This window comes from Aegilops tauschii, chromosome 6 (assembly GCF_002575655.3).
Source record: "Aegilops tauschii subsp. strangulata cultivar AL8/78 chromosome 6, Aet v6.0, whole genome shotgun sequence".
Lineage (NCBI taxonomy): Eukaryota > Viridiplantae > Streptophyta > Magnoliopsida > Poales > Poaceae > Aegilops > Aegilops tauschii.
Window position 1 is genome coordinate 354,717,019 of NC_053040.3, and position 72,089 is coordinate 354,789,107.

Consider the following 72,089-nt stretch of genomic DNA (forward strand, 5'->3'; position numbering starts at 1 on the left):
ATTGTGATTCCACACCGCTCCAACAAAGACGTACGTCCTCTCAAAGGGAAGGAACTTCGGTAACACACCCTCGTCTCCACTGGCTCCACTCTTGGTTATCTCTCACCTTTACTTGTGCAAGCTTATATTGTGTTGTATCCCTTGCTTGCTTGTGTGCTTGTTGTTGTTGCATCATATAGGTTGCCCACCTAGTTGCATATCTAGACAACCTACTTTGATGCAAAGTTTAATTTGGTAAAGAAAAGCTAAAAAATGTTAGTTGCCTATTCACCCCCCCCCCCTCTAGTCAACTATATCGATCCTTTCAATTGGTATCAGAGCCTCGTCTCGTTATTAAGGACTTTGCTGTCAGAAGAGTATGGTTGACACCGTAGACGGTGGGGAGGAGCACCCCGGTGTGATTCCATCGTCGTCTACGGCCGATGGGGGATCTCGGTCTCTCGTGAGGAATTCAATGCGGCTTTGGACATATTGAAAACCTCCATGACGACCGAGGTTGAAGGCATGTTAAACAAGTTTTTAGAAGGCCTTAAATTATCCACCGCACCAATGAAAGTGGGTGATCCCGCTAACTAGGTAACGGATGCTAACTCCGACAAGGGGGAAGCTACTAGTGATAAAGTTCCTTTATCTAGTGGCCGAAGTGGAAATGGCATCTTTGCCCATGTTGAACCTCCAATTACTTATGAAGGACCGGTTCCCTCCACTCATTTGAATCATGTTGGTCCTCCTCCTAAGTTTGTGAAAAATGAGGATTTTGCCTCTTGGGTCTATCGTTTTAAACGTCATTTAAAGCATAGTTAATCTTTGGAGAATTATTGAGCAAGGTTTCTACCCGCATGACCCAAGCAACCTCACCCCTAGAGAAGCCGCAGATCATCAATTCAACGAGTGCGCTCTCTTCGTTATCCAAGATGCAATTCCACCTGAAGATATTGCGCATCTCCGACCCTTCACCGTAGCCAAGGAAGCATGGCAACATGTTGTTTCCATTTACAAGGGAAGCGCAAGCATTCAACGCTCCAACTATGAAGTGGTACAAGATGAAGCCGATGAGTTTGCAATGAATGAAGATGAAGAACCTCGTGAGCTCTACCGGAGATTAACCACTCTCGCGGTCTCACTCCGAGATCATGGGAGCAAGGATATGGATGACAATTGGATCAAGCGCAAGTTTCTCAAGGCCATGATGCCCTACCATAAGGCCATGTCATCCGTCATCCGTCAAAGGCCGGACTTTCATACCTTGTCCTCAAGTGAAGTGTTGGATGAGTTTGTTGCTATGAGAATCTTGGACAAGACCGTCGATAATGTCGTGATGCGCTCTCAAAGGGTAAAGAAACCCAACCTTGCTTTGAAGGCCAAGGCTAGTGTAGAAGAAGAGGATGAAGAGTAAGAAGAGGAGAGTAACCCTGAAGATACAAAATATGCTTATCATGAGCACATGGCTCTCGCTTCGAGGCAATTTTGGAGCAAGAAGAACTCAAGGCCCAACTTCAACAAGAACAACTCAAGTGGCGCCAAGGGCAAGAAACATGTGAGGACATGCTATAATTGTGGCAATGTGAGCCATTTTGTTGCAGAGTGCCCTTACGAGAAGCAGGAAGACAATGGTGGCAAGCTTATCCGAAAAGACAAACCCATGTCCTTCCCCAACAAGAACAACTTCACCAAGAAGACTCCTCCCAAGGGATTGGTGGCACAAGAAGAGTACAATGAGGATGATGATGATGATGAAGACGGTGAGACGGTTGCCATGGCCTCTGTTGCCATTGCCACTACTCCACGGGTGTCCCTCTTCGACTCACCCAACTAGAACATCACCGCCAAGTGCCTCATGGCCAAAGTCACCAACAAGGTAACATCCAACATCAAGACTACCATCACTACAAATCCTTCCTTGACGGATTGCATTGATGAAAGTGAGGGGTCCAATGAGGAAGTAAATGAATTTGAGTATTTTTTGAGTAAGCTCAAGGGTAAATCCAAGAAGCACTTTGTTACTCTCTTGGAACAACTTGGTGAAGCCAATGACATGATCGAGGCTCACGAAGAGACCATCTCTAAGATGGAAGGACATAGTTGTGACTATGCCGATGAGATATCAGATCTCTCTAATGCGCTTGAGGAAGAGCGTGGTCATCGTTTGGCTCTTGAGGAGTCACACAACGATGATCATGCTAAATTAAATAAAGATCTTGATCATGCTCTTGTTGTATCTCGTGTGCTCAATTCCGAGAAGGCTAAACTTGGGGTTGACCATACTAGACTCAAGGAGGAGTTTGATATACTTGACAAGGCTCACAAGGCCTTGAAGGGTGCTCATGCTAGCCTCAAGGAGTCTCATGATCAACTCCAAGTGAAGCTAACCAAGGAGAAAGCCACATTTCCTCATATGGTCTTAATTGATAATGCAAATGCTACTAACCCGTGTTGTGAGCATGTGCACCTTGTGGAGGAGAATGCTAAGTTGAAGGAGCAACTTGAGAAAGGCCTTGTGTCTTGCATACAAGGTGAGAAGAACCTCAACGATCTTTTGAGCAATCAAAAGGAAGTTGTGGGCAAGGAGGGAATTGGGTTTGCACCCAAGTCCAAGAAACAAGAAGAAGAATGACAAGGCCAGACAACCTCTTCCTCTCAAGCAAACTTTTGTGAAGGAGGGAGAGGGTGTTTCTAAGGAGAAGAAGAACAACGTGAAGGGTGGTGGTGTCAAGAAGGGCATTGCCACTCGTGCCAACAAAGCCGGTGACTTTAACCCTTCTTATGTGTTATGCCGCGCTAGTGATGGGCATGTTTAAGCCAAATTTGTTGGTTCTCCTTATGAGTGCATTGAATGGTCTATTTGGGTTCCTAAGACCCTTGTTACTAATATCAAAGGACCCATTACAAAATGGGTACCTAAAACCAAGCATTGATCTCTTGTAGGTGTTTGCTTCCGGTGGGGGATCACGGTTGCTCGATAGTGGAGGCACAAATCATATGACCGAAAGCAAGGACTTGGTGGTGGACGTGCACAAGGTCTCATCTATGCCCACCAATGTCGAGTGGGGCTCGTCCTCTAAGGTATTGGGGCTTGGCTAGGTTGTCACTTCTCATTATCTCACGATCGAGAAAGTCATGCTTTGTTGAGTCCCTTGCATACAACTTACTTTCTATTCGTCAACTTGCACTCATGGACTTTGCCACTTTCTTTGATATTTATACCGTGGCCCTCTTGTGGAGCAAGACTCTTAAAGTAGCCTTTGTTGGGCATGTCGAGAACGGTCTATATGTGATTAAATTTTCGGAGCGACCCACTAAGACCGCGACATGCCTAATGGCTAAAGTTGACGTGGGATGGCTTTGGCATCGCCGTTTAGCCCACGTCGATATGAGATATTTGCAAAGTCTTCTCAAGGGGGACCATGTCTGTGGACTAACAAATGTTAGTTTTGCGAAAGATCGTGCTTGCAGTGCTTGTATCAAAGGAAAGCTACATGAGAAGGCTCACCCTCCCACGACTATCATCTACTCGAAGAGGCCCTTGGAGCTCCTTCACATGGATCTCTTTGGGCCTCCATCCTTTGATAGTCTTGGGGGTAGAAAGTATTGCTTGGTGATTGTGGATGATTATTCAAGATACACTTGGGTATATTTGTCCAAGAGGAAGAGTGAGACCCAACAAACCATCATCGACTTTGCAAATGAAGCTCAACGTCAACACAATGCAAAGATCTTGATGATAAGAAGTGACAACGGCACCGAGTTCAAGAACTACACCTTGGATGAGTTTCTTAGTGATGAGGGGATCAAGCATCAATATTCTGCACCTTACCCCCCTCAACAAAATGGTGTAGCAGAGAGGAAGAACCGGATGTTGATGGATGCGGCAAGGACCATGATGGCGGAGTTCAAGTCTCCATACAACTTTTGGGCCGAAGCCATCAACACCGCTTGTCATGCTTCCAATCAGCTCTATCTCCGCAAAGGCTTGAACAAGACTCCATCTGAGATACTCATCGGTAACAAGCCCAACCTCAAGTACTTCCGGGTGTTCGGGTGTAAGTGTTTCATTCTCAAGAAAGGTGTTCGTTTCTCTAAATTTGAGGCTAGAACTCATGACTGCATATTTGTTGGTTATGCTACAAACTCTCATGCTTACCGTGTCCTCAACAAGTCCACCAGACACATTGAGGAGACGTGTAACGTGGAGTTTGATGAGAATAACGGCTCCCAAGTGGAGCAAAGTGGTACTTGTGATGTAGGTGATGAAATTCCTCCCCAAGCCATAAGAAGAATGGGTGTTGGTCATATCCTACCCATTAAGGAACCCCTTGTGGCCGAAGGAGAAGGACAATGTTCCGCTCAAGTGGAACCATCACCAACCCAAGACCCACACGCTTCCGAAGAACAAAACAAGATCAAGGGCAAGATCAACCTCAAGATGGTGGTGAACCACAAAGTGATGCCCAAGGTCAAGTTCTCACCACCGAGCAAGTTCAAGATCAATCTCAAGATCAAGAACAAGCTCAAGACGGCGCTCAAGATGATCAAGTTACCGCTCCTCAACTCTCTCCTGAGGAGGAATTGGAGCGTCGTGCCGCCAAGATTGCATCCAAGATCACTACCAAAGATCATGACGAATGTGCTTGGAATCTTAAGAAAGGGGGTAAGAACTCGTAGACAATTGGCAAACTATTGTGAACATCACGCGTTTGTTTCTTGTGTGGAACCCCAAAAGGTCTATGAGGCGCTCGAGGAACCGGATTGGCTCAATGCCATGCATGAAGAACTCAACAACTTCGAGCACAATAAGGTGTGGAGATTGGTGCCAAGGCCAACGGGGAACCATAATGTCATTGGAACCAAGTGGATATTCAAGAACAAGCAAGATGCTCATGGGATTATCGTTCGCAACAAGGCTCGTTTGGTAGCACAAGGCTACTCCCAAGTCGAGGGTATCGACTATGGTGAAACCTTTGCTCCCGTTGCTCGCCTTGAATCTATTCGTTTGTTGATTGCTTATGCTTCTCATCATAACTTCAAATTACAACATATGGATGTGAAGAGTGCTTTTCTTAATGGTCCTATTAATGAGTTGGTGTATGTCAAATAACCCTCGGGGTTTGAGGATCCCGAGTTCCCCAATCATGTGTACCAACTCGATAAGGCACTCTATGGCCTTAAACAAGCTCCACGTGTGTGGTATGAGCACCTTACCGAGTCGTTCCAAGATCGTGGGTTTGAAATTGGGAATCGACCCCACTCTTTTTTCTAAGAAGGTCAAAGGGGAGCTGTTTGTGTGCCTACTATATGTTGATGATATTATCTTTGGTTCCCCTAACAAAGCTTTCAATGAGGAATTTGCCGCTCTCATGACCTCGAAGTTCAAGATGTCCATGATGGGAGAGTTCAAGTTCTTTCTCGGGTTCGAAATCAAGCAAAGAAGAGAAGGAACCTTCATCAACCAAGCCAAATACACTCAAGACATGCTCAAGAGATTCAAGCTAAGTGATGTCAAGCCGGCCTCCACTCCAATGCCCGTCAAATGCCAACTTGACATAGATCCCAATGGTAAAGCGATGGATCAAAAGGTATATCGCTCCATGATTGGCTCCTTGGTTTTCCCTTGTGCATCTAGACCAGATATCATGTTGAGTGTGGGAATTTGTGCAAGATTTCAAGCCGCACCTAAGGAAAGCCACTATGTGGTGGTCAAGCGAATCTTTCGATATTTGGCTCATACCCCAAACATTGGCCTATGGTACCCATGAGGAACTAACTTCAACCTTGTGGGCTATTTGGACTCGGATTGGGCGGGAGACAAAGTGGATAGGAAGTCAACTTCCGGAGGGTGCCAATTTCTTGGTTGCTCTTTGGTGAGTTGGTCTTCTAAGAAGCAAAGTTGTGTGTCTCTCTCATCCACCGAAGCGGAGTATGTGGCCGCTGGTAGTTGTTGTGCTCAAATTCTTTGGATGAGGCAAACTTTAAAGGATTACGGTGTCATTTGTGACAAAGTGCCTCTTTGGTGTGACAATGAAAGTTCCATCAAGATCTCTCTCAACCCGGTGCAACACTTCAAGACGAAGCATATTGAGATTCGGTATCACTTTATCCGGGATCATATTAGGCGAGGGGAGATCGATCTCAACTATGTCAACACTCATGATAACCTTGCAGATATCCTCACGAAGCCCTTGTATGAAGCAAGATATCGCGAGTTAAGGCATGAGCTAAATATTATTGATTCGAGCAATGTGGCTTGAACCCTTGCACACCCCACCATACTCATCTTGATGTCTTGTTTAGGTGTAGGCATGGACATAGGGGGAGTGTTGTTCTCTCAATGAATTCTCCCTCCCCCATTATGCATAAATTGATCAACGCTTTCACATTAGCCATTTTTTATGGTACTTGTGCTTCAAAGACGAGTTTTGGTCATGGGCCCAAGGATAATTCTTCGCGGTGCCATACCAATTGACTCAAACATAGGTGGCTCCAGCCACCGCCCTCTCTTTGGAGAGGTTGTGTTTCATGTTTGGTCCTTGTTGTCTTTTGCCTTCCCTTTGAGTCGCGTTTGTGTTTGAGTTGCCTCGTGTGTGTGCTCTTTTGTGTGTCTGGTTGCTTGAAGGTTGCATTGCAAAGGCCGTGTTTTTCTGTTTTTGTCGAAACTTGCACTTTCTTGGGTTTATGGTACTACTGTGGCAAGCCAAGGTACTACCACAGGAGATGGGTTGCCCTGTGTGTGCACAGCTGCATCCCAGGCACGGTACTACCGCTTCCATCACAACAGTAATTTTTTACTGCCGCTGGAAGAGCGGTACTACCGCCCTGTGTGCGGTACTTCCGCCCGGGCGGTACTACCGCGATGACCCGCGTTACTACCGCGCAGTCGCGAGTGCGTGGGGGTTAAGAGCGGGCAGGGGGAGTTCCAACCCCCCATACCCATTCATCTCTTTTCCCACCTCGTCTCTCTCTCTCTCTCCTGCCCAAGATCGGCACCGGATGACCTCGCCGGATCTCCGTCTCCGGCCTCTCTCCTCGCACTCCGTCTGGTGGGATCGTTCCCCACCTCGCCCTCTTGCCATGGACCCCGGTACCTCCCCTAGTCCCTCTCTTTTTGCTCCATTTTGTGCTTCTAGGTCTTGGGGAGATGCATGTGTAGTTCGTGTGATTTTCGGCTAAATCTTTGCATGAGGAGATTGTAGGAGAGTGCTAGTGTAGTAGATATGCTATTTGGTGTGATGCAGTAGTGTAGTTTTGATCAACGATAGTACCGATCTACTTTTGTGGATGTTTCTAGATCTGTAGATGATGTTCTCGTGTGATTTGAAACCGTGCAGTACTACCGCTCGTCCGCCCGAGAACCACCCCCGTGCGGTACTACTGCTCCTCTGGAGCGGTACTACCGCCCGGGGCGCGGAAGTAAAAATTTACTTCCGCTCCAGGCGCAGTACTACCGTGCCACCCTAGCACAGTACTACCGCAGCTAGAGCGGCTGTAAACTTTTACATCCGCACCCTGGTCCGGTACTACTGTAGAGTTAAAAAATTATGTTGTTTTATCCTCCCAATCTCATTTCTACATGTTTCATTTGGTATTGGCCCTAGTCTTTGCAATAATCTTTCTCGCTTGTCTCGTCTGTTTGTGTTGTCTGTCATAGGTGGTGGCTCCGGTTCCAATGTCCGGCGCTCAAATCCCAGCCGTGAAACAAGCTCCAAGCAGCTTCGCAACCAAGAAGCTCCAGAGGCGTCCAATACCCCACAAACGCCACGTCAAGACCACTGCTAGCAAATTCAAGGAGCCAAATGTTGGCATGGATGAGATGCCTCTAGCCGAGTTTATCACTCGAAGGAGGCTCAACCCCTATGTGAAGCCTCATGAGAATGTGTAACAGCCTGGTTTTTGGCCCTTTTCTTTTTTTCCTTTGATTTAATTGATTTTTTATCTGATTTTCTTTTTGGAGTGGGTCTGTGGCCTTGAAACCCGGGAGATCATCATTTCTTCTTCTCCCAAGTGGTTCATCCTCCTCCAACTCATCCCAAGATCATGCCATTTCCATTCTAGGCCAACTCCATAATTCTTTTTCTTGGGGAAAATTTCCTTTTCTATTAAAGGAATAACCTCAAGTGCCCTAGGTTGTGAAGCAACCTATATTTCCGTCCATTCAAAAATTCCCAAATAATTCTCATAATTTCTTTGGGTCATATGTTGCTCAAATATTCCCAGACTTTCCTTTCCTAGCCCAAGAATAATTCCCCAATAACTAATCTTCATTTCTGTCCAGTGTGGGTTTCTGTGAAGGAAGTGCCATTTATCTTATCTTGTTTACTCCCAAATTTTTTGGGCATTCTTTTATGTCCAAATATTTGCCTCATGCCAAATTAACTTTCATTTGCCTAGTGAATCGCCCTCAGTGAATTTTCAAAGTTTCTTTCAAACAGAAGCCATTGTGAAGGAAGTACTAGCTAGGTGTATCCAAATGAGTTGAAATTTTGCAAACTCCTTAATGTGCTCATATCATCACACTCCTCCAAAATTCAGCCCCATCCAATCATCTATGTGAGCACAGGACCAAAACTTTGATTCTGTTAATATTTTCAGGTTGTGAAGCAAGTATATTTTATAGGGTTTTTATCAATTTTGCCATCGATTGTATAACGCTACTCAGTTTTGCCACTAAAAATTTTCACTACTCAAAAACGCCACTGTATCGTTAGACATGTGCTCAAAAAGACCATTTTTCACCATTACCATCAGGTCCATGCACGTTGAGTCAAGGTAGATGTCAAAAATACCCCTATTAAGTTAATTTTCCTAGCCCAAGAATAATTCCCCAATAACTAATCTTCATTTCTGTCCAGTGTGGGTTTCTGTGAAGGAAGTGCCATTTATCTTATCTTGTTTACTCCCAAATTTTTGGGCATTCTTTTATGTCCAAATATTTGCCTCATGCCAAATTAACTTTCATTTGACTAGTGAATCTCCCTCAGTGAATTTTCAAAGTTTCTGTCAAACAGAAGCCATTGTGAAGGAAGAACTAGCTAGGTGTATCCAAATGAGTTAAAATTTTGCACACTCCTTAATGTGCTCATATCATCACACTCCTCCAAAATTCAGCCCCATCCAATCATCTATGTGAGCACAGGACCAAAACTTTGATTCTGTTAATATTTTCAGGTTGTGAAGCAAGTATATTTTATAGGGTTTTTATCAATTTTGCCATCGAGTGTATAACGCTACTCAGTTTTGCCACTAAAAATTTTCACTACTCAAAAACGCCACTGTATCGTTAGACATGTGCTCAAAAAGACCATTTTTCACCATTACCATCAGGTCAATGCACGTTGAGTCAAGGTAGATGTCAAAAATACCCCTATCCTGTTTGTCAACTCCCCTCTCTTTTTATTGACTTGTGGGGCCATCTGCAACGGGCGCATGAAAAGAGAAAATAAAAATGGGCTAGACAGGGTTTCGAACCCAACAACATGACCTACACATTGCACAGGCTAACCAACTGAACTACGAAAGCCTTTGGTTGTATCGGGAGATATATCCCTTATATTGTTTAGATAAAATAATATGCCAACACAGCAGCGTACCATATCTTTTCTTGTTTGAAAGGGGATCACCCGCACGAGTGGTTAGCCAACTGGAAGAATCTCTCTAGTACTAGTAGGCATAAACAACCGCCACGTCCAATCGATTGATGCGTCACACACTAATTGGCAGCAACACCACATATGACAGCAGGATCACATGGTTTTCTAATTTTCTCTGGAAATTTCAGCATGGTGGCTGCCTATTTTCCTGAAAACGACACAAACACAAAGAGGTTCACAACCCTCCGATTCAGGCTTCCTGTCCGTCGCCATTGCCGTGGAATGGCTGCACTTCAAGACTCGGGAGGAGCTGCAGAGTCAGGCAGGAGGAGCGCCAGAGCTGCCTGCGTTGAGTGACCGTGCTGGGCGGGAGGCAGAGCAGGGTGGTGGCACTCGGCGTGCAACATGGCGGCACTCGGCAGGAGGCGCCGCAGCAACTGCGAGTGGGGGCACGCTGGAGCTGGGAAAACTGGCGAAACTGGCACGAGCAGGTCGGCCAAATGAGTAGGGTCGGGATTGTTTAGCTAGGTCCAGATAGATTATAGCATAAGAATATTTCTAATTTCAAATGGTTCGAACCCTAACAATGCTATTTTTTCTTCGAAATTATTTATCCGTACTCCCTGACTAGTGGGGCCCACACTATGGAGAGAGAGTGTGCAAGATGAAACCAGGGGTATTTTCGTCATCTACCTTTTGTCAACTTGCATTGACGTGACGGTGACGGTGAAAATGGTATTTTTGAGTATGTGTCCAACGGAGCAGTGGCATTTTTGAGTAGTGAAAAGTTTTAGTGGCAGAACTGAGTAGTGTTATACAACCGATGGCAAAACTGATAAAAACCCTATTTTGCTTGAACAAAATTTGTAAACGTGATTTTTTTAATTTCAAACAAATTTTGAACATTTTTCAAAAAAGTGAACAAATTTTGAAATACTGAATGCTACTAAAAAGAGGGACTAACAAACAATTTTTTAAATGATCAAACAATTTTTGAATATTTGAGCATTTTTCTGAAAAAATGTGAACAATTTTAAAATTCCGAACATTTAACTAAAACTTGAACAAAATTTTAAAACACCGAGCATATTTTGTACAGTGAATAATTTCCAAAATTTCCAGCATTTTTTAAAACACGAACAAAATTTGAAATACCAAACATTTTTTTGATTTTTCCCAAAATTCTGAAAGTACTTTTAAAACATGAACAAAATTTGAAATTCTCAAACATTTTTTTAATATAAGGGAACAATTAAATTCTGAACATGTTTTGAAGATTTGAATTTTTGTTAAAAAATCAATTTATAAAATTATAAAAAGAAACGAAAAAGGAAAAAGGATAAAAAAAAAAGAAACAGATAAAAAATCAAGAAAAAAGAAAAACAAAAAATGTAAAAAAATTGTAAGGAAAAACTGAAGAAAACCATCAAAGAAACAGCAGGGAAAAAGAAAAAAAAACAGACCTGGAATGGTTGGGAAACTTTTAGAAGGTTCCCAAAACCAGGATCATTGAAACGCGCAATGGGGCGGCCCATTTAGTTGCTCGTGTCGCTTGGTCTGTGCGTTTGCACGACAACTTGAGGCAATAAGCTTCATATTGGGTTTTCCGTATAGAAGCTCCCAAGCCTTTAAAGAGCAAATTTCTTATATGACGCATTCTGTGTCAAAGGGTCAATCAAACCCACAAGGACGGCCGAGCGAGCGATGGACAGGGCCGGCCCATTATCTAGCTTTAGCATATTGTTTTCTATAATATTTTCTTCCGGTTCCGTGAACTTGTAAAATCTCTCCCTAATAATAAAGCACGGATTGACTTTGTCGGGTTCACCGTCACAATACGCTTTTTTCTCATGTCATAATACGCTTTTACAATTTGTATAGACAAAATCGTAATAAAGCACGGATTGACTTTGTCGGGTTCACCGTCATAATACGCTTTTTTCTCATGTCACAATACGCTTTTACAATTTGTATAAACGAGGTGGTACTGTAAGTTGCTAATGAAAACAATCAACGTGTCCGGCAGCTAAATCAGTATGGGCCACGTAAATCCACCTGGGCCAGAGAAATACTCTTGTGGGCCGCGAGCCCTGGGTTTCCAAAAAGACAGAAAAAAGTAATGTATGCGTATGGATCGAACTCACGACCTAACCTCAAGTCATCAAACCTACCACCAGGTATGCTAGCTGAAGCCTCTCATGAGTTGTAGGATTGTTTGTTCATTAGTAATCCCACATCGCTCTTGTCGACCAAATCTCATCAACTTATATATGTATGACTGCGATATTAACAGACGGCGAGGTGACAGAGATTTGAGAAAAAGAGAACCTAACTAAGAAGAGAACGGAATAGACAACGAACGTCTGAGTACTCCGTACACATACGGGACAACAACGGAGGAGGAGCCATGGACGGCAATAGACCGGCTAAGCACAGATGGACGGACAAGAGCAGACGAGGAGCGGATTAGTAGGTACGAATGACGGTGGAATTGCTTCAGAGCATTAATTTGTGGCGCAGCACTTGGACGGGCAACAGCGGAGGGGAGCGTAGATACGCGGCGGCGTTCATGGCATGGCCTCTACTGTCTACATGGGCTAGCTGCTACTGCTATCGTTAACGTTGGGCTTAGGCCGAACAAAAGCTTCTCTATTTTCTTCATAATTCAGAAAACTTTTGGATTGTTTTAACGTCCAAAAATTTACTCAAAAGCCTTTTAAATTTTCAGTGGCCTTATATGGATAATTAGAGAACTAAATAAAATATTTACATATTACACATAGTTAATATTTTCTATATTCTTTATAATTCAAAAAACTTATTGATTGTTTAAAGGTCCAAACTTTATTCAAAAGCCTTTTAAATTTTTAGTAGGCTTATATGGATCACTAAAGATCCAAATAAAATATTTACATATTACATGTAGTTAATATTTTCCCTTTGAAAATACAAAGTGAGTTTAAATTAAAGTACATTCAAACTATCAAATGTTATTTTATTTTCGACAACCGTTGCGGCGCCAAAGCCGAACGTTGACGAGCGCGGAGGAGCTACACGGGAAGCCAGCTAGGCTGACCTAGGCACCGTCATTCTCAACGCTATCTCCAGCCACGAGCGGGAGCCGCTTCCTACTACTCTTCGGAGAGATCCGCAGTAAAGGAATTTCCTCATTTTGCCTTATTTATTTGGGTGTTTATCGATCCGAGTGCCGGGTGTTCATTTTCTTCCGACATTCTCCCTCTGTTCCTTTATATAAAATGTATTTATTTTTTGAAAAGTCAAACGAGTGCAAGTTTGACCAAGGTTTTAAAAAAATATATCAATATTCACAATACGAAGTTTATATCATTTGATCCGCCATGAAAAGTAGTTTCATATTTTACTCCTAGGTATTGCAGATATTGTTATTTTATTCTATAATCTTGACCAAACATTCAAATCGTTGATTTGCACGAAAACCAATACACCTTAAATTCTTGAAGGGAGCATGGCACATCAGTGGTGCCTGACCCCTCGAGGACATGATTGAGTAAATGATGCCATCCAGGCTACACACATTAGCTGGGCTCCCGCTGCATGGTATCCGTTAAAGCCCGTGCCATAGGCCAGAAGCCATCCTCGACCAGCTGGCACCCATACGGCACAGAGGATGGTATTTATTACTCCCGTTGCAATGCACGGGCATATGTCCTAGTATTACTGAACACGTTTTCCTTTCTGTTGGTTTTCGTTACAGTTTTTTCTGTTTCATCTAGGTTTCATTTTTTTACTTTTTTTATTTTCTGATTCTTGTTTTCTTAACTTCACAATCTTAAAAAAATAAAAAATTTCAAAATTTTCTTATAATTTATAAAATTGCTCATTTCTCCAGAATGATCATAATTCAAACTTTTGTTCATGTTTTCTTAAAAATGTTACTGTTTTGCAAAATTGTTTATAAATTGGAAAAACACTTAATCCAGAAATATTAAAAAAGGTTTTTCGAAAAATTCCTCATGTTTTTGGAAAAAGGGTTTCATGTTTTAAAAACGGTTTATTTTTTTAGAATTGTTTGCAATTTAAAAATACACGATTGTGAAGTTTCTTTAGTTTGTTTAAAAAAATAATAGTTTCAAAAAAGTTTGGCGTTTTCAAAATGGTTTGGTTTTCCAAAAAATGTCCACAATGTTCAGAATCTTTTTGCGTATTGTTAACAATTTTTTGAATTTTCCAAAAAGAATGATCATCTCTTCCTAAAAAATGCTAATGTATAGTGCGAATAACGGGTTTTTTTAGGTGAACGCGACCAATGGGTATGCTACAGTAGAATGCTACTCCCTCCTGTAAGTCTTTTTAGAGATTTCAATACAAACTACATACGGATGTATATAGACATAGTTTAAGGTGTAGATTCACTCATTTTGCTCCGTATGTAGTCTCTTGTTGAAATCTCTAAAAAGACTTATATTTAGGAGTGGAGGGAGTACAAGGCTTGTGGCCAACCCAGTCGCTGGGGTGGCCGGCCAGTTTGCTCTTCGTTCTTTTTTTGCGTGTTTGCTTTTCTCGGGAGCTCCTATGTGCCGCTCTGTGCGGCAGATTGTCGACCAGAAACGACCAGTTACTGTAGCGCTAAAAAATCACGCTCTCCCAGCAGATCAATCCCATTATACAGTGGACGAGATGCTAGGCAGTGGAGTTGTGAGCGTTCCTTTCAAATGTCATAGAGCAGCGCAAAAACAATAAGAAGCAATGCCAGCACGGATCCGGACATTTTTTTAATTCCAAACACAAAACGTTTTTTGAAAACAAAATGTTTTATGAAACGCTAACACTTTTCAATTATTATTTTTTTAAAGCACAAACATCTTCGAGAAAGGAGAACATTTTTTGAATCTCATGAATCTGTTTTCAAAACGCAAACATTTTTGAAAACGTCGTATTTTTTTAATTCCATAGCAAAATTTGGAAACAAGAACAATTTTAAGAATGTGAACCACTTTTGAAACTCCCGAACAAATAAAAAAACATTCTTCAATATTTGAGAACAATTCTTGAAATAGGAACATTTTATGAAACCCACAAATAATATTTGAAGAACACGATTTTTTTCGAAATTTATGAATAACTTAAGAAACAACAACATTTTGGAAAGTCCCGAACAAAATTGGATAAACTGAATATTTAAAAATTGTAACATGTTTTCAAAACCCAAACGTATTTTGAAATTTCCTGAAACCTTTCGAAGTAGAAATATAAACTTTAAAAAGGAAAAATTAAATGGAACAGTAAAAAGTTAACCAGAAAAACAGAAAAAGGAAAACCAAAGGAAATCGAAAAAATCTTTGAAAGAAAGCGAAAAAACGAAAAACTGACATTTCTCGCGCTTGTGGATGTCCGTGCGCCCGACAACTTGCCGTAATGTGCGGCAAAGACAGTATTTCGGATCATTCATTATGTTTTTTGTGATTTTTGTTTTTTTCCTTCTGTACTTGTCTCCCCTTGTTTTTATTTCAAAATATTCTAAATAATTATGTTTCAAAAATAATTTACTAAGATGTTTTTGTACATTTGCTAATTTACAAAAAAAAAATGCAGTGTAGATATTTTGTCTGCAAAATTTAAAAAATGATTGTATGTAATTTAAAAAATGTTCATGACACTTGAAAAATGATAACGCATTTCAAAATATTCTCTTGACATTTGATAAAATGTTTCCACAATGCAAAAAGTTGTTTCGCACCAGTCGGAAACATGCTCATGGAATTTAAAAACAATGTTCACATGTATCAAAATTATGTTTGTGCCATTTCAAAAACTTATGCAACGTACAAAAATGGCCTTTACCATTACAAAAAAAAAGTTGACATTAAAAATAGTGTTCTAAGAGTTAACAGATGATTTGCGCGTTTAAACAAATTCATGGCTTTTACGAAAAATGTTTAGCATATATTTAAAAAATGCGTATTTTAAAAATGTTTCACATGTATTAAAAAATATTCATTGTGTATTTTAAAAACATTTAACATATGTTGAAAAAGTGTTCAAACATAATTTGGAAACATATTCATCATGTATTTGAAAAATATTCAAGCTGTATTAAAAAATGTTCTGTGTGTATGCAAAAAATATACAATCGTGTATTAAAAAAAATGTGTCAGCTCAGTATCTAGAAGATGCAAAAAGGGGTTGTGTGTGTGCGTGTATGTGAGTATTTGCGTTTGTACAGTGTTCAGAAAAAAAAAGTGAGACATCGCCGTGGCGGAGCCTTTGACCTCTCAGCGCCTTGATTAAGGAGAGGGGCATCCCTTTATCTCACTTTCAGTGAGAGGGTAGGAACCGTCGCTGAAGGGGAGACCGAGATGGGCCTCCCCAGGAGTGCGGGAGGCCACAGCCTCCTTTTCTGTTTTTTACGTTTTCAGTTTTTGCTTTTTGCTTTACTTTTTTTACTTTTGTTTATACTTCGAAACTTCTAAATATATAGATATTACAAAAAAAAACTCTATAAAATCACTTAAAAAATGTTGACCAAGCATTTTAAAAATGTTAGATGTGTATAGAGAAAATGTTTATCATGTATACAAAAAATGTATGAAATGTGTATAAATTTTTATGATCATGTATTTAAAGAATATTATCATTGAAAACCAAGAAAAAACAAAAAACGAACAATAAAACAAGGAAAATGTGTAAGAAAACGAAAAAGATAAAAACAATGAACAAACAAAAGAATAAATAAATGGAGAATAAATAAGGAAAGCAAACAAGAAAACGAAAGAAAAGGGGGGAGAAAAAATCCCCGTAGATAACCGAATATAAATGAAGGAAAAAACAGAAAAACCCAGTAAAAACTGGAAAAAGAAAATGGACCAGTGTGAAAGAACGGCTCTTTTTTCCTTCTAGTAAGTCGTGCCCTAGCTATTCTACATGAAGTCGGTGCTAGCGCAGTAGCTAATAGTGCCTTGACGAAGTAAGGAGGTCCCAGGATGGATCCCTTGCGAGGCAAATGGGCAGCGTGGATGACGAGGTAAATAATTGGAAAAAAAGTAGCTTGTGTCTGATGTGCAGTTCGGCAGAGGATACGTGAAAAATAATTGGAAAAAGGTAGCTTGTGTCTGATGTGCCGTTCGGCAGAGGATACGTGGAACCATGCGTTGATACAGTGCACAATGGCAAAATATGTGTGGTCACTTGTTAGATGAGGATCTGGTGGAGCTCATAATTGTATGTAGACATGATGATGCGAAGCTATGGCCGATAGAAGTCCAAGATCAATGGATCATCAAAGCTTTATGAGAACGGTAGTGACCTTATGGTCCTTATGGTGGGCACGAAGAAAAGCAATACCAGTCTCCTCTCACAACGTTCATGTTCATCAAGAATTACCTAGATAATCGAGCTGAAGTTTCAGGAAGGGCACAAGTGAGACTTCAAATTCCTCAAACTGAAGTGGAGTGGATTGCGCCACCCTCGATTACAATTAAGATACGTGTGGATGCAGCTATTGGCCGTCATGAAGATATGGGTGCTCTCGTTGCGTTATACCGAGACGAAACTGGCTGATTTGGGGGGCATCAGCAATCGTAGTCCGGATCTAATGTTGCCGAAGATTCTCGAGGCAATGGCAAGCAATGAAGCTCTATCCCTGGCTGTGGACCTTGCTTGTACTAAAACTGTTATTGCTACCAATGAGCCATTTGAAGGGTGAGTACCTTGGAACTTCTACGATTACTCTCTTCGTAAAAGAATATAAGAGTGTTTAGATCCTCAAAGTAGTGATCTAAACTTATATTTCTTTACAGAGGGAGTCTCATTCAAGAAGTAAAGAAGAAGATGAAAGGTTTTGCATCAGTTGAGATTGCCCATGAGAGGAGAAGCATGAACTTAGAAGCTCACAGTCTGGTGAAGGCTGCGACTACATTACCTTATGGTCGACATTTGGGCTGGTTAATAGGCCAGAGATTATCTATATTCCTCAAAACATTTGAGTTAAAAAGGTGTTTTTTTTTCGCGAGTTAATAAGGTGTTGTCAACCCTCGAGAAAAAGGGAGCGATGGGACCACCGAATATCCAGGCCGAGCTCAAATCGCTGTTGATGGTCATAGGTGGCTTAGTTTTACTATTTCTTGTATAGCAAGGCATGTCGATCGATTGATTGAGAGACTCTTCCAAATCCACTTAAATATCTCGATAAAATTTGCAGCACAAATTCTAAATCCATATAAAAAGAGATTTCTAATCCAAACACAGATGAATTGGGGTAAGTATTATCGCCGTGCATGTCGGTAAGATAGTGTTTTATAACCGCTTGATTACCCGGTAGCCCTATATTATCTGACTACACTTATTTAGATAGAGAAGGCAAAATACATATCGCTATAAATTTTGCGCACAAGCACGGTCACAGCTTGGTCAGTTGGAGGACGTTGATGGGGTTGACGAACGTGGGGTTGCCGGCGAACAGCGTCTCCGCGGCGATGGTGGACACGGCCTGCGTCGGGTGGTTGGCGTCCCAGAACAGGTAGCTGTCGCGGTTGCCGCACAGCGGGACCGTCTGGTTACACCCTGACGCCCCGAACGGCCCCTCGCCGCAGCACGCCGCCTCAAGCTCCGTGAAGCCTACAAGAGCAGGCCGGCAAAATCACAGTTAGAAAAGATCCACGGGCTATTTGCACCAGGAAAAGCCGTGCCAAGGCGATCTGCTTACTCCAGTCGGGCGTCTGTGGGTTGGCGAAGACGAAGGAGACCATGGTGAAGGCGTCTCCAAGGGAGTAGGCCATGCCAGGCAGCTCGTGGGCCAGCTCCTCCATCATCGCGGCCAGCAGCGGGTATGACCGGAGCGAGAGATCGTTGAGTGGGCCGAAGCAGCCCTGCGTGCCCATCTGCTCCAGCCGGCGCAGCCTCTGCGACGGAGTGCAGCCCAGCGGCGGGATGCTGACGATGCTGAACTTTCTCGCGCCCAGATGGTACAGTGCCTGCGCAGGATTATACATGTTCAGTTTGCAGTTCTTGTGGTTCGTCTGATGCTGTGGAGATGAACACAACTGCAGACGAATTGATTACCTTCAGATAGTCCTTGTAGGCGGCGACGAGACTGGCCAAGAACTTCCTGTCGTTGCTGCGGGAGAAAGAGTACTCGAACATGTCGTTGCTGCCGGTACTGATGAAGAAGATGGACTTGGAGAGGAGACTGGCCGTTCTCCTCGAGCCTGAACTCTGGTACATGTGCTTGACAACCGTCGCGAAGGACTCCACCTGCTGGGTCATCGGGATGACTTCACCAACCTGCACATAAAGTTCACATCATGTCATACGGTTGACGTTGAAATGAAAGTTAATTCGTAATGGCTAACAATGTAGAGTACCACTGAGCGGCCGGTGTGATCCCCAAGTCCGGACCCCGCTGAAGCGAAGTTGAGGCCCTTAAACATCTGTGATCTGACGGTACGCCTATTTAGGGAGAGGTACGCCGGCGGGCTCAGGGGGAAGCCAAGGAATTGAGCTGTTCATCATCGAATGGTGTAATTTGTTAAGCATTGCCGATCGAACTCGTGCTGAAGGAAGTGACTGCCGATCGAACAACTGCAATGCACATAGTACCTAGCCGGTCTGCCGTGTTGAAGCCATTGCTGAACCGGCCGGTGGGCTTGGAGGTCGGGAAGTCCACGCCGTACTGCGGGAAGTTGGCCCTGCCCTCCTTGCGCGTGCCGCCCAGGAAGTTGTTGTTGCCGACGTCGACGGTGGAGTCGCCGAACACGAAGATCGCGGGGACGAGCCGGGGCTGCCTCCCCTCGGCGTGCCTCGCCACGAGCACGAGCAGGCACAGAGCCAGGAGCACGTATGAGGCGGTTTGGTTGGCCATCTGGAGGCTCCGCTGCTTGCTGTGCCTGGGACTCTGTGTTCAGGTGCTGAATGTTTCATGGTACGTCATGAGGTATATATAGGTTCCAGGGAGCAGAATTTACCCAGCAGTTCTCATCGAGTTTATCGCCCGCAAGCTGGTGTTTTAGAGGGTTGTCTACTTGTAATTTCAGCTGACTGCGTGTCCTCATTATGCATCTTTTAAAGAGGTTTGAAGCTGTAGAACACGGCCGTATATTCAAACGAAATCAAAGAAATTTGTTCCAGATCGTTGTTAAACAAGTCCGGGCCTGCAGAAGGGTGCCCTGGCTGGAGGCCAGAGACGAGGAACCGCGACGGAGACGCCCGGCAGCCACACACTAACAGCTGGTGCGGCTTAGGACGGACCAGCTGGGTGCATGGGACCAAATCCGCAGGGCCTGCGTAACTGTAGTTACTCGTTTGGACCTTGCGTTCGGATTTAGCACTAGGTAGAGCATCTACTACCACAGGTCATCCCACTTTGTATTTGGCGCTTCAGGCGTCACCTGCAGGCGTTTTTACAAATGGCGCACGACCTCTGAAATGGCGCACTTCAAGGGCACGTAGGAAATGGGCCGGCCCATTTAGTTTGCCTTTTTTTTATGGAAGCTCCATCATCTGGTTTTGTGAAACTTCTAGAAGCTTGTTTAGTCGGTTTTGTAAAGCTTCTAGCCGGTTTTTTATCCTAGTTTCTGTTCCTTTTTTTCGTTTTCGTTTTATCTTCTAAAATCCACAAACTTATTATCAAACTCATGAACTTTTTCAAATTCGTGAATATATTTCAAACCTGAGGACTTTTCACCAATTCATGAACAATTTAAATCCACAAACTTTTTTAGACTCAAGTACTTTTCTCAAAATGTTTAGATTTGCAAACTTCTTTCAAATTTGTGCCCTTCTTTTCAAATTCATGAACTTTTTCAATTTCATAAGCTTCTTTTAAATTCGCAGAATTTTTTCAAATTCATGAAAATTTTAATTTTGAAAACTTTTTAAAAATTCAGGAACTTTTTTCAATTTTTTATTTTTTTCCGAATTTATGAACTTTTTTCAATTTCTTGAATTTTTCAGATACATGGTTTTTTCTCAAAAGTCAATGGTCGATGGTGAATCAGTTAACAGTCAGCATCAAACCGAAGGTGGGGATGATCCAAGCGAACAGAGTGACTCGCGTTGTTAGGTTGCGACCCATCTGGTGTCCTGCGAGTGTTGAGATTTTGGGTGCTTAAGGCACCAATTAGGAGGTCTCCTTGGTCACTGTTCGGTAATGAAATTGCCATCCAAGCGGACTCCTATACGCAGTCCAAACGCCTGGGTTGTCTTGCACCCCCAAAACCTAGCCCATATATGGGGCGAATACGAGGATGCCTGGACGTACGTGTCCGCCATGTCGGACTGACGGGCAAGTCCCACATCAAAACCCATCGGTCCGCCGGGAAAATAATGTAAAGTTAATTGGGTAAATATTCATAATCATTCGGGCGAAGTATATTAACATGCCAATCACTTCTAGGCCAACCTTCAATACAAGACCGAATACAATCACTTATTGTATGTTTGCTCTATTTTACAATCTTCACAAATTCAGAATTTGAGCGCAAGTATGAGTTTATGCCCTAATCAAGGCAAAGAGAAAATAACGTTGGGAGTTAAAATAAATGAAGAAGAAGAAAGTCTTGCAACAACGCAGTTGACCATTAGGACAAGAGGAAGACCTTATGATTGATATTGTGCAAGTACACTACTAGGGAAAACCCTAGCAGTAGCGCGGGTATAATGCCTATCAATAGCGCTGAGTACAGCGCTACTAGTAAGGCGCTACAGCAAAAGGTTAGCAGTAGCGTATGTTAACCCACGCTACTGCTATATCGACTTAGTAGTAGCACTTTCATCAAATAGCGCTACTGGTAATTACTAGTAGCGCTTCTCCCAGCCCGCGCTACTACTATTATTCCGTATTTTACTTTTATTTCATGTTGTATTCATACACCTTTATACAAGTTTTCATACAGCAGCAATTTAGAGGTTTTTTTTACATTATAATGAGTTATTACATCACAGGGTGAAAGAATCGTGGACTAGTTTCAAGTGGATGGACATCCACTTGAAACTAATCCGCGGTTCTTTCACCCAATAATATAATAAATATCATCATCATATCATTAACGACTTATCATCATAATACATCATTGTCATATAAAACCTCCTCATGATCATCGTTTTCATCAATGAGACATCACATAGCAAGTTGGTCACTAGTCATAATCACAACTACTCCTCATCATCAACTCTAACACATTGTACCACATAATAAACATATTGTACCTCATAGGACCTACTACATTCTCTTAGGACCTACTATATTCTCTAAGGTAAAATAGCAAAAAACAAGATAGCCCCTGAATTTCCATTATGAAGAATGGAGATTATCGTGTCTCCAATTCTTGCCTTTTGCTTAATGTTGCTTCCAAGAACCTCCTTATGATTGTCCAAACATTTTTTCCATTCTTTGATTAGCATGTGTTCACCGGTTTTAGAAATCCGATATGCACAGGTGAGATCTGTAGGATGGCCTGGCTGTATGTTCAGAACATCAAGGCGACCATTCTGATACATCAGATGAGGCACACAATCCATCGGGATTTTTTGTTGAAAAACATAGTAATAACTTCGTAGTTAGCAATGATGTACTAGTTTTAGAAGTATGCAAAAGATGCACGGGTTTCGTAATAGTAAAAAATCTTATCAGGGTATCTCCATAGAAGTTACCGTGGTTCAACACGTGCACTAGTGGCACGTATTCACCATAATTTGGAGGAGTTTGATAATAGGTATTGTAATTCTCAAGATCAGTACAAAATGCGATCAGATGATTTTTCTCCTTATAAGTTAATTCGGAGCCATCGGTGTAGTGGGTTTTGTCTACCATCTTCCGCACATTCTTTGAAGAATGAAAATAAGTTGTCAATGTAAATAAGTTCTCAACTATTTTGAAATAAACAATATAAATTAGTTAATAACTATGTTTGAGAAACTCACATAGCGGTAGAATCGGAAGCGTATCAACAAGGACCCAAATGTCCATATTGTGTCAGGATCACCAAGATCCATGGTGACAATCATATCCTCATAAAAACCATACATCTTGCAAAGTGCTTCCCAATTTTGGCAACCAAAATGGGTTACGCTCCGGGAATTGTACAGATTTACTTCAAAATCCATATCATGATGGGTCCTTAGGTGTATTTTCTTTGTTTCAAAATTTTCATCGTCTTCAAAACCCATCATCTCCAAGAAATAGCGTCTTGCATGGCATGGGATAAGCTAGTCGAATTGTAAAAGATGAAAATTAGACGTTGAAATAGTTGAAGTCGTGCTTAATTACGAAAAAACACTTGTCGTCGTTGCGTACCGTTTCAACATCGAAGGTCTCCTCGAGCTTAATGCTGAAGCGCCGATCTTCATCCAGGTGAGGCCTGTCGCACAGACCTCGATCGTCGTGACACCAGCTGCACTCCCCCAGAAGACTTTCGTCGTCCGAGTACGACATTCCCTACGTTCATAATTCAAAGATTAAACTTGTACAATTAAATATATGTACTAAAAAACCTAAATTAGATCATTATTATTCATCATGGGTTGACTATCAGTCTGTCGAAATGTCGTTTAATTATTTTTTGAGAAAATCCAGGCCACTCGATATTTCCTGCATATTCTAGCACAAGTCATGCCAGAATTCACGAAAAAATCCGGCATGACCTTTCCTAAAAAAAGGACATATCGAGCGCCTGAAATTTGCCATAACGGAAATTAATCAACACTCCGGCAAAACATAAGCCACTCGGAGGTGTAACCTGAACATGACCGGCCACTTGGGCAACCACATATCCTATTTGAGCAACACAAGATATACATGTTTTTATCTACATCATATCTTATAGGACTCATATTGACATGGAGATTTGGCCGGTCTCACCTCGAGGTCGGAGGGGGTCGGTGACGGGGACGGCGGCGGAGATGATGGAGGGGCTCCTTGACTTCTGCAAAAACAAAAACCCTATAAGTTATCACTAATACATCCCGAATAATTGCTTAAACTAAAAAAATAACAACAAATATGACATGTTCAACTAGTTCTATTAATTCAACTAGTTCTTACTAAATATAAACTTACTATAAATAGAAAAAACTAGTTCTCTCTAAAAATAAACTAGTTCAACTAGTTATATTAATTTTCTTACTAAAAATACATTAATTCTATTAATTCAACTAGTTCAACTAGTTTATTAATTTACTTACTAAACAAGTTCAACTAAAACTAAACTAGTTCAACTAGTTTATTAATTTACTTAATAATTATTTTAAACACTTACTAAAAACAGTAAAAAAAACTACATTATACAATAGTAAAAAACATCCACTATTAACCATACTGCCCTAGTTAACTAGTACCATCACTACTACTAATTAACATCTACTACTACTAAAAATCATTATCTATAAACCCTAAATTAACATCTACTACTACTAAAAAACATCTACTAACTAAGCAGAGAGAGAGAGGGGGTGGGGGAGGGGTGGGGGGCTTACAGAGAGGGGAGAGACGGTGGCGGGGAGGTGCTCGGCGACGGAGGTAGAGGTGGCGAGGGCGGGCTCGGGATCGGGAGGCGGCGGTCCTGGGCAGGCTCGGGCGGCGGCGGTGAGGTCGAGGGCGGCGACGGTGAGGTCGAGAGCGGCGGCGGGCGGCAGCGGTGAGGTTGAGGGCGGCCTCGGGCGGCGGCGGTGAGGGCAGACTCGGGCTCGGGCGGCGGCGACAGAGGAGTTAGGCGAAAGGAGGACTTAGCAAAATTTTGAGCCCGCAGGTGGTTAAGTCGAACTAGCAGTAGCGCTCTTAAGGAAACGCGCTAGCTAAGTTAGCTATAACGCGTTTTAGGAAAAAACGCTACTGCTATAGGAAGCAGTTATTTATTTTGTTTATCCTTACATTTTCTTTTTTTCATTTCTCTGTTTCCTACTTCTTTCATTTTCATTTACTTTTCTATTTTTTTTATTTTTCATTTCTTTCTTAGCAGTAGCGCTCTACGCAGGAAACGCGCTGCAACAACGACCATAGTGCTAGAGCGCTTCGTGCGGAACCGCTACTACTTTTTCTAGCCTACCGCCAACACGGTGGGATTAGCACTTTTTGTTGCACACGCGCTACTGCTATAGTTGTAGATATAGCGCGCTTTCCTGGAACGCGCTACTACAAAGTAGCAGTAGCGCCCTATTTTAACCAGCGCTACTGCTATACCTCTCTGTATAGGCTTTTCCCTAGTAGTGGTAGTATGGATTGCCATGCAACTATGATGCACATAGAGCTATATATAAATGAAAAGCTTGCATATGAACTAATGGGGGGCGCCTCCAACTTGCCTGCTCACGAAGACCTAGAGCTCATTTGCCGAGGCTCATCAATGAAATATATAAGCCAAGTTCTATAATGTGAAATTCTCCACTAGTATATATGAAACTCATGGACTATCAACAATGAAATGCAATGAAGCTATGCTACTTTGAAGCACTTACGGAAATTTTCAACCATGAACACTTAGTGCTACTTTGAAGCATTTTATATGTGTACTCTAAAAAGATAATGGTGTTGCTCCTTCTCTTTCACACTTTTTTGTTCCACCTTCGCACACCTTTTTTATCCTTTCTCTCTCTTTGTTGGATCTTTATTTTCTCTCAAGCTAAAAGCAACAACTATAATGATCACTACATTTTATTCAACTTCATCTAAATGCAAACATAGGTCTTTCTATGAACATGAAAGGACCCCTCTATATGTTGCCTCTGGCAGTATACTGGGATATGCAATGATCTAGCGTGGCAATATCTATAATGGAAAATTCGAAAGCCATAAAATGAAATGCTAGCTATAATGATTGGGCAATGCATATGACAATGACCTTCTTAGGGGGGCAACAAATTCTAGATCATCCTAGAGCTGGGGTTCTCACCTACCACCATCTTCCTCCTCTTCGTCGCCGGGGCGAGGGCTTGTGACCCAGGATACCGATCCCCCGCAATCCTATGGATCGGGGATGAGCACTCGAGCAGTACAAACACCAAAGGTTAGAGTAGGGTCATACCTCCTCCCGGAGGGCCTAAACCTAGAGTAAACTCTCTTTCTCATATCTTACCATCTTGATTCACCGCTGCACACCCTACAAAACTGTTGGTCTCGAAACCTCGACATCTCCAAGAGAAAAAAATTACATAGTAATAAATGAAGGAAATATGCCCTAGAGGAAATAATAAAGTTATTATTTATTTCCTTATATCATGATAAATGTTTATTATTCATGCTAGAATTGTATTAACCGGAAACATAATACTTGTGTGAATACATAGACAAACAGAGTGTCGCTAGTATGCCTCTACTTGACTAGCTCGTTGATCAAAGATGGTTATGTTTCCTAGCCATAGACAGGAGTTGTCATTTGATTAACGGGATCACATCATTAGGAGAATGATGTGATTGACTTGACCCATTCCGTTAGCTTAGCACTCAATCGTTTAGTATGTTGCTATTGCTTTCTTCATGACTTATACATGTTCCTATGACTATGAGATTATGCAACTCCTGTTTACCGGAGGAACACTTTGTGTGCTACCAAACGTCACAACGTAACTGGGTGATTATAAAGGTGCTCTATAGATGTCTCCGAAGGTACCTGTTGGGTTGGCGTATTTCGAGATTAGGATTTGTCACTCCGATTGTCGGAGAGGTATCTCTGGGCCCTCTCGGTAATGCACATCACTTAAGCCTTGCAAGCATTGCAACTAATGAGATAGTTGTGGGATGATGTATTACGGAACGAGTAAAGAGACTTGTCGGTAACGAGATTGAACTAGGTATTGAGATACCGACGATCGAATCTCGGGCAAGTAACATACCGATGACAAAGGGAACAACGTATGTTGTTATGCGGTCTGACCGATAAAGATCTTCATAGAATATGTGGGAGCCAATATGAGCATCCAGGTTCCGCTATTGGTTATTGACCGGAGACGTGTCTCGGTCATGTCTACATAGTTCTCGAACCTGTAGGGTCCGCACGCTTAATGTTTCGATGACAGTTATATTATGAGTTTATATGTTTTGATGTACCGAAGGTTGTTCGGAGTCCCGGATGTGATCACGGACATGACGAGGAGTCTCGAAATGGTCGAGACATGAAGATTGATATATTGGAAGCCTATATTTGGATATCGGAAGTGTTCCGGGTGAAATCGGGATTTTACCGGAGTACCGAGGGGTTACCGGAACCCCCCTGGGGCTTAATGGGCCATAGTGGGCCTTTGTGGAGAAGAGGAGAGGCGGCCAGGGCAGGGCCGCACGCCCCTCCCCCCTAGTCCGAAGATGACATGGAGAGGGGGGCGGTGCCCCCCCTTTCCTTCCTCTTTCCCTCCTCTTTCCCCTCCACTCCTAATCCAACTAGGAAAAGGGAGGGAGTCCTACTCCCGGTGGGAGTAGGACTCCACCTGGCGCGCCCCTCCTGGCCGGCCGCACCTCCCCCCTTGCTCCTTTATATACCGGGGCAGGGGGCACCCTAGAGATACAACAATTGATCGTTTGATCTTTTAGCCGTGTGCGGTGCCCCCCTCCACCATAGTCCACCTCGATAATACTGTAGCGGTGCTTAGGCGAAGCCCTGCGTCGGTAGAACATCATCATCGTCACCACACCGTCGTGCTGACGAAACTCTCCCTCAACACTCGGCTGGATCGGAGTTCGAGGGACGTCATCGGGCTGAACGTGTGCTGAACTCGGAGGTGTCGTGCGTTCGGTACTTGATCGGCCGGATCGTGAAGACGTACGACTACCTCAACCGCGTTGTGCTAACGCTTCTGCTTTCGGTCTACGAGGGTACGTGAACAACACTCTCCCCTCTCGTTGCTATGCATCACCATGATCCTGCGTGTGCGTAGGAATTTTTTTGAAATTACTGCGTTCCCCAACAATAAAATCTTGATAAATCATACCATTTTAACTTATGATACGTTTTATGAATGCATTGCCAAGGATAGAAAAGTTTGAACACATGATTTCAGAAATGTCATCCACGGCCGAGTAAAGAAATGATATCTATTTCTGAACAAGTTGCTACGTGGTTTAGGGCAAGAAGTCCACTCTCATTACATATGAAAATTGCCTTTGAATCCCGGGATTCATGGAGCCCGGGTTTTAGAAAAAATTAAAAACCTTATTCTCACATATATAATACATCTCTGTAAATTTTTATGATGAAATACGTTGTTGTTCATGTTGGGAATCGTAGCATAATTTAAAATTTTCCTACGCTCACCAAGATGCATCTATGGAGTCTACTAGCAACGAGGGGAAAGGAGTGCATCTACGTACCCTTGTAGATCGCGAGCGGAAGCATTCCAATGAACGTGGATGACGGAGTCGTACTCGCCGTGATCCAAATCACCGATGACCGAGTGCCGAACGGACGGCACCTCCGCGTTCAACACACGTACGATGCAGCGACGTCTCCTCCTTCTTGATCCAGCAAGGGGGAAGGAGAGGTTGATGGAGATCCAGCAGCACGACGGCGTGGTGGTGGATGTAGCGGGTCTCCGGCAGGGCTTCGCCAAGCTTCTGCGAGAGAGACAGAGGTGTTGCAGGGGAGGAGGGAGGCGCCCAAGGCTGTAGGTTGCTGCCCTCCCTCCCCCCCTTTATATAGGCCCCCTTGGGAGGGGGGGCCGGCCAAAACCCATCTAGGGTTGGGGGGGCGGCGGCCAAGGGGTGGAAAGGGGTGCCTTGCCCCCCAAGGCAAGGGGGAAGTCCCCCCACCCTAGGGTTCCTAACCCTAGGCGCATGGGGGGAGGCCCATGGGGGGGCTCCCAGCCCACTAGGGGCTGGTTTCCTTCCACTTTCAGCCCATGGGGCCCTCCGGGATAGGTGGCCCCACCCGGTGGACCCCCGGGACCCTTCCGGTGGTCCCGGTACAATACCGGTAACCCCCGAAACTTTCCCGGTGGCCGAAACTTGACTTCCTATATATAATTCTTCACCTCCGGACCATTCCGGAACCTCTCGTGACGTCCGGGATCTCATCTGGGACTCCGAACAACTTTCGGGTTTCCGCATACATATATCTCTACAACCCTAGCGTCACCGGACCTTAAGTGTGTAGACCCTACGGGTTCGGGAGACATGCAGACATGACCGAGACGCCTCTCCGGTCAATAACCAACAGCGGGATCTGGATACCCATGTTGGCTCCCACATGCTCCACGATGATCTCATCGGATGAACCACAGTGTCGAGGATTCAATCAATCCCGTATGCAATTCCCTTTGTCAAACGGTATGTTACTTGCCCGAGATTCGATCGTCGGTATCCCAATACCTTGTTCAATCTCGTTACCGGCAAGTTTCTTTACTCGTACCGCAATGCATGATCCCGTGACTAACGCCTTAGTCACATTGAGCTCATTATGATGATGCATTACCGAGTGGGCCCAGAGATACCTCTCCGTCACACGGAGTGACAAATCCCAGTCTTAATCCATGCCAACCCAACAGACACTTTCGGAGATACCCGTAGTGCACCTTTATAGTCACCCAGTTACGTTGTGACGTTTGGCACACCCAAAGCACTCCTACGGTATCCGGGAGTTGCACGATCTCATGGTCTAAGGAAAAGATACTTGACATTGGAAAAGCTCTAGCAAACGAAACTACACGATCTTTTATGCTATGCTTAGGATTGGGTCTTGTCCATCACATCATTCTCCTAATGATGTGATCCCGTTATCAACGACATCCAATGTCCATGGTCAGGAAACCGTAACCATCTATTGATCAACGAGCTAGTCAACTAGAGGCTTATTAGGGACATGGTGTTGTTTATGTATCCACACATGTATCTGAGTTTCCTATCAATACAATTCTAGCATGGATAATAAACGATTATCATGAATAAGGAAATATAATAATAACCAATTTATTATTGCCTCTAGGGCATATTTCCAACAGTTCAAGCTACAAAACAATCACATCTTTCTGGCACATGCACTATTCACTATAAAAGTACTTCCTTCGTCCTATAATATACTCCCTCCGTTTTAAAATGGATGACCCATCTTTGTACTAACTTTATACTAAAGTTAGTATAAAGTTGGGTCATCTATTTTGGAACGAAGGGAGTAAGATGTTATTACAACCAATGTATTACATTGGTTGTAATAACATCTTAAATTATGAGACACATGGAGTATATGATTTTGTATTTCATACAGATCACACGAAAGCATATTTGATCAGGGCAGCGCCACGGGAAGAAAGGGAAGAGCAGGGCGGCGCCATGAGGAGGAAGGGAAGGAGAGGAGCGGCAGGGGAGACATCGCTGCGGTGGAGAAATTGGTTAAGAAAAAGAGTGCGTCGTGTAGCTAATCTCATCTCTGACCAAGTCGCACCCGCAGGTGGGTGGGACTCGCAACAACATGATCCATCGTGTGGCCAGGAGCCGGCCGCTCGATTCAGCCAGTGAACGCGTGCACACTTGAAGTAATTGGGGAAAAACAAATGATGTAAAAATACTAGAATAAATTTAATTAAATTTTAGTTCATTCGGATATACAGTACTACATACGAACCTCGAGAAGTAATTAACCTGCATTACAGAGATGGCACCATTTTGATCTTTAGATTCCACACTACGCCAGGCGCCCACCTAATAATACACAAATGAAACCAGAGACGAACATCACTGTGCATACATATCCTACACACAAACATCACCATCACAGACACGTAAACCAAACCTAATAACGCAGCAGACGCGACCGCGCACGCGGCCCGTGCGTGCTCTATCTAGCACTGGTCCTCCGCTAGCTGCCTGAAATTTACGGGCGCTGCGAAGTGCAGCGAGCCGTTGTAGATGGCGGCGGCGGCGAGCTTGGACGTGGCGTGCGTCGGGTGCAGCAGGTCCCAGAAGAGGTACTCGTGCCGGTTGTCGCACAGCGTGGCGTTGGGCGTGCAACCCGACTTGCCGTTGAACTTGCCGGAGCCGCAGCACGCCGTGGTCACCTCCTTGAACCCTGCACAACCAAAGTCGCCATCAGCCTCTGAAGTCTGAACTTTTGGCCTGACGAACGCATTTGTAACGACCAGTTCTCGTATGGTAAATCAAGCTGATGTACCTAGTCTTTGGGGGTGCTTCATGATGCTCTGCACGACGGCGTGGGAGCTCCCAATGGAGTACTTGAGGCCGCCCAAGCTGACGCTGAGGCCATGCATGGCGTCCTTGACGCCCTTGTTGAGCCCACGGGTCAGCTCGTTGAGGACGTCGATACAGGCACCGAGAGGGTGCAGGCTTCTCGGGTAGGGGCAGCACCCGATCGGCGGGACGTCGATCACGGCCAACTTCCTCGCCCCGAGGCCGAACAGAGCCTGCCATACAGGACACGTCCATTCCGGTGAGATCTTACATCTTAGGCCCATATTGCAATAAGTACTGTAGTGACAAGAGGCTGGTAAAATAAATATACCTTCACATGACTTTTGTACTGCGAAACGAGGTTGGCGGTGAACATCTGCTTCTGCGCGGCCGTCGGCGTGCTGTTGGCCGAGAAGAAGGCGAAGATGTCGTTGCCGCCGGTGCTGATGAGGAACAGGGACCTCGACAGCACGGTGTCGGCCGCCTCTTTGCCGATGCACGCGGAGATGTTGCATCGGAGAGTGGCGAACTGCTCGACCTGCTTGCTCATCGCGACGATGGAGTCCCCCTGCACGAAATCGTGGCTTGAACATTACTGGGCATTCGTAAATTAACAGCGCAGCACGTTCACTACTTAGGTTAGCGTCTACCATTCGGCATGAATGGTGAGCTATCTCAAAAACAATGAACTTCAGGTAGCGTCTTACCGTCGTGTCAAGAATGCCTGATCCTGCAGAGGCGAAGTTTGCTCCCAACAGCCCTCGCGCGATCTGCCTGTTGGTTCTGTTGGCCACCGAGAGGAACGGCGGGGGGCTGCGCTTGAATCCCATGTTCAGAGCTGCCAAAGTCGACACAGAATTTTGGTCACCAGTTGTGTGCCAAAACACATGCTGCTTTAGAAATTATACCCCTTGCAGAACCTCAGAAGGGTACTTTCTAATTTGCCCCCATGACCAATCGTTCTTGTACTTGAATGAACATCTTTTTGTATTTCTCATCAGAAAGTAGAAAAATTGCTTCACTGTCAAATATACTTATGTACAAAGATATAGAACACAACAAGTTCAAGTTTTCAAACGAAAAAAAGGTGTACCTAGTTGGTGACCAAAATCTGAAAACAGCACTGTGCCATGTTTTACCACACCTTGCTTTACCATTCCTTAATTTTTCAAAGCAGCTATGAATAGTTTTTATTTGGGAAAGTGTAATATATTAATATCAAGATGATACGAACTATTCAGTGCCTACAACAACGCACTATCAAGACCTAGCCGAAACATTAAGGATGCACATAGCTAAAAAAGACAAAACAAGAAGAAGTAAAAAATAAAGAAAGTTGGTTGTCACCAACGACAAGCAACAAGCCGCAACACCAACCACTATCCTTGAAAACACACGAACTACGAGGAAGGTTCTTCGAAAGCAACATCATTAGGAAGGGCCGACACACAAGGATCGCCATCGGCCGATGCAGCCACTGAAGGTCAGATCTTAGGTTTTCACCCCAGAAACCATGTCCGAAGAATCTCCAAAGCAACGCGTTCATCAAGGAAACAGTGTGTAAAGAGCTAAACGCCGCCATTGCCTGGTGCAACCATCAAAGGTTTGGACCTTGAGATTTCACCCTGGGACTCGAGATACTATACTCAAGAGAGCACCACCTAGCCAAAGACACCGTGTGCTGCCACCACCACTTGTCGAAGAAGACGATGTTGCATGAAGGGGTACACCCACGCTCCATTATCACGGGAAATTGAAATCGAACCGTTTAATGGCATACATGCCAGGAGATTACCTCCCACGTGCGAATCCCTGCCATGGACATCACCACACACTCAAGGCGGTCAACCACACGAGGCTTTCCCCCTGCGGCACCGACCAGCGGTGGGAGAGGGAGAAGACGATGAGTAGGGCTACGACGCGTCAGTTGAGGCGGCGCCTGTATCGCTCGGTCCCGACAGCGCAAGAGCGCATATTTGCATAGAAATCTAGAAGGGTGAAGAAACAAAATGTGGTGGAGATCTCTGACTGACCACACACATTGTGGATTTGCCATGTGTGGTTTACACTTTGAAGGCCTCTTTTGCAAGGATTCAATAAATAAATGAATAGAAAGTTAGAAACACACATAAATTGAATGTCATGCTATTTGAAATCCTACATGAATCTAAAACACATGCATAAGTAATAGAAGCTGTTTGATTGCGCCCCAGAAAAAGCATAGTTTTCAGTGGATGTTATAGTTGACTCAAAGCCCGTTTCGGGACCAAAAAAGTTGACTCAAAGATTTTTTTCTCAAAAGGTCTTGCGTCTTGCTACGAAAATCCATTGATGAAATTGCAATGTAGAAAACCGGTCCATAGAAATTTGTTAAACCAAACAGACATTGAATAAATAAATAACTATGGATCAGGATGTAATTTTTATTATTTTTGGTGTTCATTGTATTACCATGATTGAAGATAAATAGGTTGGAAGTTTCTCGGAAAAAAAAACTATTGATTGGAATCCCTAGAGCCAAAGAGGCCAAACGCACTCAACAAGAAAGAAAGGCCAAACGCTTAAACAAATGCAGGTCTGCAATATCTGCATGCTCTGAACTGAACTATACACTCAAACAGTCAAGACTGTACTCAGACTGTCTCAGTTATGCGCCCCGCGCCAAACGACCTCTCTCGAGACGAAAGACTGGTCCCTCCACTGCACTGCGGGACGCTGCCACGCTTTGCGAGACTTGGCTTCCCAGCGTCTGCGCCACCTTCATCGCGTAGGGAAGCGAGACGCGGTCACAATGATTACGTACAGGCCAGTTCTCTTCTTTTTTTTGGGCGAGGTCAGTTCTCTACAGTATGTACTCCAATTTGGCTCTTGGCAACAAAAAGTTTCTAGTACAAATGTCATTAAATTTGAAAAAAATAATAGATGTTCTCGTTCCATGAGATACTAAATTTTTATGAGGAAAGCATTCGGCGGCTAAATGGCTCTCGAGCTCATCTACTCCTGCGCATAAACAGTAAAATAGAAAATACTACTAGGAAAATTAAGAATTCTTTTACATGGAAGATGTTTGTGTGTGTGACGTGAGGTTCGTGTCAAGCTCACTTGGACATCTGATCAGTTTTTTTTTTTAAAACGGAGGCAAAAGATTTGCCTCATCCATTAAATAAGAGGAGAATAGAGTTTGACAGATTGCAAGTGACCTTATAAAAAAAACCGCATGGCAATTACTCTCGTACAACAATACGCCCTAGTTTCTTAGCACCCGCTGTAACCCATAGGTTGGCCTCAAGCAAAATATTTTGAAGAAGAATAGGCGGTGGCGCACTCTTGTGGCGAAACACCCGGGTGTTTCTCTCATTCCAAAGAGTCCAAGAGACGAGCATGGTGAGGGAGGCCATCGCTCGTCTGTCTGGATTTCGCATGTCGGTTCTTCTATCCCACCAACGCATAAGAGAGTCCTCAAGGTGCCAATCGGAGGTGTCAATGTGCGCAAGACCAAACTTGTCAATGACTGATCACCAGAGTCGAATGGAGAAGCGACACTTGATGAAAAGGTGGATGCCTGATTCTTGCTCCCTCTTGCAAAGTGGGCAAAGCCCACAATTTTCCCAACCACGCCGCTCCAACCGGTCCGCAGTCCAAATCCGGTCTTGCAAGGCCAGCCAAGCGAAGAATTTGACCTTAGGGGGAGCCCAAGCTTTCCAAACCATGTAGTGAATGGGCGAGTGCGTTAGGCCAAGAAATTGCGCCTTATAAGCAGTGGCCGCCGAGTATATCCCATCTACAGCATGTTTCCAGACAATGTCATCCTCAACCTGGTCGTCAAGGTGAACGTCATGCAAAAGTGTCCAGAGCGAGAAAAGCTCTCGGATGTGGGCGGCAGAGATAACCGTGTCATGCTTGATGTGAGTCATCCAAGCGTTCCCGCGTATGGCTTCTCGCAGCTTCCAGCTCTTTCTTTTCGCGGCTTGATAGATAAGCGGGGCAACATCCTTGGGCTTGCGACCAAGCAACCACGGGGCGTCCCAAAAAGGTGTTTTAGCACCATTTCCGACGATGATTGTGGTTGAGGCATAGAAGAAATCCAGGTCGTCCTCGGTGCAAGGGTTGCCCAATCCAACCCAAAGTTTGTTAGGCTCCTTCCATTCGAACCAAAGCCACCTCAGCCGCAGAGCCCGAGCAAACTTGTCGGTGTTGAGGACCCCAAGGCCTCCATAATTTGTGGGCCTGCAGACCACGTCCCAGTTGACCTTGCATTTTGCACCAGACGTCTTGTCTGAACCAGACCAGAGGAAGGCCCTCTCCACCTTGTTGAGATTATGGAGTGTGCCCTGCGGCACAATGAGAGGCGTGATGGAGAAGACCGCTTGAGAGGTGATGACCGATCTGACAAGGGCAGTGCGTCCAATGGTTGTGATGGTTTGTCCTTCCCAAGTTACCAACTTCTCGGCCGCCTTGTCTTCGAGATATTGGAAGTCGACTTTACGGAGTTGCCTGACCGAGAGCGGGAGGCCTAAATATTTTATTGGGAACATGGCGCGGGTCGCCGGGATGCTACTCAGAATATGCCCTAGCGGAAGATGATTGCATCGAATGGGCACCACCGAGCTCTTGTGGAAGTTGGTGCAAAGGCCTGTCACCTCGCCGAAACCCCTTAGGATGGCAGAGAGGTTGTCAACGTCCCTCTTAATTGGGGCCATAAAGATGGTCGCGTCGTCCGCATAGAGGGAGGTTCTCATCATGGCACCTCGCCCGCGTATCTTTGTAAGATGCCTTTATGAGTTGCGGTGGCAAGGATTTGTTGAAGGGGGTATCCGATAAGTTCTCATTCTCAGCAAAAAAAAAAAAACTAAGGTTTGTGACAAAGTTATTGTTCATGTAAAAAATAAAGGTCTGTGAAAAAGTTTACTGTTCTTACACTATTCAGGACCAATTTTGTTTTTTTTGTTAGAGCTGCTTAGATGTTTAAATGCGCTGAAATTTGACACGGGCCTCACACACTAAAATATCCTTCCTGCAAAAATATCAGAATGCCTTGAATGTTTTTAGTACTTTTTTTACTTTACTGTTCATCAAGATCAAGTGAGCTCAGATGCAGAAATGGATATTCGGAGAAAAGCTAAGCATTTTGACGTGTGAAAAAAAAATGAACGTCAAATGTTACACTTAATTAGTTTTTCACCAACAAAACACTGCTATCCCGTTTTGTCTGAAAATTTCCATTAAAAATCAGAATTTTATTTACTTTTTATTTTGATTTTACTGTTCATCCGCCCAGAGCCAAAACGGCCATCCCTGTTTTTCAACCTTTTTCTACTTGGATGTTGAAATGAGGTAGCACGCCACCGGATCAAATTAGGCAAAACAAACACACATATAATGAACTTGCTCACCAGTCACGATCACACAAGCTAGGAACGGACGGACGGCATGCCTGAATCGCTCAAAACCATGCCCACGCAACAGGCGAGGTACTGTTGGAGCGTGCAGAGGCGAGCAAGAGGCATCGAATTCAGCTCCGGCTTAAAGCGGTGGCACCCTTTCAGTCCTCTGTTTCCCATCAACTTCGCGTTTGATTCATCGTCCACAATGAACTGAAACGGCCGATCCATGCTCTTGCCCGCCAAACAGCGCACACCAATTTCAGACTTCAGAGCCAACGCAGAAGGAGAAGCTCGAACGCTTGGCAGTTCACCGGTTGGGCAGCTATGCAGACATGGCGCCGCCACCGTAAGCTACTCCAAGCCGGTGTAAGCTGCAGCTAAGCTAGTTGCGACTTGCGAGAGAGACATGCAGAGAAGGGCGGAGCACATTTTTCAGGGCGCGCGCCGCGCACACACGTACCTAAGAAGTCGATGCCGTTGTAGCCATTGCTGAAGCGGCCGGTGGGGCGCGAGGTGGGGAAGTCGACGCCGTTGTGCGGGAAGTTGGCCCGCGGCACCGCGCTGCCCGGTAGGTAGTTGTTGCTGCCGACGTCGGCCGTGGAGTCCCCGAACACGTACATCGCCGGCACCTTCGCTGCCGCCTCCGCCTCCGCCGCCGCGCAGAGGGTAGCGAGGGCCAGCAGCACCGGCACTATCCGCGCCGGCGACGCCGTGGCCATGGCTGGAAGGTGGTGGCTGTCTGTCTGATACTACTCAACTTCTCTAGCCTAGAGCCGCTCGGTGCAGCACTGCGGTGTACTTGATGGCCGGCTATACCCTTCTTTCTTTAGCTTTGGGAGAGGGCCGCCGAGTCCGGCAGCGCACTTTAAAGGGCGGAGATGGCAGTGGCAGGCTATAGTGGAACCCTTTAAGATCGGTAGGGTACCAATAAGGCGTGGCACGGCACTAGCGCTGGTAGTAGGAGCAGTACAAAGTTGGCTTTGGTAAAGAAAGACGCCACCGCCATGGCCCCTCGACTTGACGACGCAGTCATCGTCGACGGAGGGCTCGCTCGAGTGTATATTCTTCATGTACTACTCATGGATCTTGTTTTCTGTTGCCACAGAGGAACTGAAATGGGAAAGAACAAGAGCAGGGATGGGATGGCGATCTTGTACTCCGTGGAAAGGCATATCTCTCGACATACTTCTCCAGCCAACTTCATGATGGGTTCCTATTCCGTGATGTTTCAGCCCCTGTCAATCGTTGTAGTTCTACGTCTTCGTATACGTTTTTTCGATAAAGGATGAATTTTATTAGCTCAAAGAGAAGCATCAAAAGGATACAAACCCAAAAAGCACACAGCCGGCCACGTCTTCGTATACTGTCTTGACCAGATAGAAATACTGAGGCTACTGATTTTTGAGAGAAGATCCCCGGACCCATGCCGGTAACTTGGCTTAACTAGAACTAATTGCTTCTACCAGTACACTTGTCATTAAAAATATATTCTGCTAGCACCTAACATTCTTAGGCAGATTTGACCTCATCGACTCGTCTGTACAGGGGCAGCTAGCTACACGTTTACAAGCCTTCAAGGATGGGAAAAACATCCGGAATCTAATGCTACAGCGGTTAATTAATTTCGATGTGTGCAAGTGCAGCATCTGAATAATTGAAGCAAGCTGGAGCATGAAGGCTGGACACCCAAGGTTGCGGTAGCCTATTCTTCTACGTTTAAAGCGTCTAATAATTCTCTCTTTACGCCTAGCTGTTTTCATATTGTTCTTACCATTACTTACAACTGAAGCTAGGGGTGGCAGATCAGATGCAGCGGGCAGGGAAAAGAAGATCCTGTGCATATATACTTTGCGTCACTCTTTTTCCTTTTTGAAAGCAACAAAAATAAAACGACAGCAGTGGACAGAGCAACCTTTTCCTTTCGAGATTGAGGTAATCTCTGCTTCAGCTTTCAGATGCTGTGATATCTGCACCAGCACTTTTTAACCCAGCGTTTATACACCGTGCATTATTTTTATTTTTTTACAGTGCAGCCTGGGCCTTCTCGACGGAGCTGCCGTTTAACAAGCAGGTAGTAAAACGATATTATAATATAATAAAAACTTTAGTGATCGAGTCATCATCTCATCGAGTATGTGGTGGGTTGTTTATTCCTGAATCTAGTTGGCACCACTAGTGTCAGGAGAACTTAGCGAGGTCCAGCTTTTTTTCTTGCAGAGTGTAGTTTATACTCAACTTTTTTCTCCACTTCCCAAAGACACATGATCGTATGATTTGTATCCACCGGGTGAGGATCGAGCCCTTCTCTTTGGCATCTCCTCTTTCCGGTACGTGCGGCTCCAAGCACTCGACTCATTGATTGAGCACAAATTTTACATGTTCTGTGGGTGACTCACTGACTCGGACCTGCACTGCACTCATTATACGGTGTAGTTCGTACTCCCGTCGTAAAGAAATGTAAGCGTTTTTAGTGATCTAAACGCTCTTATATTTCTTTACCGAGAGAGTACTAATGTAATTAAATATGTTTTTTCAAAAAGAGGATAAACTTCGGCCTCATGCACACAATCATCTTTATTATATTATTTAACACAGTCTGACAAAACAAATATATGGATCAAAGCAAAATCATCTTCCACGCGATCAATGTCGGTACACCTACTTGTTTGATGATGTTGCTAAGGCCTTTAACCAAGATTTTGATTGCATTAGATTTGGGAGATGTCTTTATGAAGAAACTCTGACGCTATGGAATGAATTACTCGATATGTGTAGTCAGGTTACTCTGTCGGAGTGGCCTAGCAAAGTTAAATGGCTTCGTACTAAATCTGGACCGTTTTCGGTTAAATGGCTAGAGTTGTTGTTTTTCCTTTTAAACTTCTTTGGAGGATGAGAATGCCTCTAAATATAAAAGCGTTTATATGGTTAGTGACTAAAGGGAGGATCCTAACAAAGGATAACTTGTCTAGGAAAGGGTGGAAAGAGTCAAATTTCTGTGAGTTTTGTGGTGACTCTGAGACCATCGATCATATGTTCTTTTCATGCTCTTTTGCAAGATTCTTGTGAATGTGATTTGTCGAACGCTGGGTAATCCCAAATTACCTATATCTTTCTTTTATCTTTGTTAAAGTTGGATACCACCCTCTTCTAGTAAAGACGGGGTTGTTGTTTCTATTGGAACTGCTGCTTTGATTCGGACAATTTGGAAAACAAGGAACAGATCATGTTTTTAACGTGTTTTCCTTTCAAGTCCCATCGATGTTATATTTACCTTGTGTTCTTTGTTGGATTCATGGATGATTCTACAGTAAAAAAAGGAGTGCAAAAAATGCTAGAGGTTTTCAAGAGGCTATCTTGGGTAGCAACAAAGTCTATAGAAGGGCGCACTGATGCAATCCTTCTGCTCAAAGACATTGCTTTGTTTCTGCCCGAGTAATGGGTGGCCCCTTATTGCATTTAGCTTAAGACTTGCTTCTTGTTTTGGCTGATGTACAATTATATATAAAAATGTTAGAATATGTTCTCTCCTCTGTAGTGGGTGGTTTTGTTGGAAATATGCTCTAGAGGCAATAATATTGTATTATTATATTTTCATATTCATAATTAAGTGTTTATATTTCATGCTATAACTTCTATGATCCTGGAATATGCGGTTCAATGTAAAACTCATATGTACATGTGAAATGATAAACGGATAAAATAAAGGTTCCTAGTCTCACCATTAAGACTAGCTCAAGTGTTTTTGGTGATCACGCTTTCCGGATCTTAGGATCGTTAAATGTAACGATAGTCCTAAAACAACATTGAGATTATGACGTTGGAAGAACGATCATATTGAATCGACTCAAACTTGTTTGTTATGAATTGAGATAATATCGTCTGCAATCAATTGTAATAACACAGAGTGTTAACATGTGATTTTGCTCCTTAGACCATGAGAGTATCATAGTCACTTCTTACCATTGGGGTTGCTCAAACGTCACCTGTAACACAGTGATCATAAGACAACTTACAGGTTCATCGAAAAATTTGACAAGAGACTAGATAGCTCGAGAGTGGGATTTGCTCATCCGACGATGGAGAGATATTCTTAGGGACCTCTCGGTGTGAAGACATCCATCATCGTCTGTCCATACATAGGTGACTACGTCACGGGGGTGCCGGAACACGATAACGAGAAATTTTGGGGACCTCTCGGGAACACTGTCCAATTGATCCCTATGTTCGCTCACGTACTATTTTAAGTGAATCCTTATTATAACATGCACACAAATTTTGGGCACTTGTATTCGACTTAAGTCAGTGTGCCACCGTATCTCGTATACTTACTACTCCCTCCGTCTAGGTGTAATAAGTCACGTTGGAAGGTGCAACGGGACTAAGGTGCGTGCGTGTGCGTGTGTGTGTGTCTCTCTGTGTGTGTGTGTGTGTGTGTTTAACAGCATGTGTGTGTTAGAGAGAGCGACAGATCGACCTACTCCTACAGAGAGATGTTGTGTAGTGTACGATTTTAGCCGCGAGAGTCGGTGCATCCTCTCGTTTCCGGGCGTGTCCGGTAGGGACATGCGGAAAGCTGCCACGCCCGCTCCTGACCAGCCTGGCCCACCCAAAGCCCCTCCATCGCCCGCGCGCGCTTCCCGCCCGAAACGGTCAGCGCCGCTCCAAAGAATCGGTGCCGCATTCATGCCCGGGCAGAGCGGACGCGACCTCTCACTGGCGCAAGAGTGATGGTTGCTTCGTCCGTCCAACTTACTGCTGGGTCTATGTGATTGGACGGCTCATTGGTCTTTATTACTGAGGTGGTAGGACTGCTGGATGTCCCACGCTTTCGGCGAAAGGAGGTACTACTACTAGATTACAATTTTCTCCATTCTTACAGCAGAGGCGTGCAAGAGAAGTGAAAACACGCAGGCTCAGTGATTACACGACCCACCTCACACTATCACCGTGTGACACCTAACTCTTTACATAGTACTCCCTCCGTTCCTAAGTATTACTAGATGAGTCCCCGCGCGTTGCCGCGGAACAGCGGTATATCTCTTTGCGCAAAATTATCGATTTCATAGAACTAAAAAAACTCTATAACCGCATGACAAATGTGGTAGCCAAACTAAATAAACTCCCATCATCATTTAGATCATCCCACGTAAGGAAAAAAGATCAGCCAACTCCTACTGCATAATGGGATTATATTTTTCTTTTTTACATGTTAATGGGACTTAAAAGCTCACTTACATGCATGCTACCGGCGCATGCTTGCATGCAGACATGTTGATGTGATTTAAAACCCACTCACATGCATGTGCCACGGTATTTCTGCATGCTTGCATGTGGCTTAGTGCGGAGCCTCTCAACGTCTAGATCAGACGGCTATTATGGACTGATTTACTTCATCTAACGGCTACATCAATTTTGATGATGTGGCTCAAGGAGAGGATAGAGAATTCCTAGTAGTGGGGGCTAGCTATTACTAGTAGATAAGTCTTTGTAGAGATTCCACTACATACTGAACAAAATGAATGAATCTACACTTAAAATGCATCTATATACATCCGCATGTGGTTCATGGTGAAATCTCTACAAAGACTTATATTTAGGAACGGAGGAAGTACTAGTATAGTACGTACTGTAATTTATCAGCGAGATAAATTTGTACAATGCTATGAAGCTTCCAGCTTCTGTTACATGTATCTTGCGTCCAAGGTTGCCCGTTGCAACATTTCATCAAATACAAAGGAGACTAACATGCATGCTATTGCATCTCAATGATTGACAGATCATAGCAAATATGTACTCCCTCCGTTCCAAAATAAGTGTCTCAACTTTGTGCAAACTTTAGTACAAAGTTGTACTACTACTAAAGTTGACACTTATTTTGGAACAGAGGCAGCTAAAGAAAAAAACGATCCATGCAGTCCCTAGCCCTTGAACCGTGAACCCTGACTAGGCTTCAATTTGCTGGCAACGTTCGAGCTTCCTAATAAATGAAGTTTGCAACCTTTTGACCATCGGATCATTTTGTGCAGTTTCACCAAAATCGAGATGAGCATCCCTGTGGCACATAAATTGAAGAAGCGTGATTAGAATAAGATTACTGGGACTAGTTGATGAGACATAAACTCATCACAAATACAGTACGTAGAAGCCAGTAGAGGTATGTGTGGGGCAAAGAAGTAGAGAAATATCCACAGGGAGTGATGTGGGCAGCTGGAGCAGTGGTGCAAGCCGGCTGTAAAGGGAGTTGTACCTGAGGGACGTAGCTCAACCTTGAGGAGGGCGGCGGGAGGCGGCAACTGCCCACGTCGCGGCAGTGAGCAAGGGACGAAGGCAACCTCACCGGCTTTGTGAGAGAGAACGGCGGGGACCCCTGATCGGGACGTGCCGACAGTGGGTTTTCGCCGTCGGCGACGGCCACCGCATCTACACTAAGCATCCACCCCTTCCCCAAGCGGACGTGATCCGCCTGGATGTTAGAGATGTGGCCACAGTCGTTTTGTGCGAGAGAGTGTGAAGAGAGCAACCCCAGCAAGCAACCGTGTAGGCTGGCCCGTCCTCACTATGTATATAGTGGAGCGGTTTCCTTTTCTCTCCATATGAACCTATCATATTGCGTACGTGCCACTGAAGAAAAAAAACTTTATTTATAAATGACGCGGCACCTACTACTCGTTCTCCTATAACCTTGCGCTTGGCATCTCCAAAATATTAACCTTGCGATTGGCTCTTCGCCTCTTCGGGAAGTCGAGCAATAATGGTAGTGCAGTATATATCGTTCTGGCTATATGAGACCGAATGAATTGCTGCACGTCCACCACGTGGGCGAGGGTCGAGGGGCGAGGGAGAGTGCTACATATGGAGCAAAATGAGTGAATCTACACTCTAAAATACGTCTATATACATCATTATTTGGAGTATGTACTAGTAGTTCATATTGAAATCTACTAAAGGACATATATATTCCAAACAATATGATATAATCTCTATAACCAAGGTAGTAGGGATGAGGAGTAAACGGAGGGAGTAGTAAATTTTTCTCGTCCTGTGAGCCACCACGCGCATGGGCGAGGGAGCGGGCGTAAGGCAGAGCAAGCTTCACCTCATCCTGCGAGCCACCGCGCCCCTGGGCGGGGGAGACGGCGTACTAAGCAAGCTTCACCTCGTTCTGCGAGTTGACGGGACACATCAAAAGTACTCCAGTGTATAGAGCCTTGCCTCTAAGGTAGGCCCCACATGGTTTGCCTCTTTTTTAACATAACACGTCAAGTCGCAATTTGTTTGTTCACCCGTGGTAGACGATCCTCCCTCCACCAAGTGGACAACCAGTACACGTGCCAAATTACCACGTGGGCTGCCTTTTTCGTACAGAAATGAGCTCCACCGTGTACCGGCACGGGTGTGGTTGGGAAAGAGACGGGAGTACGTGCGCCGTGCATGCACCTCTTCTCTTCGTGCACGTCCCCCACCTACGTGGGTGTGTGTGAGAGATACAAACCGCGTTCATGAGTGTTTTTTGTTTTGGGGTGGGGGTGGGGTGGGGGGTTGATTTCGTGAATTATTTGTGGGAATATGTGTCGATGACATCTCAAACAAAATTTTGCATGCAATGTGTGTGAAATGGAGGCCTATCCATATCATACATAGAGGGTCGGGCAATCCACAAGAAGAGAGGGAGCGGTCATAGCTATCGATAGAGTCGAAGAGAGGATCAAGTGGGTGGGTGCGAGATCGATGAAGAGAGCCATCGAAATTGTGTGTGTGTGCAAGTCAAAGATATAGGGCGACTGGCCTACCGGAACGTTAGAGGGCACATGTCAAGTTTGTGTGTGGCAGGGAGACATGACTAGAGCGCTCGATGTATCGGTGTGTGTGGGGGGAGGGGGTGGGGTAGGGGTAGGCAGAGGCCTAACTATAGAGGTAGAACGACTCATATATGTGTTGAGAAGGAGAGACCCAGCTATATCTTGAGGGAGATCGGTCGACATCCATACATAACTGAAGGACGGGAAATATGATGGGACAAAGAGAGAGAGGAGAGAGAGAGGGAGGGAGAGGGAGGGAGAGGGGTAGGGTGCTGGATGGGTGATGGAGTTGCTTCTCGAAGATGGTGGGAGAGGCCTACTAGACAAAATGAGGGTGGAACTGCAATGTTATCAATAAGAGTGGGGATGTGTTTCTGTGTGTGCCTGTGCGTGATAGATCTGTCGGGACGCGTCCATGGATGATGAAGGGGAACCATGTGTTTGGTAAGCAAACCTAACTAGATCGGTAGATCAATTGTTGTTTGTCGGAGGAAGGGAGAGACACAACTAATGAGGTAGATCGATTGACGTGTGGGTAAAAACGAGTTATAAGGACCTAGCTAGCTATATGTATAGCGAGAGATCTGTCAGTGTACGTCCATTTGTTAGAGGCAAATAAGGCCCAGCGAGACGGATAGACAGAGAGAATGGAGCTAGGAGGTGGTGCGAGAGGCCCAACTAATAGCTAGATAGGGGGAGGAGTGTGCGGTTGTGAGATCGATGAAAAGAGGGGCGAGAGTTTACACGTGTGTCTGACCGTATGAGAGACACGAGGCAAGGACACATAAAGGAGGAGATTAAAGGTGTGTGTGTATGTTGTAGGCAGGCATCGCTGGAGAGGTTTATCGATCGGTGTGTGTCGGAAAGGAGTTGTGGAGACTCTGGAGAACGACCTAAAGAAAAAAATGAATGTGCCCGGTGGATAGAATGCCGAGGGAGGGGGAGGGCGAGGAGGGCGTGTGCATGCACGAGAGAAAGTTAGTGGTAGCTACAAAGGTTAGAGGATTGTGTGTTTGTAAGAGACTAACAAAGATCATAATTTGATATGAAAGCGGATTCATATATTTGAATAGGAGATCATAGTGTTTTAAACATTGCATGCATGAATATAGCGGTGGTACACGTGCTGTGCACATGTTATACCATAATGTGATAATGCATGGCGTTTGCAACTCATAGCTAAATGCCGAACAATCTAAACCATACTATACATCAAACAATCTCACATTTTATTTGAATTTGTGATAATGTGTGGCGTTTGCAGCTTACAACTAAATATCGAACAATCTAAACAATACTATATATCGAACATTCTCACATTTTATTTGAATTTGTGGTAATGTGTGGTGTTTGCAAATCACATCTAAATACTTGTAGGCGTAGGGGGCGGGGCACCATACATAATGTGATAAACACATTATACATATGAGACATGGTTTAGATTATGAAGATCTAGCTAGAGCTAGAAATGTAATGTGATTTGAAATCAAAATAAAGTGGATTCAAAAAATCTAGTTCGAGTTCATATAGTACACATAGTTCATATGTAACTCGAGACTAATCATGTGGTGTGCTGTGAAGATAATACACAAACGATGGTTTAACTTGACAATAATGATGATTGTAGATCTTATTAAAACAGAGAAACGAATTCAAATGCTTTGACTTCACAACAATCATTACTGTAGATCTTATTCAAATAGAGAAACGAATTCAAATTTAGTTCATATTGAAGCGGTAGTATATACGCTTGGAATGCACTAAAACGTTCATTTGAGTAGTAGGTTGCATGCATTATACACGTAGCGAAATATTTTAATTGAACATAACATGAATTCAAAGTTTTGAATGACATTTGTAGTGCGCATTGATTTGGTACAGTACACGTTAGGCTTGTCCGGAAATTTCAACCCGCACCTTGTTAGCCCGAAATATTTAAGATATATCTTTGTCTCGTTGTGCTCCCACAACTTCCTCCATCCCGCGCCTTGCTATTCTGAAATTACAACGCGCGCGAAAACTCCCACCTCCTGTGAAATCCCGACACGCGAAATGCCCGTGGTACCCCTGAACCGAAAGAACCGCCTCAAATCGATGGGGGTACTTTCGTAACTTACCCCACATTTCGGACAAGCGCGTCTCTAAGCCATGGTTCCCCACTGCCATCCCATCCGCCCACCCATTGGTACACCGAGGCCGCGAAAACCCGCGATGAAACCCCACACCCTGCTCCGTCCGCCACCTAGCCGGAGCCTCTTCCCCAACGACGTCGTCCACAGAAACACCTCGACGTCCCTCATCCACCGTACCGGATGAGGATCCGTCGTCGATCTCATCGTCCCGCCGGTTCAGCCACCCCGTCCTCCACCTCCAAGGAGTTGCCCCGATGTTCCCCTCGTCTTTCGCGCCACCTCCATTCCCACACCGCCGTCTTCACCTACACCACCGGAAGAGCATCATCATCACCGTTTCCTCGGATGAAGCTGCGGCCTAATCGGCTCCACCAAAGAGTTTGTACACTAATCGCCACATTTTCTTCTTGATTCGATCTCACGGTGCTGCCGGCGCTCGGTCCCGAGCCGACACGGCGCGGCTCCATCCACGGTGGCGTCGCCGGCCACTTCCTCCACGACGTCGCTCCCTCGGCGGCGACGTCCACATCAGTAGGAGCTGCTGCTGCTTTAGCTCTCGCTCGCGCTGCTGCTCTGCTCTTGCTCTTGATCCCCTGCCTGGTCTGCTCTTGCTATTGCTCTTGCTCGCGCTGTTGCTCTCGCTCTTGCTCTTGCTTGCGATGCTGCTCCGATTTAGCTACACTTCAGTCGACTGAATCAACTTTTGGGTCAGTCGATTTTCAGGGGGTGGGGAGAGGGGGGGCTCGCCGGGGTGAAGGAAGAACCAGCCGCAGCGGGGAGGGGGGCTCGCCGGAGAGGTACCCCACTATCTATCTTAGGGTTCAGGATGGGGGCGGTGGTCGCCGGCGGTGGCGGGGCGTTGGCGGGGCGGTGGTGTGGGGATCGCCGGAGAAAAAGCTCGGCACGGGGGGGGGGGCTAGAGGGATGGCCGGGGCGGCGGCGGACCGGCGGTGGGGAGTGCTTTCGGGGCGGGCGGGGTGGCGCACCGCCGGTCGCGGGCGGCGGGGGGCTGTTGTTTGGCCGGTGGTGGCTGGCGGCTCAGGGGGGTGGAGGTTGAAGATGAACTGCAGGCCCTTGATTTCGTATCCAATGGCTGCAAAATCAACTGACCAGAGATGAAAAAGTCAGTCGACCGACGTGTAGCCTCACCTTGCTAGTGCGTTCAGTTTTGACAACAAAATTCAGTTTCGACAGCAAAATTCAGTTTCGACAGTTAAGTTCAGTTTCGACAGTTAAGTTCAGAGATGAGCGGCTGATGTATTTTACATCTAGAACTTTGTGGTTATATATTTTACGTCATGTATTGGAGATGCTATTAGAATTCCACTCAGGTTAACGTTGTTCGTTGTCTCTCTTGTCCTGCTTCAGCCTCGGCGTCGTACAACTCACCGGAGCTGCTCCAACAACGAAACCCTCCATCACAGCGGAGCAGTACCTCGGGCTCCATCTCCAGACGCCTAAGATCTTCTTCCCCTCCTCCGACAGCAAAGTCAGCCGGAGCATCCTCACCGGCCAACCCAATCACGCTGAGATCGACATGGCTTCGCCAAAGAGGTTGTACACTTGTTCCATCTCTTTTTTACTCTACATGTTATATATATTGTCCACTGAGCACACGGATTTGTTCCTTTAGTGTCTCCTTGAAAGAAAAAACGTAGGAATTTTAATTTTCACTTGTCCTCCTTTTCAAATTCCTATTCATGAAGCACAAGACTAAGAGATAGTAGCATAATAGCATTATAACCGTACATTTTCTTGTGGTTTGACTTAATCTCACCATGCTTCTTTGCATCCTGTGATCTTCCAATTGTTGTGAATCAAACACCCAGATTGGCAGAAATCCTGTGTTTTTAAATTCTCTGTTTTGCACGTGCATTCCTATCCTATTCCTGTCTATTTCCTATCCCTGCATTATTGGAATCCTCCAATTCAAACGAGCCCTTACAGAATTACTTCTCTTACAGATAGTTGTCAAAGAAAACCTTGCGTGGTTTGTCCCGCTCCTGCTGCGCCGTCGTCCACCCCAGCTCAGCTGCTCCAATGACAGAAGGGTCCAACACAGCAGGGATCCGGCCTCCAGACTGTCTTTCGCCGCCCCAGATCTTCTTCCCCGCTACTGGCAGCCATGAAAACTGCATTACCATAATCAACTGAGCAGATGACCTCGAGGACTACACGGGTCCGCAAGAGAGGTCGCACTCTTTCGTGTCTGCTTACGTTATGCATCGCTTAATATTACATGCTACTTTATCGTCCTGTTCACCGATTAGACTCTGAGTCAGCTCCAAACTAATGGTCAAACTTGAGTTTTTAAATGGTTGTGGGGTACATATCGGGGCCGCTATCAATAGTATCTATCTACTATCTGGTTAATCTCCGGTGTCTACTATGAGTTTCATGTTGGGTGGGAAACAAATAGTAAAGAAGCCATTATCTGTATTTTTTAACTGAAGCCATTATCTGCCTGCTATTATTGGTTTTGGGTCTATCCACAGGTTGCTACCATCACTCTGGATTTCTGCATGCACTCCTTACATAATCTCACTATGTTTTATTCCTATGCATGACAGTTATTGTAAACAATGGAACTGAACATGTAGAGCAAAAGAGACGAGCCTTGCGTGGCAATAAAATTTCATGCAGACGTCGCTCCATGGTAGGCGCAAAGGCAGCCCCCCTCCACGCATTTCGGATTGTAATCGAGAGGAAGATATCTGTTCTGAGGGGGATTCAGAAGGAGAAGACAACTCCTATTTACCCCCTGAGGTCTTCGCTCTAACTTGGCATGGTGATGTTGGTTATATCATGCATATGGTGTCTTGCATTGCTTACTTTATACATCAAATATGTCATCTGCTTAGTTTAGACATCCTTTGTGTGAATGCCATCTGTTTAGTTTATTCATCGTTTATGTGAATTATGCAACGCCATCTTGTTTAGCCAGGCATCATATATGTGAATTTTGCAATGCCATCCTGCTTAGCCAGTCATCTTATATGTAAATTATATCAGGCCATCCTTTTTTTTCATTACATATTACATTTGTCAACAATGTTAGTACATTCAACTGCTCTTCGTGTGCATCAGCCATTTGACACGGTGATGGCAAATTCTGGAGTGAAAACAAGGTCTTCAGAGCAGGCTATGCTATCTGACGAAGCGCATATCTCGCTGGTTACGGATAGCTCCTTAGAGGAGGATTCAGAGATAGATGACCAGTCCTATCCCCCCTGAGGTGTATGCTCTAACTTGGCAGGGTTATGTTGCTCATATCGTGCGTATGGTGTCTCGCATTGCTATGTCATTTGATTAGTTTAGACATGCTTTGTGTGAATGCCACCTGTTCAGTGTCTAATTACCATATATGTGAATTATGCATTGCCATCTTATTGCAAGACATTATATATGTGAATTATACAATGCTATCTTGTTGCAAAGGCATTATATATGTGAATTATGCAATGCCATGCTGTTTAGCCAATCATCATGTATGTGAATTATACCATGCTATCATTTTTTTGTATTACATGTTCCATTTGTCGACAACATTTGTATATTCAACTACTCTTCCTGTGCATCAGCCATTTGAAGCGGTGATGGAAGTATCTGGAGTGAAAACAAGGTATTCAGAGCAGACAATGCTACCTGCTGAAGCAGACATCTTGCTGGTTACAGAGAGCTCCTCAGAGGAGGATTCAGAGACTGATGACCAGTCCTATTTCCCCCCTGAGGTGTATGCTCAAACTTGGCAGGGTTATATTACCCATGTCATGCATGTTGTCTTGCATTGCTTAGTTTTTACATCATATATGGATTGCCATCTGCTTACTTGCTTACTATATAAATCATATATTTGAATTATATCATGCCATCATGTTTACATAGTACATACACATCATCTATCTGAATTATGGCATGGCAACCCATTTAATAAAGACATCATATAGTTATATCATCTCATCCTGTTTAGTGTTTACAGTCATCATATTTTGAATTATGGCATTCTATCCGTGAATGTATGTGAATTATGGCATGCCAACCTATTTAATAAACACATTATATGGTTATGTCATGTCATCCTGTTTACATAGTCTCATATTTTGAACTATGTCTTTCCATCTTTTTTAGTTAGCCATCATAATGTGAAATTGTGTCATGCTATCCTGTTTAGTTAGCCATCATATATGTGAAATTGTGTCATGCTATCCTGTTTGGTTAGACAACATAAATATGAATTATTTCATGCCCTCTTTTATACCCCACTATACATTGCACCTGTCTATCATACAATGTCTATACTTTCAATTACTTTTCTTGTTTATCAGCCATTTGAATTGGAGAGCGTGATGGCAGTATCTAAGGGAGTAACAACACGGTCTTCAGAAAAGATAGTGCTACCAGTTGATGCAGATAGAACCACGGCTGTACTTGCCCAAGGACCAGATCCACCACACATAACCCAGACTCTCGCAGATTGTACCCCTACCCAGTTGGACAGAGAACCAGCTACACCCCTTCTAACCCCAACCCCGGCAGATAGTAACCCAGTTCCAGTTGACACAGCACCGTCTCCACCACAGAGCACCCAAACACGAGCAGTTAGTAAGGGAACTGCAGTGCCCAAAGCACGAGGACCACCACTCCGAATCCCAACTCAACGCTTACAGGAGAAGAAGATTTGTTCTCAGGTCAGGTTCTGTAGCTATGGTTCATACTCCTTTGCTCTTGCATTACTGTATTTACTCATACCAACTATTTTCAAATTTGAAGGATGGAATTGAAACTCCAATGGCGCAACAGGTATGTTTTAAACCTGTTTCTTTAACTGGTTTGCTTTTGTAACCTGCTCTATGTTGATTTCAGTTTCAATTGAATAAACAGTTATGTTCTCATGTCATGCACATTACAAGTGTTGTTATTGCTCTATAGTTACCCACACTTATATTCTGTCTATTCTGCTCTGTCTTGAACAAATATTATTTGAACTGTGTCTCTATCTTGATTTGGCAACAAAAACTAGAATGATATAGACCATAAAGTGACCATGGTACATAGATATATGTTTGTTTCATGCTGTTATCCTGTCCACTTTACTACTGAACTCATTTACCAAAATGAGTTTCATATACAACATGGTGAACATGTGATGTGTCTGCTTGTTTCTCTTTTAGAATGCGGACAAAATATTGGAGAACAGTACCGCGTTATCCAATGGTAAAGGAAGTAATGCAGATAAGGTTCAAGATAGTGAGACATCCCTGTTGGTCTCCAAGAAAGCTGATAAAAACTATCTTGACGACAGTGAGGGAACCCAAAAGTCCTGTCTTGATGTAGTGTTCGAGTTACTGGCCACTACTGCTGGCACAAGCTCTTCGAACTCGCTGCCTGAATCAGTTCGTCTTCTTGAGTCTCAACTTCAAGTTGAAAGACATCGATCAGATGTGCTGCGACAGGAAGCTGAAGGACCGAGGAAGTCCCTGCAGAATTCAGATACATATTTTCTGGTGCAACAGCAAGCGCTGGAGGATTTAAGCGCTAAACAAGAGAAAGTTAATAAGCTTGCTAAGCATCTTGCCAGCATTATGGGTACCCAGGATATTGTTTCTTGAGATCTTCTGAAGTGGTTTCAATTCTGGATTTGTTTTGCTATGGCGTTTATTTGCGCTGGTCGCCAACTTTGACAACCAGTGTATATGATATGCTGCTTTGTTCCCTATATTTGCACTGGTGGCGAACTTTGATGCCCAGTGGATGTAATATGTGTAATAGCCATGATAGCCTAGCGTTAGTTGCTTGCTTATTTATTTCCTTGTTGTCTTGTTTATTTGTTTGCTTGTAGTCATTGCAGTTCTTTTTCCGCGGTTAGCTAGTGGCTGCAATAACCTATTTTTTAAAACTAGGCCACAATAACCATGGGCTAATATTTACTGTAGTGACACTGGGCCTCCTACTGGCCGTAGAAATAGTGGGCCTTCTACGGGCCGTAGAAACAATGGGCCTTCTGCGGGCCGTATCATCAATGGGCCTTATACGGGCCGTATGATCGATTGGCCAAACATGGGCCAAACAGACCGCATTATGGCCGTAAACGGGCTAGAGTTGGAATCGTCCGTTCATAGGCCGACCATAACGGGCCATCGTTAATAGGCCGTATTTGGTGATGCTATGAAAATGGCCCAACAGACTAACGGTCCACAAACGGGCCGACTGTAACGACGGGCTGAATTTGGCCCACAAGCAGAAAATGACAGTAACGGGCCGTAAGTAACCGAATGCTGCAAATGAGCCCAAGAATAAATGGGCCCTTAGAAGGCCGAAAGCTAACTTGGGCTGGAAATGGCCCAACGGAATAACGGGCCGTTAATGGGTATAAAGTGATACACTGTTCATTACGGGCCAGTTTCACCACGGGCCGTTAATGGGTGTAAAGTAATACACTGTTCATTACGGGCCAGTTTCAGCACGGGCCGCTGATGGGCCAAGAGTTACAAAGGGCCTCATATGGGCCGAAAGACGTCATGGGCTATACATGGGCCAGAAGTGAAAACGGGCTGGAATCATATTGGATGGCCCAGATGACGCTACTGGGCCTAATTCGGATAGGACGTAACGGGCCTTGGGTTAGCGGGCTGTAAATGGGCTATATGCGAACAGGCCGTTAACAGGCTTTCCATGGGCCGGCCCGCCAGCTTTTGACCAAGTCAAACGGGCCGGCCTTTTCATAGGAATGGGCCACTGTTGGGCCGTGCCACGTGTCGACGTATCATAGGCGCCTTCTGTCCAGTGAGTGGATGACATCTGTCCCAACGATGAGCCGACACGTGTTTCCTCTAGCCAATGATGATTTTACACGTGGAAAATCCCCATTTGTCGGGGCTGTTAACGGGTTATCGGATCCAAAACCCGACCCGATAGCTTAATGGCGTTCCGTTACGGTGGATGCCACGTGTCGGTCACCCTTGACGAAAGCACTTCTGTGACGCGCGATTTATCGTCATGGAAGTGGACACTTCCGTGATGATAATTTTGGTAATGTCATGGAACACTTCTACGACAGCACAGGTATGACTCTTGATTCTGTCATAAATTTGTCATGGATGTACATGCATGACAAAAAACGCGACCTACTGTGACAAACACGTATCATCACGGAAGTGTATTTTTTTATAGTGTCTCCACGAGAATCGTGGAGAACTTTGTATTGAGATCCAAAGAGAGAGAAGAAGCCATCTAGCTAATAACTATGGACCCGAAGGTCTGAGGTAAACTACTCACACATCATCGGAGAGGGTATGGTGTTGATGTAGAAGCCCTCCGTGATCGATGCCCCCTTCGGCGGAGCTCCGGAAAAGGCCCCAAGATGGGATCTCACGGGTACAGAAGGTTGCGGCGGTGGAATTAGGTTTTTGGCTCCGTATCTGGTAGTTTGGGGGTACGTAGGTATATATAGGAGGAAGAAGTACGTTGGTGGAGCAACGTGGGGCCCACAAGGGTGGAGGGCGTGCCCAGGGGGTAGGCGTGCCCCCCTACCTCGTGCCTTCCTGGTTGATGTCTTGACGTAGGGTCCAAGTCCTCTGGATCATGTTCGTTCCAAAAATCACGTTCCCGAAGGTTTCATTCCGTTTGGACTCCGTTTGATATTCTTTTTCTGCGAAACTCTGAAATAGGCAAAAAACAGCAATTCTGGGCTGGGCCTCCGGTTAATAGGTTAGTCCCAAAAATAATATAAAAGTGTATAATAAAGCCCATTAATGTCCAAAACAGAATATAATATAGCATGGAACAATCAAAATTATAGATACGTTGGAGACGTATCAAGCATCCCCAAGCTTAATTCCTGCTCGTCCTCGAGTAGGTAAATGATAAAAACAGAATTTTTGATGTGGAATGCTAGTTGGCATAATTTCAATGTAATTCTCTTAATTGTGGTATGAATATTCAGATCCGAAAGATTCAACATAAAAGTTTAATATTGACATAAAAATAATAATACTTCAAGCATACTAACTAAGCAATTATGTCCTGTCAAAATAACATGGCCAAAGAAAGTTCATCCCTACAAAATCATATAGTTTAGTCATGCTCCATTTTCGTCACATAAGAATGCTCTCATCATGCACAACCCCGATGACAAGCCAAGCAATTGTTTCATACTTTAGTAATCTCAAACTTTTTCAACCTTCGCGCAATACATGAGCGTGAGCCATGGATATAACACTATGGGTGGAATAGAATATAATGATGGGGGTTATGTGGAGAAGACAAAAAAGGAGAAAGTCTCACATCAACGCGGCTAATCAATGAGCTATGGAGATGCCCATCGATTGATGTTAATGCAAGGAGTAGGGATTGCCATGCAATGGATGCACTAGAGCTATAAATGTATGAAAGCTCAACAAAAGAAACTAAGTGGGTGTGCATCCAACTTGCTTGCTCACGAAGACCTAGGGCATTTGAGGAAGCCCATTGTTGGAATATACAAGCCAAGTTCTATAATGAAAAATTCCCACTAGTATATAAAAGTGACAAAACAAGAGACTTTCTATCATGAAGATCATGGTGCTACTTTGAAGCACAAGTGTGGAAAAAAAGATAGTAGCATTGTCCCTTTTTTTTGGGCCTTCCTTTCTTTTTTTGGCCTTTCTTTTTTTGGGACAATGCTCTATGAATGATGATCATCACACTTATATTTATTTACAACTCAATGATTACAACTCGATACTAGAACAAAGTATGACTCTATATGAATGCCTCCGGCGGTATACCGGGATAGCAATGAATCAAGAGTGACATGTATGAAAAAATTATGAACGGTGGCTTTGCCACAAATACGATGTCAACTACATGATCATGCAAAGCAATATGACAATGATGAACGTGTCATGATAAACGGAACGGTGGAAAGTTGCATGGCAATATATCTCGAAATGGCTATGGAAATGCCATAATAGGTAGGTATGGTGGCTGTTTTGAGGAGGATATAAGGAGGTTTATGTGTGAAAGAGCGTATCATATCACGGGGTTTGGATGCACTGGCGAAGTTTGCACCAACTCTCGTTGTGAGAAAGGACAATGCACGGTACCGAAGAGGCTAGCAATGATGGAAAGGTAAGAGTGCGTATAATCCATGGACTCAACATTAGTCATAAAGAACTCACATACTTATTGCAAAAATCTACAAGTCATCAGAAACAAAGCACTACGCGCATGCTCCTAGGGGGGTAGATTGGTAGGAAAAGACCATCGCTCGTCCCCGACCGCCACTCATAAGGAGGACAATCAAAGAACACCTCATGTTTCAAATTTGTTACATAACGTTTACCATACGTGCATGCTACGGGACTTGCAAACTTCAGCACAAATATTTCTCAAATTCACAACTACTCAACTAGCACAACTCTAATATAACTACCTCCATATCTCAAAACAATCATCAAGCAGCAAACTTCTCTTAGCATTCAGCACACTCATAAGAAAGTTTTTACTAGTCTTGAATACCTAACATATTAGGATCTATTCCCAATCTAAACAAATTACCATGCTGTTTAAGACTCTCAAAATAATATAAGTGAAGAATGAGAGAATAATAGTTTCTATAAAACAAAACCACCGCCGTGCTCTAAAAGATATAAGTGAAGCACTAGAGCAAAGACTATATAGCTCAAAAGATATAAGTGAAGCGCATAGAGTATTCTAATAAATTCTGAATCATGTGTGTCTCTCTCAAAAGGTGTGTACAGAAAAGATGATTGTGGTAAACTAAAAAGCAAAGACTCAAATAATACAAGACGCTCCAAGCAAAACACATATCATGTGGTGAATAAAAATATAGCCCCAAGTAAAGTAACCGATGGAAGTAGACGAAAGAGGGGATGCCTTCCGGGGCATCCCCAAGCTTTGGATTTTTGGTGTCCTTAGATTATCTTGGGGTGCTATGGGCATCCCCAAGCTTAGGCTCTTGCCACTCCTTGTTCCATAATCCATCAAATCTTTTACCCAAAACTTGAAAACTTCACAACACAAAACTTAACAGAAAATCTCATGAGCTCCGTTAGCGAAAGAAAACAAAAGACCACTTCAAGGTACTGTAATTAACTCATTCTTTATTTATATTGGTGTTAAACCTAATGTATTACAACTTCTCTATGGTTTATAAACTATTTTACTAGCCATAGATTCATCAAAATAAGCAAACAACACACGAAAAACAGAATCTGTCGAAAACAGAACAGTCTGTAGTAATCTGCAACTAACGCAAACTTCCGAAACTCCAAAAATTCATCTAAAATAGGACGACCTATACAATTTGTTTATTGATCAGCAGCAATTGGAATCAATATTTTATCACGTTCTGGTGATTTTTAAAAATTATTTTCGTGAACAGAAAGTTTCTGGAATTTTCAGCTAGATCAAATAACTATCATCCAAGAAGATCCTATAGGTTTAACTTGGCACAAACACTAATTAAAACATAAAAACACATCTAACCAGAGGCTAGATCAAATATTTATTCCTAAACATAAGCAAAAAGCAAAAAACTAAAAATAAAATTGGGTTGCCTCCCAACAAGCGCTATCGTTTAACGCCCCTAGCTAGGCATTGAGATTTCAATGATGCTCACAAGAAAGGCAAGAATTGAGGCACAAAGAGAGCATCATAAAAACACGTGACAAACACATCTAAGTCTAACATACTTACTATGCATAGACATCTTATAGGCAAACAAATTATCAAGGCAAGCAAAAACTAGTATATGCAAGGAAGCGGGAAGAAACAATAGCAATCTCAACATAACGAGAGGTAATTTAGTAACATGAAAATTTCTACAACCATATTTTCCTCTCTCATAATAATTACATGTAGGATCATAAGCAAATTCAACAATATAGCTATCACAAAACATATGCTTAACACGATCCACATGTATGCAAAGTTGACACTCTTCCAAAATAGTGGGATTAACATTAACTAAAGTCATGACCTCTCCAAACCCACTTTTATCAAAAATTTCATAAGATTGAACATTCTCCAAATATGTGGGATCTAAAGTTGACTCTCTTCCAAACCCACTTTCAATAATATTGCAAACACTATTATCAATCTCATATTCATCATGGGGCTTAAATAAATTTTCAAGATCAAAAGAAGAATCACCCCAATCATGATCATTGCAACAAGTAGAGGACAGTGCAAAACTAGCATCCCCAAGCTTAGGGTTTTGCATATTATTAACACAATTGGCATTAAGAGAATTTATAATAACATCATTGCAATCATGCTTTTCATTGAAGGAACTACCAAGTATGGGTGCAATAGCAACGATCTCATGTTTAACATAAGGAACTATAGCAAATTCATCTTCATAAATATTGGCATCATGGCCACAAGAATAGCAAGCATCATGTTCATCAAGGGATATTTCAATCAAATCATCGGAATCATCATTATCTATAGATTCATGTGTATCATTATTTTCTTCCAAAGCAACAGTCATTCTCTCAATAAATTCTTTGACATAGACATTATGAGCATAGTTTTCATAGCAATATTTAAGTATGTCAAAATTTTCAGATTCGTAGAGAGTAATATCATACTTTTCAATCAAAGAAGCAACTTCATAAGCAACCTTAAAAGCAACAAATTCTTCAATTTCTTCGATATCATAGTAACTATAAACACCCTTTGCATAAGAAGATAAGATTTCATTTTCATTAAACTCACAAAGGCAGGGAAGGTGTTTTTTAGGGTTCTTAGAGCAACAAGTAAAATCACAAATTTCACAAAGATTCCAAGCATAACACAGCAATCTGTTTATTTGATTCCATAAGAGTCTCCCTTTTTCAGACAAACGGTGACGCACAAAATGAGCATGTTCATCTAAAGATTTCCCATCAACTAGGCTAGTTGGGGTTTCAGCACGAGCGCATAAGGATCGAAGATGATCCAAGTAAAACACTTTAAGTGGATCCATATCAATAGATTTTTAGCAAGCAAAGATGCAAGCAAATAGAAGGCACATGGTAACACAAGCAAACAATAGGTCTGGCGAGAAAAAGGCAAACAAAAAAGAAGGCGAATAAAACGGCAAGGGTGAAGTGGGGGAGAGGAAAACGAGAGGCAAATGGCAAATAATGTAATGCGGGAGATAAGAGTTTGTGATGGGTACTTGGTATGTTGACTTTTGCGTAGACTCCCCGGCAACGGCACCAGAAATGGCTCGTTGTCGGGAGTCCAAATCTTGACTTGACCTTGCGTAAGCCTCCCCGGCAACGGCGCCAGAAATCCTTCTTGCTACCTCTTGTGCACTGCGTTGGTTTTCCCTTGAAGAGGAAAGGGTGATGCAGTAAAGCAGTGTAAGTATTTCCCTCAGTTTTTGAGAACCAAGGTATCAATCCAGTAGGAGGCCATGCACGAGTCCCTCACACCTACACAAACAAATAAATCCTCGCAACCAACGCAATAAAGGGGTTGTCAATCCCTTCACGGTCACTTACGAGAGTGAGATCTAATAGATATGATAAGATAATATTTTTGGTATTTTTATGATAAAGATGCAAAGTAAAGAAAGCAAAATAAAAACGGCGCCAGAAATAGGAGATTAAATATGATGGAAAATAGACCCCGGGGCCATAGGTTTCACTAGTGGCTTCTCTCGAGAGCATAAGTATTACGGTGGGTGAACAAATTACTGTTGAGCAATTGACATAATTGAGCATAGTTATGAGAATATCTAGGTATGATCATGTATATAGGCATCACGTCCGTGAGAAGTAGACCGACTCCTGCGTGCATCTACTACTATTACTCCACACATCGACCGCTATCCAGCATGCATCTAGAGTATTAAGTTCATAAGAACAGAGTAACGCTTTAAGTAAAATGACATGATGTAGAGGGATAAACTCATGCAATGTGATATAAACCCCATCTTGTTATCCTCGATGGCAACAATACAATACGTGCCTTGCTGCCCCAACTGTCACTGGGAAAGGACACCGCAAGATTGAACCCAAAGCTAAGCACTTCTCCCATTGCAAGAAAGTTCAATCTAGTAGGCCAACCCAAACTGATAATTCGAAGAGACTTGCAAAGATAACCAGTCATACATAAAAGAATTCAGAGAAGATTCAAATATTGTTCATAGATAAACTTGATCATAAACCCACAATTCATCGGTCTCAACAAACACACCGCAAAAGAAGATTACATCGAATAGATCTCCACGAGAATCGTGGAGAAATTTGTATTGAGATCCAAAGAGGGAGAAGAAGCCATCTAGCTAATAACTATGGACCCGAAGGTCTGAGGTAAACTACTCACACATCATCGGAGAGGCTATGGTGTTGATGTAGAAGCCCTCCGTGATCGATGCCCCCTCCGGCGGAGCTCCGGAAAAGGCCCCAAGATGGGATCTCACGGGTACAGAAGGTTGCCGTGGTGGAATTAGGTTTTTGGCTCCGTATCTGGTAGTTTGGGGGTACGTAGGTATATATTGGAGGAAGAAGTACATTGGTGGAGCAACATGGGGCCCACGAGGGTGGAGGCCACGCCCCCCTACCTCGTGCCTTCCTGGTTGATGTCTTGACGTAGGGTCCAAGTCCTCTGGATCATGTTCGTTCCAAAAATCACGTTCCCGAAGGTTTCATTCCGTTTGGACTCCGTTTGATATTCTTTTTCTGTGAAACTCTGAAATAGGCAAAAAACAGCAATTCTGGGCTGGGCCTCCGGTTAATAGGTTAGTCCCAAAAATAATATAAAAGTGTATAATAAATCCCATTAATGTCCAAAACAGAATATAATATAGCATGGAACAATAAAAAATTATAGATACGTTGGAGACGTATCAGGTGACATTAGGGTTTTGGTTGATTTGTGTCTTAAGGTGTTATTCTAGTACGAACTCTATGATAGATCGAACGGAAAGAACAACTTCATGTTATTTTACTACGGACTCTTGAATAGATCGATCAGAAAGGATAACTTTGAGGTGGTTTCGTACCCTGCAATAATCTCTTCGTTTGTTCCGCTATTAGTGACTTTGGAGTGACTCTTTGTTGCATGTTGAGGGGTAGTTATATGATCCAATTATGTTATTATTGTTGAGAGAACTTGCACTAGTGAAAGTATGAACCCTAGGCCTTGTTTCAACGCATTACAATATCGTTTGTGCTCACGTTTATCATTAGTTACCTTGCTGTTTTTATATTTTCAGATTACAAATACTCATATCTACCATCCATATTGCACTTGTATCACCATCTCTTTGCCGAACTAGTGCACCTATACAATTTACCATTGTATTGGGTGTGTTGGGGACACAAGAGACTCTTTGTTATTTGGTTGCAGGGTTGCTCGAGAGAGACCATCTTTATCCTACGCCTCCCACGGATTGATAAAACTTAGGTCATCCACTTGAGGGAAATTTGCTATTATCCTACAAACCTCTGCACTTGGAGGCCCAACAACGTCTACAAGAAGAAGGTTGCATAGTAGACATCAAGCTCTTTTCTGGCGCCGTTGCCGGGGAGGTGAGTGCTTGAAGGTATATCTTTAGATCTTGCAATCGAATCTTTTTGTTTCTTGTTTTATCACTAGTTTAGTCTATAAAAGAAAACTACAAAAAATGGAATTAAGGGTGCCTCATATGCTTCATCTTTTTAATATCTTTCGTGAAAATGATGGGAAGGAAAATTGTGCTCAAGTACTAGAAGAAGAATTACATAGAATGCTTCACATAAAATATGTGAATGATGAGCATGATTGCAATGTTGTTAGTATGAATTCTTTGAATACCCATGATGCTAATGATATGCAAAGCCACAAGCTTGGGGAAGCTATGTTTGATGAAGATGATATTTTTTGTCCCCCAAGCTTTGATGAGCAAATTTACTATGATGAAAGCATGCCTCTTATCTGTGATGATTATTGTGATGACATGTATGCTATAAAGAATAATGATAACCATGAAACTTGTCATCTCGATCTTAATTTTCAATCACATGATAGTTATTTTGTTGAGTTTGCCCCCACTTTTATTCATGAGAAGAAATTTGCTTATATGGAGAGTAATAAAATTTCTATGCTTGTGGATCATGAAAGGAATGCTTTATGTGATGGTTATATTGTTGAATTCATTCATGATTGTGACGCCCCCGATTTGACCACACACTAATCATACACGCAAATGTGTACGATCAAGATCAAGGACTCACGGGAAGATATCACAACACAACTCTAGACACAAATTAAATTAATACAAGCTTTATATTACAAGCCAGGGGCCTCGAGGGCTCGAATACATAAGCTCGAATACACAAGAGTCAGCGGAAGCAACAATATCTGAGTACAGACATGAGTTAGACAAGTTTGCCTTAAGAAGGCTAGCACAAAAAAAACAACGATCGAAAAGGCAAGGCCTCTTGCCTGGGAGCCTCCTAACTACTCCTGGTCGTCGGCGACCTCCACGTAGTAGTAAGCATCGGCGGTGGCATCTGGCTCCTGGGCTCTGACATCTGGTTGCATCAACCAGAAAGAAGAAGAAAGGGGGAAAAGGGGGAGCAAAGCAACCGTGAGTACTCATCCAAAGTACTCGCAAGCAAGGATCTACACTACAAATGCATCGGTATCAATGAAAAGGGTTGTATCTGTGGACTGGACTACAGAATGCCAGAAGAGAAGGGGAAAGCCTAGCCTATCGAAGACTAGCATCTTCTGGAAACCACCATCTTGCAGCAACAGGAGGCAGTAGAGTAGCATAAAGTAAATTAGTAGAAGTGTTATCAACCTTGGCCAGAGATCCTTTCTCGACTCCCTGCGAGAAAGCAATCCCAGAGCCATACTATCCAGTTAACATCATAATCCATTACTCATCACAAGTATCCAGTTCTAGTTGTATCGATCGGGATACAACTCCTAGTGTCCGTTACCGTAGGACAAGCTATCGATAGATGTTTTCTTCCCTGCAGGGGTGCACCAACTTACCCACCACGCTCGATTAACTCCGGCCGGACACACTTTCCTGGGTCATGCCCGGCCTCGGCCAAACAATACGCCGCAACCCGACCTAGGCTTAATAGAGAGGCCAGCACGCCGGACTAAACCTATGCCCCCAGGGGTCATGGGCCATCGCCCCAGGAACTCCCGCACGTTGTGTGGGCGGCCGGTGAGCAGACCTAGCTACCTCCTTAAAAAGACAGGAGCTTACCAGTCCAACCCGGCACGCGCCGCTCAGTCGCTGACGTCTATTAAGCTTCGGCTGATGCATACGACGCAGAACGCCCATACTATGCCCACGTGATGGTTAGTGCTATCAGGCCAGAGGCCCCTTGGATCAAATATCCAAATCGTAGTGGATTAGGAACGCGCGGTAACAAGCAGAGACTCACGAAAGATGTGACCCCGTCGCCCCGTCTCGAGGATTTGCGGCAAGGGCTAAGAATGCCCGGCCACGCCTCGTAATTATCTCGCAGGCACCCTCCAGGTCAACCCGTCTCCACATCACTCGCAATTATGCTCGCGCGGGTACCCCTCAGGGTCGACCCGTCTTTAGTAACATGGTTCAGTGTAAAGTCATAGTAACCATAGTAACTGTGTGTCCAAACATCAAGGGGAAAACCCGAGGAATCACCCCTGGTGAATTCCACTCGATGTAATCATCAAGGTGAACGTAAGAGGAATCACCCCCGAGGTTCACACTTGAGGGGTTGCACGACAGAGTCGTATCGGAAGTGGTTAAGGCGGAATAACCCTCGATGACCATGACCGAATAGCTACACTACAGGGTTAACATCAGAAGTGCTGTAGAGGTCTCACCCTCGGCACTCGATAGTAACCCAATAGTGTCGAGCAACTAAGGGGAAAATGATGTGCGGTGCCGGGGCCTGGTCTTCGATCCCGTTGATCGGGTCTTCGATGATGAAGCAGGGGCAACAAGGACAAGGTGGGGGTCACTGATGGATCACTAACCAACCTATACTAAGAAGTTTAGGATAAGCAGGTAGGTAACAATAAGCAGGTTACAAAAGCAGGCTATGCATCAGAATAGGAGCAATCAATTACAGTAGCAAAATCTAATGCAAGCATGAGAGAATGGAATGGGCGATATCGGGATGATCAAAGGGGGGGCTTGCCTGGAAGCTCTGCTGAAAAGGAAGAAGTGTCATCGTCGACGTAGTCGATCACAGGGGCGGCATCGGTCTCGGGGTCTACCGGAGAGAAGAGGGGGAAGAAATAATAAATATAAAGCAGACAAAGCATCACAAAGCATAACATGGCAATATGCGATGCCGGGTGTGACCTAACGTAAGGCTACATGATATAGGTGAAGGGGGAATTCAACTGGGAATGTTTTCCCGGTTCCGGACCTGTGTCAGACAGATGACCGGAGGGGGAATGTTCCATGTTCAGACAGTTAGAGGCATCTGACTGGTAAACGGACCGCGTACTCGGATTCCTCTTGTTGTTCTGAGCAACTTTCATGTATAAAATATTTTCATCTGAGTTATAGATTATTTTATATGAAATTACAAAGATTAAATGATTTTTTAATCTCCTGAATTTAATTTAATTCAAGAATATTAATAAACAGAAACTGCTAGGTGCACCCGGTGCATGCACCCAGAGTGGCTGACAGGTGGGGTCAATCATCTGCCCAGTCAGGAGTTGATTGGTCCATGGTTGACTGGTCAAAGGGGGCCCTGGGACCCTCATGTCATTGCCAGAGGCAACTAACAGTGTTTAGTTACTCTAAAAATATATTAATTAGTGATGTGGGGCCAGGCTGTCAGTGAGTCATTTTTTACAGAGTTTATTTAACCAAATAAATATTAATTAGCGAGGTGGGGCCCGGTGTCAGGGAGTCAGGGGGTGGTTAGCTCATCGCTAATGAGGCCACGTCAGTGGCTAACGGCGGTGATGGCAGAACGCGCCGGCGGCGGCCGTTTAGTGAACTCCGGCCACTATTTGGCCCGGGACGGTTCCCACGGCACGTGCTCGACGTCGCGCGTCGACTGTTGACCGCGGCTCGTGCGAGGGCTGCCGGAATCGACGGGGGCGACGGCGTGCAGTGGCGGCGACGTTGGAGAGCGCGGAGGGAGGCAGTTGCAGGGGCGGCCCGAGCGGCAGAGCTCCGGCAGGCACGCGATTGCGGGACAGAGGCTGGGCGCGGGCGCAGTGAGGGCGCCAAGAAGGGCCGCGGTTCGCGGGCGCGCGCGTCGAACGTGGCCGGTGCTACACGGGCGCGACCGGCGCGTGGCCACGGCGGGGTGAGGCGCGGGGTGTGGTAGACGCATCGGGGCAGAGGGGGAAGAGGAGGACGGACGGCGGCTCACCCCCGTTGCAGGGGAACGCCGGCGAGGCTCGGAGGAGCCACGGTTGAGGAGGAGGTCGAGGACGGCGCAGTGATGAGGACGAGGCAGCGGGGCGACGTCGGGACGAGGTGGCACCGTCGGGGACGAAGAGGTCGAGGGCGATGTCGGTGGGGCGAGGCGGTCCAGCGAGGGAGGGTCCGAGCGGCGGCGGAGTTGGTGTCGATTGGCGCCAGGGGCGCCCGATCTGGATCGAGGGGGGAGGGGGAGGAGCGAGGAGATCGTGGGGGAAGTGGGAGTGTGGTGGTGGATCGGGCTAGGGTTAGGTGCCAGGGAGTTAGTAGTGGTGGGTGGTTGGGCCTAGAGCCATCTAGGCGAGGGAGTCGCGGGGTGGGCTGGCTGGGTGTGGGCCGAGACCCACGAGGGAAAGGGAGGCATTTTCTATTTTTCTTTTTAGCACTTTGTTTTATTTTAGTTTAGGGCATTCAACCAATTTTCAAGAATTTTGGTTCACCACCAATATTAACAAATGAATATTTGTCACATGATCAACATTTTAAATTTCCATGTTTTGCGAACTTTTGGAGTTCACTTAGAATTTGAAATTTGAATTAGGACCGGATTGAATCAAAAGGGGGATTTAGCAACAGTGAAAAATGATGACATGGCACCATTAACAGGGGATTGCTGTAGCATGACACTGGGGGTGTTATAATGATGCTACTGAAAATTATTATGAGGAAGGAATATATGCTTGTAGGAATTGCAATAATATCAAGTTTCCTCTCTATGTGTTGAAAATCTTGAAGATTCGCTTGTTTTGCCTTCCTATGCTAGTTGATTATTGTTTCCATAAGTTGTTTGCTCACAAAATCCCTATGCATAGGAAGTGGGTTAGGCTTAAATGTGCTAGTCATATGCTTCATGATGCTCCCGTTATGTTTCAATTCTTATCTTTTATGTGAGCATCATTGAAATTATCATGCCTAGCTAGGGGCGTTAAACGTTAGTGCTTGTTGGGAGGCAGCCCAATTTTACTTTTGTTCCTTGCTTTTTGTTCCTGTTTAGTAATAAATAAATCATCTAGCCTCTGGTTAGATGTGGTTTTATGTTTTAATTAGTGTTTGTGCCAAGTAAGACCTATAGGATCTTCTTGGATGATAATTATTTGATCTTGCTGAAAAAGACAGAAACTTTCTGCTCACGAAATCAATTGGTTAAAATCACCAGAACGTGATAAAATACTGATTCCAATTGCAGAAGATCAATAATCAAATTATCTAGGTCTTCCTATTTTGGTAGAATTTTTTGAGTTCCAGAAGTTTGCGTTAGTTACAGATTACTACAGACTGTTCTGTTTTTGACAGATTCTGTTTTTCGTGTGTTGTTTGCTTATTTTGATGAATCTATGGCTAGTAAAATAGTTTATAAACCATAGAGAAGTTGGAATACATTAGATTTAACACCAATAAAAATAAAGAATGAGTTCATTACAGTACCTTGAAGTGGTGTTTTGTTTTCTTTCGCTAACGGAGCTCACGAGATCTTCTGTTAAGTTTTGTGTTGTGAAGTTTTCAAGTTTTGGGTAAAGATTCGATGAACTATGGAATAAGGAGTGGAAAGAGCCTAAGCTTGGGGATGCCCAAGGCACCCCAAGGTAATATTTAAGGACAACCAAGAGCCTAAGCTTGGGGATGCCCCGGATGGCATCCCCTCTTTCGTCTTTGTTCATCGATAATTTTACTTGAAGCTATATTTTTATTCACCACATGATATGTGTTTTGCTTGGAGCGTCAATTTATTTTATTTTGTTTTTCTTGCTGTTATTTAGAATAATGTTTTGCATCTCTATTTTCAATAAAAATGTCAAGGATAGCCTTTACCATGCTTATTTTGCAAGTATACTTGTTGCTGTTTCAAAACAGAAAGTTTTCCGCTGTTGCAAAAATTCCCTAGAAAAGTCAGAATGTGATAAAATATTGAAACATTTTGCATAATAAGGTCTGATAAATTTACTACAGTGGGAATTTTCTTTCATAATTTTTGGAGTTATAGAAGTATGATGAATCTTGCATTCTTTACAGACTGTACTGTTTTGGCAGATTGCTGTTATGTTTGCATTGTTTGCATATGTTTGCTTGTTTAATGATTCTATTTGAGTATAGGACTACTAAATATGCAGAGGCATTTAGTATGCAATGTTGAATAATAATTTTAGTGATTTGCTACAGTAGAGTATGATAAGGTTTTTGCATTGGTTTATACTAACTTATCTCACGAGTTCTTGTTGAGTTTGGTGTGGATGAAGCTTTCGAGATTTAGGAAACCGTGATATGAGAGGACTTAAGGAGACACAAAAGCTCAAGCTTGGGGATGCCCAAGGCACCCCAATATAATATTTCAAGAAGTCTCAAGCATCTAAGCTTGGGGATGCCCCGGTAGGCATCCCACCTTTCTTCTTCAACAATTATCGGTTAGTATCGGTTGAACCTAAGTTTTTTCTTCTTCACATGATGAGTGCTATCCTTGAAATGTCGTTTTATTTTGTTTTGCTTGCTGTTTGAATAATATCCCAAGATCTGAAATTCTTAAATGAGAGAGAGTCTTCACATAGCTACATAATTATTTAACTACTCATTGATCTTCACTTATATATTTTTGGAGTAGTTTGTCATTTACTCGTGTGCTTCACTTATATCCTATGAGTAAATAGTTGAATGATTTGAATGTCATAAATCTGAAATTATATATGTTTCATATGCCTTTCCCATGGGGAGTAATGCCTTCACATATAAGAAGTAGAGGTGGTTAATTTATTGAAGGTTAGCAAACATTGTATTGGTCACTTGAACAATTCATGAAAGAATATTGAAGGAAGAGAGATTTCACATACAAATATACTATCTTGGACATCTTCTATGATTGTGATCCCCATTAATTATTTTCAAACCTGAGCAAATTAGTTGAAGTTGGACAAGGAAGACAACATAATGAGTTATGCTTGGGGGTATATTTGTATAGAAGTTATATTGTTATGGATCCTCTAACATGTGGTGCTTGCTATTTAGAATCATTTGCTAGCCAAAATATCTGTACTAAGCGGGAATACTGCTTGTGCATCCAAATTCCTTGAACCAAGTTTATTCCATGAGTGTCCACCATATCTACCTATATGCGGTATTTACCTGCCGTTCCAAGTAAATTTGCATGTGCCAAACTCTAAACCTTCAAATAATAATCTGTTTTGTATGCCCGAATCGCTCATGTAGCGAATAGGGGCTGTCAATATCTTCCATGCTAGGTGGGTTATTCTCATGATGAGTGGACTCCGCTCATCATTCATGAGAAAATGGCTGGTAACTGGGATGCCCAGTCCTATGATCAAAAGATCGAAAACAAATTCGCAAATAATTTAAACAAACTCCCCCAGGATTGTTGATAGTTGGACGACACCCATTGTTTCGGACAAGCCGTGGAGTGTGATTGTTGGTGGAGGGGGAGTAAAATCTTTACCTTTCTGTTTGGTAACCGCCTATAATGTATCTAGTATGGACGATATTGGGAACTCTTGGTCGTTATGTAGACAATGAAAGCATACCTCTCAAAATTATTTTCATCTCTGTTTTAGCTTCGAGCTCTGGCACCTCTGCAAATCCCTGCTTCCCTTTGCGAAGGGCCTATCTTTTACTTTTATGCAAGAGTCAGTAGTATTCCTTCTCATTCCAACCTACTTTTTAGTTGGCAAGCATCATGTGGTGGAGAAAGATCTAAGCATATATGGCCATTCAAATATATTTGATCATGAATTATTATTGTTGACAATTATCTATATGATAAATAAGTTGGGAGGCGAAACATTAAGCCCCTATCTTTCTCTGTGTTCGATGGATGCTATTTGTTCTAAAAATATGCTTTGAGTGGTAGCAATCATGGAAGACTATATGATAGTTGAGTATGAGGGATTTGCTAAATCAAAGCTCTTACATAGACCCTTCCTGAAAATAAGATGAATTGCAATTGTTTGATGACTGAGAACGGTTTGTTAGTTTTCAAGAAGTTTATGATCTATACTTTAACATGTGAATAGTTTGTTACTTGATCATGAGAAGCTTTATGATATGAGCTACTGTTATGATATGAGCTACTGTTATGATATATAATGATGCTAGAAAAAGTGATTGCAACTATCATTGATCAAACTTATGCACTTGCTAGCATTCACACTTCATAAATTATTTCTTTTATCATTTACCTACTCGAGGACGAGCAGGAATTAAGCTTGGGGATGCTGATACGTCTCCAACGTATCTATAATTTATGAAGTATTCATGCTATTATATTATCCTTCTAGGATGTTTCATATGAATTTATATGCTATTTTATATGATTTTTGGGACTAACCTATTAACCTAGAGCCCAGTGCCAGTTTCTGTTTTTTCCCTGTTCTTAAGTTTTGCAGAAAAGGAAAACCAAACGGAGTCCAATTGACATGCCAATTTTTGATGATTTTTTTCTAGACCAAAAGAAGCCCCCAGAGTAAAAGAGTTGGGCCAGGAGAGTCCCGGGCTGCCCACGAGGGTGGGGGGCGCGCCCATCCCCTGGGCATGGGCCCCTGCCTCGTGGACAACCTGGAGACCCCCCTGACGTGAGACCTACGCCAAAAAATCCTATTAATACTGAAAGCTCCAGAAAATAACCTAGATCGGGAGTTCCGCCACCGCAAGCCTCTGTAGCCACCAGAAACCAATCGGGACCCTATTCCGGCACCCTGCCGGAGGGTGGATCCATCACCGGTGGCCATTATCATCATCCCGACGCTCTCCATGATGAGGAGGGAGTAGTTCACCCTCGGGGCTGAGGGTATGTACCAGTAGCTATGTGTTTGATCTCTCTCTCTCTCTCGTGTTCTTGATGTGGCACGATCTTGATGTATTCTGAGCTTTGCTATTATAGTTGGATCTTATGATGTTTCTCCCCCTCTACTCTCTTGTAATGGATTGAGTTTTCCCTTTGAAGTTATCTTATTGGATTGAGTCTTTAAGGATTTGAGAACACTTGATGTATGTCTTGCATGTGCTTATCTGTGGTGACAATGGGATATCACGTGATCTACTTGATGTATGTTTTGGTGATCAACTTGCGGGTTCAGTGACCTCGTGAACTTATGCATAGGGGTTGGCACACGTTTTCGTCTCGACACTCCGGTAGAAACTTTGGGGCACTCTTTGAAGTTCTTTGTGTTGGTTGAATAGATGAATCTGAGATTGTGTGATGCATATCGTATAATCATACCCACGGATACTTGAGGTGACATTGGAGTATCTAGGTGACATTAGGGTTTTGGTTGATTTGTGTCTTAAGGTGTTATTCTAGTACAAACTCTATGATAGATCAAACGGAAAGAACAGCTTCGTGTTATTTTACTACGGACTCTTGAATAGATCGATCAGAAAGGATAACTTTGAGGTGGTTTCGTACCCTACGATAATCTCTTCGTTTGTTCTCCGCTATTAGTGACTTTGGAGTGACTCTTTGTTGCATGTTGAGGGGTAGTTATATGATCCAGTTATGTTATTATTGTTGAGAGAACTTGCACTAGTGAAAGTATGAACCCTAGGCCTTGTTTCAACGCATTACAATATCGTTTGTGCTCACGTTTATCATTAGTTACCTTGCTGTTTTTATATTTTCAGTTTACAAATACTCATATCTACCATCCATATTGCACTTGTATCACCATCTCTTCGCCGAACTAGTGCACCTATACAATTTACCATTGTATTGGGTGTGTTGGGGACACAAGAGACTCTTTGTTATTTGGTTGCAGGGTTGCTTGAGAGAGACCATCTTTATCCTACGCCTCCCACAGATTGATAAACCTTAGGTCATCCACTTGAGGGAAATTTGCTACTGTCCTACAAACCTCTGCACTTGGAGGCCCAACTGTTGGGGAACATAGTAATTTCAAACAAATTCCTACACACACGCAAGATCATGGTGATGCATAGCAAGGAGAGGGGAGAGTGTTTTCTATGTACCCTCGTAGACTGAAAGCGGAAGCGTTAGCACAACGCGGTTGATGTAGTCGTACGTCTTCACGATCCGACCGATCAAGTACAGAACGCATGGTACCTCCGAGTTCAGCACACGTTCAGCCCGATGACGTCCCTCGAACTCCAATCCAGCCGAGTGTTGAGGGTGAGTTTCGTCAGCACGACGGCGTGGTGACGATGATGATGTTCTACCGACGCAGGGCTTCGCCTAAGCACCGCTACAGTATTATCGAGGTGGACTATGGTGGAGAGGGGCACCGCACACGGCTAAAATATCAAACGATCAATTGTTGTGTCTCTAGGGTGCCCCTGCCCCCGTATATAAAGGAGCAAGGGGAGAGGTGCGGCCGGCTAGGAGAGGCGCGCCAGGAGGAGTCCTACTCCCACCGGGAGTAGGAGTCCCTCCCTTTTCCTTGTTGGACTAGGAGTGGAGGGGGAAAGAGGAGAGAGAGAGGAAGGAAGGGGGGGCGCCGCCCCCTCTCCTTGTCCTATTCGGACTAGGGGGGAGGGGCGCGCGGCCCTGCCCTGGCCGCCTCTCCTCTCTTCCACTAAGGCCCACTATGGCCCACTAAGCCCCCGGGGGGTTCCGGTAACCTCCCGGTACTCCGGTAAAATTCTGATTTCACCCGAAACACTTCCGATATCCGAACATAGGCTTCCAATATATCAATCTTCATGTCTCGACCATTTTGAGACTCCTCGTCATGTCCGTGATCACATCCGGGACTCCGAACAACCTTCGGTACATCAAAACATACAAACTCATAATATAACTGTCATTGAAACTTTAAGCGTGCGGACCCTACGGGTTCGAGAACTATGTAGACATGACCGAGACACGTCTCCGGTCAATAACCAATAGCGGAACCTGGATGCTCATATTGGCTCCCACATATTCTACGAAGATCTTTTATCGGTCAGACCGCATAACAACATACGTTGTTCCCTTTGTCATCGGTATGTTACTTGCCCGAGATTCGATCGTCGGTATCTCAATACCTAGTTCAATCTCGTTACCGGTAAGTCTCTTTACTCGTTTCGTAATACATCATCCCGCAACAAACTCATTAGTTGCAATGCTTGCAAGGCTTAAGTGATGTGCATTACCGAGAGGGCCCAAAGATACCTCTCCGACAATCGGAGTGACAAATCCTAATCTCGAAATACGCCAACCCAACAAGTACCTTCGGAGACACCTGTAGAGCACCTTTATAATCACCCAGTTACGTTGTGACGTTTGGTAGCACACAAAGTGTTCCTCCGGTAAACGGGAGTTGCATAATCTCATAGTCATAGGAACATGTATAAGTCATGAAGAAAGCAATAGCAACATACTAAACGATCGAGTGCTAAGCTAACGGAATGGGTCAAGTCAATCACATCATTCTCCTAATGATGTGATCCCGTTAATCAAATGACAACTCATGTCTATGGCCAGGAAACATAACCATCTTTGATCAACGAGCTAGTCAAGTAGAGGCATACTAGTGACACTCTGTTTGTCTATGTATTCACACATGCATTATGTTTCCGGTTAATACAATTCTAGCATGAATAATAAACATTTATCATGATATAAGGAAATAAATAATAACTTTATTATTGCCTCTAGGGCATATTTCCTTCAGTCTCCCACTTGCACTAGAGTCAATAATCTAGATTACACAGTAATGATTCTAACACCCGTGGAGCCTTGGTGCTGATCATGTTTTTCTCGTGGAAGAGGCTTAGTCAACGGGTCTGCAACATTCAGATCCGT

General features: G+C 43.8%; 2 protein-coding genes across 2 annotated transcripts; both read right to left on the minus strand.

Annotated features, from left to right (window-relative positions):
* Nucleotides 1-17,958: 17,958 nt before the first annotated feature.
* Nucleotides 17,959-19,438, minus strand: LOC109775105 (GDSL esterase/lipase At5g55050-like). The gene is made up of 5 exons (XM_073502056.1): nucleotides 19,158-19,438; nucleotides 18,923-19,059; nucleotides 18,621-18,842; nucleotides 18,265-18,532; nucleotides 17,959-18,176 (listed from the first exon to the last, which is right to left on the minus strand). The coding sequence occupies exons 1-5, from the start codon at nucleotides 19,417-19,419 to the stop codon at nucleotides 17,959-17,961; spliced, it is 1,107 nt and encodes a 368-aa protein (XP_073358157.1). The 5' UTR covers nucleotides 19,420-19,438.
* A 10,591-nt stretch (nucleotides 19,439-30,029) lies between these two features.
* On the minus strand, nucleotides 30,030-36,897 carry LOC109775102 (GDSL esterase/lipase At5g55050). Its single transcript, XM_020333869.4, has 5 exons — nucleotides 36,502-36,897; nucleotides 31,365-31,495; nucleotides 30,989-31,225; nucleotides 30,641-30,890; nucleotides 30,030-30,538 (listed from the first exon to the last, which is right to left on the minus strand). Exons 1-5 carry the CDS (start codon nucleotides 36,758-36,760, stop codon nucleotides 30,312-30,314), a joined length of 1,104 nt encoding a protein of 367 aa, XP_020189458.1. The 5' UTR covers nucleotides 36,761-36,897; the 3' UTR covers nucleotides 30,030-30,311.
* Between the last annotated feature and the right edge of the window lie 35,192 nt (nucleotides 36,898-72,089).

Excerpts from the sequence above, each read along its gene's own strand:
- LOC109775105 (XM_073502056.1), bottom strand. The coding sequence starts at position 19,419 with ATGGCCAACCAAACCGCCTCATACGTGCTCCTGGCTCTGTGCCTGCTC. Across the intron at positions 19,060-19,157 it reads CAACACGGCAGACCGGCTAG|CTCAATTCCTTGGCTTCCCC; the intron begins GTACTATGTGCA and ends GATGATGAACAG. Across the intron at positions 18,533-18,620 it reads CCTACAAGGACTATCTGAAG|GCACTGTACCATCTGGGCGC; the intron begins GTAATCAATTCG and ends AATCCTGCGCAG.
- LOC109775102 (XM_020333869.4), bottom strand. The coding sequence starts at position 36,760 with ATGGCCACGGCGTCGCCGGCGCGGATAGTGCCGGTGCTGCTGGCCCTC. Across the intron at positions 31,496-36,501 it reads CAACGGCATCGACTTCTTAG|CTCTGAACATGGGATTCAAG; the intron begins GTACGTGTGTGC and ends CGACTTTGGCAG. Across the intron at positions 31,226-31,364 it reads CAGGCATTCTTGACACGACG|GGGGACTCCATCGTCGCGAT; the intron begins GTAAGACGCTAC and ends GATTTCGTGCAG.